Source organism: Capsicum annuum, chromosome 3 (genome assembly GCF_002878395.1).
Source record: "Capsicum annuum cultivar UCD-10X-F1 chromosome 3, UCD10Xv1.1, whole genome shotgun sequence".
In the NCBI taxonomy this organism is placed as follows: Eukaryota; Viridiplantae; Streptophyta; class Magnoliopsida; order Solanales; family Solanaceae; genus Capsicum; species Capsicum annuum.
The window spans coordinates 256,193,118-256,263,791 of NC_061113.1; the positions used below are offsets into that span (position 1 = coordinate 256,193,118).

Consider the following 70,674-nt stretch of genomic DNA (forward strand, 5'->3'; position numbering starts at 1 on the left):
TATATCTTGTGTAGTCAACTTAATTAATAATTCTTTTAGAAAAAACAAACAAATTAAGCTAATCTAACCTTTAAACTAATCCCCACCCGATCGAGCTAAATAAGATTTTATATTACGATTTAGAGCATATTTGAGGGGGGAAAGGACTTTTGTGCAGCCCATATTCTTTTATGCGCAACCCTTATATATAATTCTAATATAATTTTATTCAGATACATTTTTAAGATATATCAGAATTTATACATATTTTATTAGATTCTTATGCAGGTTAATTTACTTTATCATAATCACAATGCACATACATACACATTTTATATACAAAAATTGAATGCATTTTCTTTAGAAACGGAGCATATACAAAATTATTCATGTATATATACATTTCATACAAAACTTATATATACATGCAATCTTTATATGGTTTTATGTACGTTTTGAAAAACACAAAAAGAAAACTTGCTGTATTTGATAAACGAAAAATATATGCTATATTTGGTGCTTATGAATCTTATTTTATAAATATAAGATTGTTTTATGAAAAAACTTTTAAGACTGACCATTTGGTGTTCAGATGCGGAGCCAGCCTTCTTTAGGGGTTCGTTCAAATCTCTTCGACGGAAAAATATACTATACATAATTAAAATTATTTTTATGTGGTTATAATAGATGTTGATGAACCCCCTTCAACTTAATTTTCCTTGGCTCCGCCTATGTTGGTGTTGCGTCATTGAACCTGTGCTGAATATTTTTTACTAGCACGAAATAAAAGTTTGCACACATAAGTTTACGTGCGACAGTAGATAAGCACAAAAAAGATACTCTATAGTAGCACCGCTGCTACAATAGGAAGTGGAGGGAATGTCACTAAGGTGAAGCTACTTGTAACGTCTAATGGTCCTCCATCGGTTTGGATTTTGTTGGCTGCTCCCTCCTTCATTTTTATTTATCATATTATATTTTTTGTGCGTTAAATTTGACCATTATTTTAAAATATAGTTCATTTTTTTTGTTATAATTCAGAAAATTAATTTAATTAATTTTTAAAATTAAATTAAATTAATATTTTATATTTTAAATTTAAATATTTAAAATATTATATATATAAATTGCAATTTTTTTCTTATTAATTTGATGAAAAAATATGTCATAAAATAATAATTAAAGTTCATATAGTTTGACTTTAATTTCAGAAAGTAAAATAAGTAAAAATGAATCAACCATGTTTTTTTTAAGCATATTAATGTAAGAAGAATATAATTTTTAAATATTTAAATTTAAAATATTAATTAATCTACTCAAATTTTAAAATTTCGTGAAATTACTTTTCATCAGCCAAAACGAGAAAAGTATTCTCGATGAGTTTGTGATAGTTTTAGCTAAGCATTCGATCGCGGTAGGACAGCGTGTAAGCATAGTATCGCGGCTTGTAGACGCGTGTCATTCTTCTTACTGAATCACGGCTGAGTTGCCCCTCACCTCTTTTCTCTGAACCGCCGCGTCAACATGCACGCGTCATCTACCTAACCCTATTGGGTCCATATAAGTAGCAGGTGTTTCTTCAGGTTGTTAGAATGTAATAGACCGTGTCTGCTTTGTTTTGTTTCTGTTTACCACTACTACTACTACAACTTTGCATTTGCAAAAGCTAAGGAGAGATCGATACTAAATGGCGTCACAGCAGGAAAAAAGGTCTGAGCTCGATCGAAGGGCAAAGGAAGGAGAAACAGTAGTTCCTGGTGGCACTGGTGGCAAAAGTCTTGAAGCTCAGGAACACCTTGCTGAGGGTATTTCTACTGATTTACCACCAATATAATAATGAGCATCTTTCTTCTCCAAATGTATATTTACTTTTTAGGGTTTCATTATATTATATTATATTATATTATATTGTTGTATTATTACAGGGAGGAGCCGTGGAGGTCAGACGAGGAAGGACCAACTAGGAACTGAAGGCTACCAGGAAATGGGACGCAAGGGAGGTCTGAGCACGGGCGATGAGTCTGGTGGTGACCGTGCGCAGCGAGAAGGGGTTGAGATAGATGAGCAAGTATAAGACCAAAGGTTGATGGCTTTCAGTTAGTTTTTGCAGTCTGTCTATTGGTCCCCTTTTTAATAAAAGGGTCTTTGCTTGGGATAGTTTGAGTCTTTTATTTCAGTCGTCTTTAGTCTACGGTACTAACGTTATGGGGACCATGTAGTCTAGACAGGCACCTGCATGTGTTTTGTCTCTCTCTGTATTTCGTCTTTTAACTTGAATGGATTAGGAGTCCTTTCAGTTTTCTGTTCTTCATGCATGGTTGCTTTTACATATATTTATATGTGGATGTTTTTCATCAGTAGCATGTCTACGGTGCGTGCCTCCATCTCCCACGTGAGCGAAGCAATATAGGGTGCTCGGGCTCAATTAAATAGGGATAGTGCCTGGTCTATCCATTTATTCCAATAAATATTTTTACTCATGACGCACCTAAGTTATTTAATTTTAATAATCAAAAGTTACACATATGCAAGTTGCGTGCAGCTAAATTAGTTTTTTAATAAAAGGGTTGAGTAAAAATAAAACTGATACAGTTGTTAAAGTCTTAAAAAGGGCAAATTAGCAATTTGTCCGCTAGATTTAGTTGTCGTCACTTACTAATCACATTTACACAGCACCGATGACAGATTGTGGTGCCATTTTGAAGATTTGTTTGGCTCTTATTTGAAAGTTTTGGGTTGGGTTCGAATACGAAAATAAGACTTTAAATAAATCTTATAAAAGTACTAAGATTATGGTGGAACTTTTAAATAAATCTTATAAGTACTTATAAGATTGTGGTGAAATGGAGAGAATTTTGTTTGCTTTTATTGAAAGTTTCGGGTTCAAAATTTAAAAAATCTTGTTAAACAATTCTTTTCCTTTAAATAAATCTCATACAAATTATGTAAATTAAATTAAATCGAAATTTCAATACAAATACTTATGCGTTGACTTAGACATGAAACTTCTGTGCTCGGACTTAAACGAACAGAGTAGAAGTAAAGTGAAAAAAGGTTCCAAACTCAAGCGGTGTGCATTTAGCCATACATTTGTCAAATCTCAACATAGACAAATGTATTGTGTGCTTTAATTTGTCAAATAGTTGCTCATTCATACATCATAGCCTTCACCTTCACGATACTAGCTAATACTTTTATGATATTATTTTTGATGACCTTAGCTTGCTTTCTTGGCTTTATCCTTAACTACAAGTGTATGTAACTATAATCCAAATCACATTTTCCATCTACATACTGAAATTTTAATGCAGAGATAAAAGGGATTTAAAAGTTGCTTTTTCTATTTTTAATCCACTTTATATAATTTTTTGGCTAATTCATTTCCATGCATGTTGGTCATTGATCGATATAGAAGAGTTGATTAGGGTTAAAGAGAAGGAAAGAAAAGACATTGAAGTAAAATGACGATTTTAATTTAACATAAAGTGCCATCATTATGAAGTTAGTGCAAAGTCATATAAACTAAAACACTTAAAGGGTGGGTAATTATATTGATTGTAAGATTAATCATTAATTAGTTGAGTGTTCATATTCCATCCTTGTTGTTTAGGTTGCAAGGAATATATATATATATATAATCTATACAAGTTCCCATACTTGCATGTTGCATCTATATATTGGTATTCAGTGACTTTACTAATGATTTTTCTCCTAACTGAAAATAATAATTAGTCTCACTCGCTCCAGTATTAGTCCATAGTTTAAGGAATTTATGTTGCATGTTAACTAATCCTTATATGTAAAATAATGCTGCTAACTTATAACGTAAGTAGTTGATCTTATAATCTACTTAGCTTTGAGAGTTTAGATTTGGTAGCACCAGTATATATTGCACTCTTATTTTGTGTAGTCAACTTAATCAATAATTCTATTTAAAAATAAGCAAAATAAGCTAATTATATTTAACCTGTAAGCTAATCCATGATGAGAGATGATATATTTCACAGTTCTCACTGTAGATGGTCACTCAATTTATATCTCATAAAGCTATTTTTTTTTTAAGAAGTTTGAAATCAAGAATAAATGAAAGATGACTTCAATTTATGATATAATAACTATAAATGAAAGATGACTTCAATTTATGATATAATAACTATAAGTTGAGTGACAATTGAGAAATCTCGGGGTGAATACTTAGGACAACTTATTTATTTGATAATTAATCCTACTCACTTATCAGTCCATACTTTGATCGACTCATATTGCATGTTAACTAATACTTGATCTATAAAAATTTAAAAGTGATGCTGTTAGTGCTAATAACTAACACAATTAGTAGTTCTTAATCCGCTTATAAGCATTGGGAGGTTAAGATTTGGTAGCATGCACCAGTACATATTGTACTCTTATGGGTGTATAGTCAACTTAAATTAATAATTCTTTTAGAAAAATAAGCTAATTTAACCTTTAAACTATATCCTGGATGGTGATAGTCCAACTCACAGAACAACTTTGTTTATTTGATGCCCTGTGCATTACATTTTATACTATACACCAACATACAGTAACTGGGTTTTAAAGTATAGGATGACAGGTATGCAGATTTTATTTTAGTGCATTGCATAATTGGGTTTGGCATGGCAATCAGAATAAAATGTATGAAGATTTTTTCTTCTTTTGGATCGAAGAGAAAAAAATTTACGCAAATCTTATTTCTGGACATTGTATTTATGTTATTTTAATAAAGGAAAAATAGTCTCAAATATACCTAAACTTTGAGAAAATTTGTTGCAACACATCTGAATTTTGCTGGGGTCCTATGACGACCCTGAATTATTTATTAGTGTATTTTAGTAACATTTTTAAGTTAATAAAAAAAATAAAAACTGTTTTTTAAAAAAGAATTAGTACAAATGAATGTTAATAAAATATGCTAATAAATAGTCTAGGGGGTCATAGGACTCCCACAAAGTTCTAGGGGGTCATAGCCTCATAGGACCCAGTGGCGGAGCCAGAATTTTAATTGAGGGATTTCATAAGTAAATATACGAACCAGTCGAAGGGGGTTCAACCTCTATTATATATGAATAAATAATATATACAACCATGTAAAAATAGTATAATTTTCCGTCGAAGGGGGTTCGGATGAACCTCCTGAAACACATGACATGTAGCACCGCCCTTGATAGGACCCCTGCAAAGTTCAAGTGTGTTACAATAAATTTCATCAAAATTTAGGTATATTTGAGAGCATTTTCCCTTCAATAAAAGTAGAAACGGACTTCTAAATTTTTCTTTTTCTAAACTAGTACAAATTTTTGAGTTAAGTACCGGCCGATTAGACTAATTAATGGAGGTTAATTAGAATTGGTGGGTGCGACGTGGATATGATGCAATAATCAAATCTGTGTTTATCCAAAAAGGTTAGCAAGAAAGCACTTAACTATCAAACGTCGAAAAGAAGAAGGAAAAACTGAAAAACAAGGGGAGCTAAATTGAACTAAATCAATCCAATATATATTTTAGAATCTAATTTAAATATTTAAAAATTACACGATAAATAATAATTAGATTGTGATTTTTCTACCGTTTAAATGCTGGTCCAAGTACAAATAATTTAAATCTCAAATAGTGAAAAATATCACGTAAATGAAGCATTCGGTTTCGAAAAAAGGACCAACAATATACTTTCGAAGTATTTTTGATCTTTTCCTATTTGGAGTGAAGTTTACTCTACATTTTTGTTTATGATAAGAAGTACAGCAAAGTGTCAAAATATTCCTGGGATAGGATAGTACTACTCCATAATACTTTAATCTTTGCTTAAATGAGTTGGGTGGTTTGTCGGAGGTTATGCATTTAATGATTTCACAATTCAAAAGCATCTTATTAGTGTATAATTAATTAAGCTGACCTTTATCCTCAACCTAATCTTCTCGTTTATCTGATATATATATATATATATATATATATATTTTGGATTGCCTCAAATTTAATTAAGGCTTCCCTATTTTGAAATTTGAAACGTTCAAATTTGATAGGCCGACTTGAATAAAAATTATCATTCGTCAGGCTTGTTTCTATAGTGTGTGTAAAAAGGGGAAGAGAAAAAAGAACTTTGACAAATTAGTACTACTATTTGCAATTATTAAAATTAAAAGGAACTGGCGTCCAAGCAATCGAATAAATTTTTTATTAAAGTGTTAATTTTTTTATTTTATTTTTTTGTATAATTAATTGTTTGACCTGAGATTATTTTTAAGAATTGTTGTATGCACAAATACACCTCCGTGTTTTCTTTTATAGATCTAGTTTTATAGCTTGTGCAGAGTAATGTATTTCACTATATTATCCTTATCAATTGGTAATTTGATTTTTTCTTTTTTTTTACTTCTAATACTATAGTGGAGTTCGGAAAAAAATTATTTGATTATAGCAGTAAAATTGAAGGAAAACTTTTTGCTCTCAATCTTCTAAAAGGGTTTTTTTTATATATAAATATATTTAACATTTAAAAAAAAAAGAGGGAATGTAATATATTTCTATTTCCAAGGTCAGACTTTGTGTGTATGATTAAGTATTCCACCTATATAATTAAAAAAAAAAAAAAATGTAGGCCACCATATTATTTTGATTGATCAAATAGAAAATTATGGATTGGGATAATGAGCACATAAATTACTTTTTAAATGGACATTTATAGAAGCTGATACTGTCTGTACTTAAAGAATAAGACATACAGGTTAGCATCTTCCATTTTGTCTTTACATTATTTTTATGGCATATAAGTTTGGATTATGAAATGAGTGTGCATTTTAATATGAATGAACAAATCTTGGTTATGATATCAAAACAGCAACTTAAAAAAGGACGTCGCATCCTCTATGATTGCTTGAAAGGGGCACAGTTGTTACGGTTTACTTTTTAATATAGTAATTATTTAATCGACTGATCATCAAAGCAATCAATTTATATAATTTCTTTAAAGTAGTATATTTAATTTTGACCTTAAGAAAAGAAAATTTGTCGAGAAATAATATTCAGCTAGAATTTCTTTTCCTTCTTCTCCCTTCATCTCATCATTCCTCTTTCTCCATCTCTGTCTTCCTCTCTTTTAATGCCTTGTAAAATATTAAAATTTCGTTACTTATTTATGGTTGAAAATGAATAGGTAACCTTTCATTAATTTTATATTATCTTCTTAATGATTTGGATAGTTTGACCGGAGAAAATTGAAAAATATCATTGTAGAATTTTATTTGTTGAACTTGAAAAACTTGTTGAAAAATACAAGTGGAGTTGATATGCTAATTTTGAAATGTTTAGGTTGAATCTAACCATTAGAATCAATATTAAAATATTGTACATCAAATTTAAATTAATATTTAAAATCGATATTAAAGCGATATTAGCATGCGTGTGCGCCAAGCAAATTAAATCCCAATGACTCGTCAAGACTCCTCTAGTTATTATGGCTACAAATCTATTTTTTCAAAGCTTTTCTTAGAGAGATCAATAGTTAAACTGTGCCAATAGAAATGTCTATTTGTGTAAAGGAAAAATTTCTCAAATAGCAACTATAAAATCTTAATTGTAACTTTTATAGTAACAGTTTCATAATAATGAAAAATAACAAATTGTATTTTGTATTTAAATAAATTGTTGTTATATAAATATATATACAACAAGATTTACTATCCTTGTTTTACTCAAATTAGTTGAGTTAAATAAGAAATAATTATCCCATCTAATTCAATTTTCATAAATTACTCTTATTTAAATTAGTAGATTCCTTTTCCAAATCAAACTCAAATATGAAGATTAATATTTCTATGATCTTCAAAATTTCAAAATATCATTCTCTTATATCTCTAATTGTTTTTTCGTGTTAGTTTTTTCATTTTTTTAAACTTTTTTTTATAATTTAATTTCTTTTTTCTTTTCCATTTTTTTCTTTCCACTTTATTTTCTCTCTTCTACTTCTCTTCTTTTTTTTCTTTTTCGTTTTTTTTTCATTTTTTTTCCTTTTCTCATATTTCTTTTTCGTTTTCGTTTTCTTCTTCTTTTTAGTTTTTTTTTTCGCTTTTGTTTTTACATTTCTATTTCTAGTTTTTATTTCTCTTTCTTCTTCTTTTTTTTTTTTTTCTTTTTTTTTATTATTTTTTTTTTTAATTTTTTCTTCTTTTTTTTTTCTTTTTTTCTACTCTTCTATCTTTATCTTTATTTTAAAAAGACAAATATCTATATCATATATTCATACTTAAAAAATATACAAAATAAATAATCATACAAATCTGCATATGTATTTATGGTAAAAAACATGCATATATATCCGCATATGTATTTACAGAAATACATATCTGACTCATATTTATATATAAGCATATAAGACACAAAATTTCTATAACAAAAAATGACAATTTATACATATATATATAGGTAATAAAAAAAAATATGATACATATATTAAACAGCAAAAGAAAACAAATAAGTACACATGTTACCCTCTAAAATGATATATTAAGTACAGTTCAAAGACAAATCCAACATCGTATAAATATATATAGCTCTGCATATGTATTTACAAAATACATACCTGATTCATATGTATATTCTTATTTTATATGAGTCACCTTTGTATTTCGCAAATACATATAAAGATATATAGTATAGTTATGTTTGTTACTGTTTAATATGAATATGATATATATGTTTTGTACTGTAAATACATATCCAGATTTGTATGTCTATGTATTTTGTATGTTTTTTGAATATGTGTATGTGATATACATATTTGTTTTTTCAAAATAAAAGTTAGAGATAAAAAAGTAAAAAAATATAAAAATATAAAAAGAAAAAATGAAAAAAAGAAGAAGTGAAAAAGAATAAAAGAGGAAGAAAGAGAAATAGAAGTGTAAAAAAAAAAGAAAAAAAGAAACAAAGAAACAAAATAAAAAGAAGAAGAAAACGAAAATAGAAAAAGAAAAAAAAAGATATGAGAAAGGAAAAAAAACATTAAAGAAAAAAAAAAAAAAAAATAGAAGAGAGAAAATAAAGTGGAAAGAAAAAAATGAAAAAGAAATCAAAATAAAAAAAATAAAATGATAAAAAATAAGATGAAAAAAGACTAACTAGAAAAAAAAAAGGGTAGATATATAAGAGAGTGAAAGACAGTAATGATGTTTTATTTTGAAATCTTGAAGATCGCGAAGATAATTATCTTCAAATATTAAAAAGAAAAAAAAAGAAAACAAAAAAAAAAGAAAAATAAAAGAGAGAAAATAAGGTGAAAAATAAAAAAAAAATGATAAAAAAATAAGATGAAAAAAAAGAGGTAAAAGATATTGCTACATTTGGGGGAGGTGAAATAGTGGAGTGAAAATAGAAAATTGTAAAGTAGTGAGAGTAAAAATATACATTTGCCTAGTTAATGAGTAAAATAATACTACTATTTTTATAAATTGTAATTTTATAAAAGTGATACTATTTATTGTAATTATAGTTCTAATTATGTTATTTTATGTAATTTTTTCTTTGAGTAAACCTCCCCCTTGTTGAGAAGTGCTACGACAAAATACTAGGCCCGTCAAAAGAGTTGAATATGTATAAGAAATGGGCCGTGTGACAAAATAACAGGCCCGTAGCCATTAAAACTGTATATCTATTTTTATTGTCTAGAATAAATATTTGTATATGATATATATTAGTATTGTATAAAGCTGTCAACAAATGATTAGAAAATAAAATTAAAATTTAATGACAATTTTTGTGTCAATATTTTCATCCGAGGTGGTACTTATATCCTTTCCCCAATTACTTTTAACTATGATTGAACTTTTGTTTTGTCTGACGTAGGTTATATAATATCTTATTTATAAGACACAAGCTAGGGATTTTTTGCCTTATCGGGCAAAAGTTGGCATAACTTTTTGAGTTTTTAAACTGTACTTATGCCTATAAGACATAACTCATGCCTAGTGAATTTTCTTTACATATCTTATTAAGATATGTATTCTATACAAATAAAGATACAATTTCTATATGCACCTTACACACACATATAATACATATATATTCTATGCACGTCATATTAAAAAATGCATCTTTCATATAACAATGATACATTTTTCGTCCATAAATTCGTCGCTTTGTTTTCTTATGAACTATATCAAATACATGAATTGTATCAATATGACATATGGACTGTATCTGAACTATCTGAGCCAAAATGACCCAAATTATAAAATGACTATAATATGAAATTTGTATCAGTTGATTAGCCATGAAGTCCAGTGGCCCAAAACTAACCACTTGTTTTGAAAAGGGTCAATCCATGTCCTTTTTTCTTGGGAAAAGACATCGTTTTCACCTTAAACTATACCCGAAAAGTTTAAGTCACACCTAAACTATACTAGTGACCTATTACACACCTTAACTATAAAAAAGTGATATTAATACCTCCCTGCAACCCCCATTCTAAGGCGCGTGTGTTACACTTATTTTAGGCGCGTCCAGCCTATTAAATAACAAAAGTAAACGGCTAAAAATATTAAGAAAAAAGTCATCGTTTCCACCCCAAACTATAGTTGAAAAGTCGAATCCACACCTAAACTATATAAGTGACCTATTACACACCTTAACTATAAAAAAGTGATACTTTTTACCGACGTGGCAGCGCGTGTAAAACACCACAGCACATGCAAGTGGTGATAGCCTGACAGGGTGTAAATGGTTTCACTTTTTTATAGTTTAGGTGTGTAATAGGGCACTAGTATAGTTTAGGTGTGACTTCGACTTTTCGGGTATAGTTTAGGGTGAAAATGATGCCTTTTCCCTTTTTCCTTGGGCAAAAGGACATAAATGACCTATTCGCCCAAACATTTTCCATTCAAATAGCCTAAGAATTGAAATTCCATATTTTAGCTGATGCGTGCTGACACTTTTTTTTTTTTTGCTTTGTTACCTTTTAATTGGCCAATGTTTCTTTTTTCTTTTTGTCTTTTTTTAATTGGTCAGTGTTTTTTCTTCTTTTTTTCTTTTTTTTTGTCACTGATTTACCTTTTTTCTTCTCCTTTGGGAACAATTGATCTATTTTTTTTTAAATAATATCAAAATAAAAAACAATCAATAATTATAAAAATTGGATTATTATTGTATAAAAGACTCTCTTTTTTTCAAATGCATATTTGATATCAAATACATAAATATATAAATACATATTTATACAGATAATGGTACAACTTACATACATATTATAACAATAATTGTATAGTTTCTATATGCATCCTATATAATATTTAGCTATAATAATTATTTAGATACAAATTTTATACGATATTTATGTAGTTTATACACATCCTATACATATACATACTCTATACAATAATGATACAAATTCTATACAGATCATATATATAGGAAAATATATTATATACAATGCTTTTTTGATTTTATTACACATTATATACAATAATTATATAAATTTTATAGATTCTATACAATCTTTGGCTATAATTATTATTCAGAGACGTACTTTATACAAGAACTAAACTGTTTCTATACACATTCTATACATACATATTTTACACATTCTATACATACATATTTTATACACCAACTATATAGTTTCTATATATTTTTTATCTATGTTTTATACATATACCTATTTTATATAACTATACAATTTTTATACATATATCATATATAGGTACATTTTTATATTACAATTATACTATTTTTATATAATTATATTTAATTATTATTTTTAACACATTTTGTACAGTTTTCATACATATATCTTATATTAATACATATTATATTTAATAATTATATATTTTTTATATAATTATATTTAATTATTATTTTTTAAAATAAAAAAGCAGACTTTTTAGCAGTTAAAAATTTTATAGCAAAAAAAAAAAAAACTGTAATATTTTAAAAGAATGGTCGAATGGCCCAAAGTGCAAAAACAACTGAAAATGGCCTAAATGGTCCAACAGGAGCTGAAGCAGCCCATGGCCATTAAATGACAGTATAGCCGAGTGGCCATTTTTTGTCAAGTAGCCCATGCCTAAAATAGGAGCATTCATGCGAATTTAGTGGTTATCGAGATGAATTAGGCCCAGGCCCAAAATGCTATTATGGACCAGGACAACCTTGTAATAAAAATTGGGCCAACTTTTGTCGTTGTTTTTGGAAAGAAAGTGGAAGAGCTGTAACAAATTTTGTCCATATCATATCCTTTACGTATTGCTGAGTCAGATTGTAAAACCGAGAAGTACAAAGCTCCAATCGGCAATTACTTTCATTCACTCTTAAAATTCTTCGCCCTCTTTTCTCCCTCTCTTTCCCCACAAAGATTCGCACATGCATTCTCACAAATTCAATTCATACTTTTTCTAGGTAAATTTTCTATTTTTACTTCATTTGTGTGTATTAGTTGCAAAATTCTGTTTTTTTTTTTTTTTCGTTAATTATTGAGCAAAGTCGTGCTTCGAATTAGAAATCACAGTTTATGAGTTGAGCAAGTACAATTTTAATTCAATTCTTTTTCTAGGTAATTTTTTAAATCCTTTTTACTTCATTTGTGTATTAGTTGCAAAATTCTCTGTTTTTTGATTTCCTTGTTTTTTTGGTTGATTATTTAGCAAAATCGTGCTTCGAATTGAGCAATCAAAAATTCAATCCAATACTTTTTCTAGGTTTTTTTTGCTTCTTTTGTTGTGTATTAGTTACAAAACTTTTTGTTTTTGTGATTAATTTTTTTGTTAATAATTGAGCAAAATTGTGTTTTTAATTAGCAATTATAGTTTATGAGTTGAGCTTGATTTGTGAGTTAATCGTTTTGCTTGATCATTAATTTACGGATTTAATCGAGTTGATTCCATGTTTAGCGAGGCGGAAGTTTCGAAGCTTTTAGAATCTGGTTGTATTTTTGTTAAAATTCTGCTTCATTTGATGCTCAATTGACCTAATTTTCCTATGTGAAGATTAAAGTTTTTAACTTTAGCTAGTCATCTGGTAAAGTTGTTGGCGTAACGGATAAATTTGTTTCCATGTGACCGGGGCTCAAGCCATGGAAATAGCCTCTTGCAGAAATGTAGGGTAAGGCTACGTGTACAATAAATCGTTGTGATTCCGTCCTTTCCTGGACACCGCACGAAGTGGGAGCTTTTGTACACTGGGCTGCCCTTTAGCTAGGTATCTAACTGTTTTGGCTAAATCGCTAGAGGTGTTAATCAGGTGCTCTATAGGAAAATGAGTGGCAGAGGTGGTGGACTTGCAGATTCTCCTTTTCTAAGGAACTACAGGGTTGGAAAAACTCTTGGACATGGATCCTTTGGTAAAGTCAAAGTTGCTGAGCATTTGCTGACTGGGCACAAAGTGGCTATCAAAATCCTTAACCGTCGAAAAATGAGGACTCCAGACATGGAAGAAAAATGTATGAATCTCATTCCTTGGTATCATTAAGTTACCAACAAAATTCGGTTTCTCTTTCTTTTTACTGTGATGTACTTTTATGATGTTTCAAACAAGTTCATTTGAAGTACATCTTGATTAGTTCCTCAAGGATTTAGATGGTCATCCGTGGAACTTCTAATTTACTTTATCTTTGTGCAGTGAGAAGAGAAATAAAAATCTGTAGATTGTTTGTGCATCCACATGTCATACGACTCTATGAAGTGATAGAGACACCAACAGATATATTTGTTGTGATGGAGTATGTCAAGTCTGGGGAGCTCTTTGATTACATTGTAGAAAAAGGCAGGTTACATGAAGATGAAGCTCGGAAATTTTTTCAGCAGGTGGAGTTGATTTTGTTTCCTTGGTCTTTTGATAGTGCAAATGACAGTTCTGACTGTGGCTCTAGGTCTTAATAGATTAATGTAGTTATTTTTTGTGCTCAAATCGTTATTGCTTGGATGTTTCACTGAGACAGATTATTGCTGGTGTGGAGTACTGTCATAGGAATATGGTGGTTCATCGGGACCTTAAGCCTGAGAATCTGCTTTTGGATGCAAGACGTAATGTAAAGATAGCAGATTTTGGCTTGGGCAACATTATGCGAGATGGCCATTTTCTGAAGACAAGTTGTGGAAGTCCAAATTATGCAGCTCCTGAGGTGGAAATCCGTACAGTTTATAATATTTAAGATGACTATTTCTCGTTTGAGCTGGAAGGCTGAAGTTCAATAAACAACATTTATTTGCAGGTAGTCTCTGGGAAACTTTATGCTGGTCCAGAGGTAGATGTTTGGAGTTGTGGTGTTATCTTATATGCTCTTCTTTGTGGTACACTTCCTTTCGACGATGAGAATATTCCTAATCTTTTCAAGAAAATAAAGGTACAGCCATTGATCTATATTTCTGTCTGGTTTCCCTAGATTTTCCAAGTTTTTAGGGTTCGTTTGGTACACAAGGTAAGGTGGGATATCCCAAGATTAAGCTTGAGATAAAATTTATATCATGTTTGGTAGGCGAATATAGTTGTGCCGTCTACCAAATGCGGTATATATATATCTGTGAGGCTTAATCTTGGGATATCCCTTCTTATCCAATTCAGCTTGGGATTATTTTATCTAATCTCTCGGGTGGAATAAATTATTCCAACAATTATATTCTCAGAACTATAATTCTGAGATAATTTAGCCCGCGTACCCAACGACCCCTTATAAGTTTGAGGTAGTGGTTCTTTACATGGTTGACCATATGTCATTCAGAGTGGAGTCTATACCCTTCCAAGTCATCTGTCACCTTCAGCTAGGGATTTGATACCAAGGTTGCTAATTGTTGACCCCATGAAGCGCATAACTGTACCTGAAATTCGTCAGCACCAGTGGTTCAAAAGTCATCTTCCTCGGTATTTGGCGGTTCCTCCACCTGATGCTAGGCAACATCTTAAGAAGGTAACTATAACATTATTATGATAATATCGTAGGTATCTTGGATTCTTCTATGGTGATGAAAGGGTTCCTATTGGCTTTTTATCTCTCTTTTTCGACTGCTACTTTCAAATAGAAGATATGTTGCTACATATCTGGAACTCATACCGGATACTGGCTCTTGTTGTTTCTCCACTTGTTACTCCTGTAATAATTCGAGTGGCGACATATCAGAATCATCAAGTATGCTTCCAAGAACATCAAAATACTGTTATCAATGTTCATTTCCTCTTACAAGATCAGGGAAAATTTATGTTTCTTGTTGTTGTGGCAGAGGATCTCATTTGACAGGAGATGTCAAAAAGTTGTCACATCCATCCCATAAACTCGTTCCTCATGCATACTTATTGTCTGTTCATTTAATACTGTGGTATGCAATTCTTTTTATTTACTCATTCTTGCTGTAACTATAAGCTGTCTTGCTGCAGCTTGATGAGGACATTCTCCAGCAAGTTATTAGGATGGGGTTTGATAGAGCCCAGTTGCTTGAATCCTTGCAAAAGAGAATACAAGATGATGTATGTTGCTTCTTAATCACTACCTACAACTGTCTATTGGCATAGCTACATTTCTGTTATTGTGGGTTTTCTCTATTGCGTATGCCTAATAATATTGTACTGGAAAAGGAAAAAATCTAGCAATTGTGTATATATATATATTTTTTACATTTCTGCATTAAAAATTGAGGCTTTTCAGTGTATTGCTGATCTTGATCTTGCGGGGGGGGGGGGGGGGGGGATATAAATTGATTGCAGAGGCCTGTGATATGGTAAACCTTTTAGTTATTTCAGTTTGCTTTATACCTTTATGTGTCTGTCTCAGGCTACTGTTGCATACTATCTGCTGTACGACAACCGTTCCTTGGCTTCCTGTGGCTATCTAGGAGCTGAGTTTCAGGAATCTGTGGTAGGCCCTCTCTTACTTTTATTCCATTATTTCTCAAAGCATAAATTTTTTGGGCTTGCGTTTTTTACCCATTCTGTCAAAAAGAATATGTGAACTACACAACTCTCTCTCCCTACCCTCTCTCTCTCTCGCCTCGGTCCCCGGCCCCGTCGCCGGCGCCGACTCGATCTGACCTCCGGCCCCGAGCACCGGTCAACGGCGCCGACCCCCGTCGCCAACCGCCGGTTCCCCCCTCCCCCCCGCTGGTCACCCCCCCACCCTTCTCTGTCCATACCCCCCACCCCCACCCTCCCGCCTCCGGCGCCGGTACAACAGCTGAAGCTCGGTCTTCAGCCGCAACTCCGTCTGCACCCGCCGCTCGGTCACCAGCAGCCGCAGATCCATCTCAGCAGCGAAATCCCCCGGCAGCAGGTCGACGCGGGGCTTGGTTGCCGGCTCGGTCTACAAGCGAAACCCGGTGACTTCTAACCTTTGTTATTTCATTCTTCATTCTGCATTCTTTCATGCTTCGTATTATACTAGTAATTGAGTATAGTTTGGTTGCTGGAGTAGTTCTTTGAATTTGTGTGAGCCTTGTATTACTTGTTACTTGCTATTACTTATTACTTGCTGCTGCTTTGCTATTACCATCGTTTATGTCTTTATATCTTTATATTATCTTTATATTCTCGTATACTTTCGTGTAGCTGTGGCTGTGGGTGGTAATGGGTGGATAGGGTCATGTCCGAGGGGGTTGGGGCGTGGGGCCGTGGTGGGGGCGGGGGATGAGGAAAGGGCGGGAGTGGGAGGGAGGCCAAGGTTTGGCCGCGGGGGGGTAGTGGAGGGAGTGCGGGTAGTGACGGTAGGCTGAGGGTTGGGTCGTGGAATATAGGGACCCTTCAGGGTAAGTCCATAGAGCTTGTGAAGACCCTTAGGAAGAGGAGTATCAACATTGCGTGTGTTCAGGAGACCAAGTGGGTAGGGCCTAAGGCTAGGGATGTGGATGGTTACAAGCTGTGGTACTCTGAGAGCGAGAGGCGTAGGAATGGAGTTGGCATCTTAGTAGATGAAGAGCTTAGAGGTCAGGTAGTAGAGGTGAAGAGGATCAACGATAGGTTGATGACTATTAAGTTGGTCATTCGGGGGTTTACCCTGAACGTGTGTAGTGCCTATGCGCCGCAAGTGGGATCGGAGGAGGAGGAGAAGATGCGGTTTTGGGAGGCTTTGGAGGAGGTGGTGAGAGGCGTGCCTAGCTCGGAGAAGATTGTTGTAGCAGGAGATTTCAACGGGCACATCGGGGCGCTACCGGGAGGCTTTGGTGATGTGCATGGTGGTTTTGGTTTTGGGGAGAGAAATGAAGAGGGGGCTACCCTATTGGAGTTTGCAAGGTCCTTTGGGCTGGTGGTGGTGAACTCGGGCTTCCCGAAGAAGGACGAGCACCTGATCACCTTTCGAAGCGCGATAGCCAGGACCCAGATTGACTTTTTGTTGCTTAGGAAAGGGGATAGGGCGTGGTGTAAGGACTGTAAGGTCATCCCGAGTGAGAATCTTTCGACCCAGCATAGGCTCTTGGTTATGGATTTGGGTATAAAGAAGAATAGAAAGAGGAGGAGTAGGGAGTGTAGACCTAGAATTAAGTGGGGCGGCCTGATGCCAGTGAATGCGTGGGAGATAGGGGAGAAGTTGGCGGGAATGGGGGTGTGGGAGGGTAGGGGAGACGTGGATAGTATGTGGGATAGGGCGGCTAGGTGCATCAGGGAGAATGCAAGTGAGGTGTTGGGGGTTTCTAGGGGCCGGGCCGGGCACCATCAGGGGGATTAGTGGTGGAATGAAGAGGTGGAGAAGAAAGTGGGACCAAGAAAGGGGCGTATGCCAAGTTGGTGGAGAGTAAGGACGAAGAGGAGAAGCGGGTAAACAGGAAAGAGTACAAGCTAGCGAGGAAGGAGGCTAAGTCAGCAGTCACGGCAGCTAAGACGGCCGCCTTTGAGAGCTTGTATGCAGGGGTACAGGGGAAGGGAGGGGAGAAAAAGTTGTTTAGACTCGCTAAGGCTAGGGAGAGGAAGGGTCGTGATCTCGATCAGGTGAGGTGCATTAAGGGGGAGGACGGTAGAGTGTTGGTGGAGGACGGCCACATTAAGAATAGATGGCAGTCGTACTTTCATAGGCTCTTGAATGACGAAGGGGATAGAGCTATTGTGTTAGGGGAACTGGAGCACTCTGAGGAGTGTCGGGATTTTAGCTATTGTAGACGTTTTAAGGTAGAAGAGGTTAGACAGGCTGTTCGTAGAATGCGAGGGGGTAGGGCGACGGGGCCGGATGAGATATCGGTGGAGTTTTGGAAGTTTGTTGGAGAGGCTGGTGTTAGGTGGTTGACTGGATTGTTTAATGAAATCTTCAAGACGGCAAAGATGCCCGAGGCTTGGAGGTGGAACACCATGATACCTCTCTATAAGAATAAGGGGGACATCCAGAGTTGCAATAACTATAGGGGGATTAAGTTATTGAGCCACTCTATGAAGATCTGGGAGAGAGTGGTCGAGGTGAGGCTGAGACGGATAGTGTCTATTTCAGAAAATTAGTTTGGATTTATGCCTGGCCGCTCGACGACGGAGGCAATTCACCTGGTACGGAGGTTGGTGGAACAGTATAGGGAGAGGAAGAAGGACCTGCACATGGTGTTTATCGACCTGGAGAAGGCCTACGACAAAGTCCCCAGGGAGGTGCTTTGGAGATGCTTGGAGGTGAGTGGAGTACCGCTGGCATATATCAGAGCAATCAAGGATATGTATGATGGAGCGAAAACTAAGGTGAGGACGGCGGGAGAAGACTCAGAGCATTTCATTGTCCGGACAGGGTTGCATCAGGGATCTACTCTTAGTCCCTTTTTGTTTGCATTGGTGATGGATGTGTTGACGCGGCGTATTCAAGGGGAGGTGCCGTGGTGTATGCTTTTTGCAGATGATGTAGTTCTGATAGATGAGACTCAGACTCGACGGGGTGTGAGTGACAAATTAGAGGTGTGGAGGCAAACCCTTGAGTCTAAAGGGTTCAGGGTGAGCAGAAGCAAGACAGAGTATGCGGAATGCAAGTTTAATGACGTGAGGCGGGAGAATGAGGTAGTAGTAAAGCTGGAATCACAGGAGGTAGGTAAGAGGGAGAGTTTCAAGTATCTCGGGTCCGTGATTCAGAGTAACGGTGAGATTGACGAGGATGTCTCGCACCGTATTGGGGCGGGATGGATGAAGTGGAAGCTCGCGTCGGGGGTGCTGTGTGATAAGAAGGTGCCGCCCAAGCTTAAAGGCAAATTCTACAGGGCGGTAGTCCGTCCGGCCATGTTGTATGGAGCGGAGTGTTGGCCAGTTAAGAACTCGCACATCCAAAAGATGAGGGTGGCAGAAATGCGGATGTTGCGCTGGATGTGTGGGCTGACTAGAGGGGATAGAGTTCGGAATGAGACCATCCGGGAGAAGGTTGGTGTGACTCCCGTGGAGTGCAAGATGCGGGAAGCCGATTGAGGTGGTTCGGACACGTGAAGAGGAGGGGCATGGATGCCCCGGTCCGTAGGTGTGCGAGGCTAGCGTTGGATGGTTTTAGGCGGGGTAGGGGTAGGCCGAAGAAGTACTGGGGTGAGGTGATTAGGCGGGACATGGAGCAGTTACAGCTCACCGAGGACATGACCCTAGATAGGAAGGTCTGGAGGACGTGAATTAGGGCAGAGGACTAGGGCCAGTTTGAGTCGCTAGTATAGGGAATTACTTGGTGGGGTTTTTTTCTTGTTAGGAGTCCGTGTTCCATGTTTTATTATAAATCTGTGTGCTTTCCTCTGTTTTATATTACTTATGGGTGTCGTATTTATGTTATGTAATCTTGTGCTGTGCTTTACTATGTGTTGTGTGGTATCTTGTGTCTTGAGCCGGGGGTCTATCGGAAACAGCCTTTCTACTTCTTCAGAGGTAGAGGTATGGACTGCGTACATCTTACCCCCCAGACCCCACTAGGTGGGAATACACTGGGTTTGTTGTTATTGTTGTTGTTGATTGTCAAGAGTCGGATAGGAAATTATAATTTGTGAAATTCCATCACAATGAAGATACTCTGACTAAGACATGCTGCTCTTTTTTGCACAAATAAGGAAGAAGAGATGCTACCAACTATATTCTAATTGTAATTCACCTTGTAATTTCTGTATCACGTCTGAACTTCTTACTGATAGTGTTGGAGTCTATAAGTAATCTTATTAACTCAGAAGTGGGAATTCTACAACCTCTTTTGTGTTTGGGGTTTGGGAAGAGCTAGCAGTCCCCTGCTATTTGCTTGATTGAATCTGTTGGCTTTCTGTAATATGAAGGTGAAAAACTGTAAAGCATGTCAAGAGATCATAGTCTTCTGCATATGACTAATTTCAAGATACACTAACATTGTTCACATTGTCACTCTTTCTACAAGTTTCATAAAGCTGGTGGTTGGGCTCTGGCTTTAAACAGTATTACTTTTTGACTTTCTTACTCTTCCCTTCGTTTAGTGCTATGCTTCTTCAAATGTCAGACAACTATTTAGTGTAGTCTTAAGTATTCCACGCTCATCAGGTGGTCCTTATAATTTCCATTCGTGTTTCTGCAGGATTGTTATTCCCCAGGATTGTTTCCGAATCTTGATCTACAGCTGTCTACTGGGATCGGAATTTCTGAAGAAGCGAGTTTGATAGACCCATTTTCCAAAGAGAAAATGTGGCGAGTTGGACTTCAGGTTAGTTTTCTTGCGGTATATGTAATGGAAACATTTTGTGAATTTCCTCAATTCATGTTGATTACTTTTCCAGTCTCCAGCAAATCCAAGGGAGATCATGAATCAGGTTCTTGGGACTCTACAAGCACTAAATGTTCGATGGAAAAAAATTGGGCACTATAATATGAAGTGTTTATGGTGTCATGATCTTAATCTTCATAGCATGGCCAGCAATGACATGAATGAGGATCATTTTATTAGCAATGCAACTGCGTTAAGTACACAGTTACAGCCACAATCTGCTGTGAAGTTTGAAATGCAGGTATGATTTATCTTTTCTTTCATCATCTTTTGCAATAGTGGTTGTTTGATAACTATGGCATGATTTTGGACGACAATTTTTAGCTTCTGATATTCAATTTCAGAATGCCATTGATTCTACTAGAAGGAGCCCTTTTAGTTTTTATACCTTTTTTTTTTATTTAAGTCTCGCTAATTTGAATTTTTCTTAAATACTTTTACAGCTCTACAAAACTCAGGACGAAAAATACATTCTTGATCTCCAAAGAATTAGCGGTCCTCAGTTCCTCTTCCTGGATTTCTGTGCTGTTTTCATTATGCTGCTGGAGGGACCACAATGATTAGAAAGGAGGAGGAGGATGTCTAGAGTAATTGTGTATTTTGTTGACAATGAGAAACTGTTGTACATACATAGCAGTGTTAGTGGGTTTCTAATCCTGCCGTATACACACAGAAAAATGTTCCGTTCCTGTACTCACAATTGTGTTCATGTTTCTGTAGTTCAGTTTTTTGCCAAATGTGCACACATGGTATTCTCTCAGTAAAATTGTGAATCGCTCATTACAACTGATTTTAGGATTTTGAACATTTACTTCTTGTGGCGAGTCCTTTCAATTAGAATTCTTGTCCTACTTTTCTTTGTAGTCTGTTCCAAAAGTCTGTTTTTATTATTTGAACAGTATTTTAAATCCCCAGTAACAAAGGAACTATATGTACACATGACACCCAACAAGAATTAGATTAACTCGTTTTCCTGTCAAATGTGAACAACGAGCAACTTCAACACATATTTTGCCATTTTACACTTTTCTGGTTTTTGAAGTTCATCCGGAAGCAGCACTACTAATTGAGAATTAACATCTGAGTAAAGATATACATAGATAAAATACTACTTCAAGCACTAGAAGGGAAAGTCAATTAGATCCCTCCATACAGACAAACTTCTGGTATGCCTCCAGTCATCATGAACTAAACAGGAAATTAATCACAAATAACCAAGATTGCTAGAAAATTAAAGTACAAAACATGAAAGCAGAAAACTCAAAAAATTAAAAAGTTTGATCATCCTGGGTCTTAGATGTTTCAGTTATCTTCCTTGAAAAGCTTCTAAAAAAATAGGAGAACCAACCACCACTCCAGAATCATCATTGATGTCAATGAGCTGAGCTTCTTTATTGCCCTTCGAATTCATTCCAGGCTGTTCTGAGGAACTTGGCTTGGAATTTTCATCCTCATTCTTCACTGGAACGCTAATCTGTGAGGATGCACCTTCAAGCTGCAAGGCATATTCTAAGTTCCACAAAACATCTCCCATTGTAGGCCTATCGACCCCATATTCTGCCAAGCATTTCTCTGCAGCTTCTACGTACTTCCTTAATGCCTCAGGGCTTATGGTTCCTGCAAGATGAGGGTCTATGATCTTCTCCAGAGAGCCCTTCCTGTGTTGCTGCATTGCCCACTCTGCCAAATTTACTTGTTCTCTTGGCAATGCAGGATCAAGTGCAGGCCTTGCGCATAGTACCTCAAAAAGGACTACCCCGAATGAGTACACATCAGATTTTTCTGTTAGTTGTTGTCTTCTGAAGTACTCTGGATCCAGGTACCCAAAACTACCTTTTACTGCCGTGCTAACATGTGTTTGCTCCAGTGAAGGACCAGTTTTTGACAAGCCAAAATCAGCCATCTTTGCGACAAAGTCCTCATCAAGGAGGATGTTTGTAGTTTTTATGTCGCGGTGTATTATTCCCTGAGTTGAACCAGTATGAAGGTAGTGCAGTCCTCGAGCAGCTCCTATGCAGATTTCAAGCCTTTGTTTCCATGTCAGGGTTGGCAAAGTGGAACCATAAATGTGGTCACGTAAAGGACCATTAGACATGTACTCGTAGACTAGGATCATTTCTGATTGTTCATCACAATAACCGATGAGTGAAACCAGATGCCGATGCCTAAGCTTGGATAGCAACTCAATTTCTGTTTGGAATTCGTTGATGCCCTGTGAGGACGATGAATTTCCTCGTTTAATGGCTAGTTTTTTTCCATCTTCCAATTCACCAAGGTACACTTTTCCGAATCCTCCAACACCAATGACTGCTTTTTCATCAAAGTTTTTTGTTGCACTTTTGATTTCATTGAAAGTAAAGACGCGGCCAAAGTTAAGGCCAGAGGATATGATTGTTGAACAACTAGTCTTGCTCTTGCTTGTCATGAAGCTGCAGTAACTGGCATTGAGAGGAAGCCATGAAGAGAATGTCTTCTGCTTCTCCCAACCCTTTGCTGGCTTCCTTCGCCAACGAGCAATGCCCATCACAAGCAGTACTAATGCAGTAACCCCCATTGCCAATCCAAAAGCTGCAGCAATTCTCATTCCGCGTGATCTTGGCATTACACCTGCATGTCCACCAGATGAGAACAGCCCATCCAAGCTGCCAGCCAGGTTGCTCATCTTCATGACCTCCAAGCCATTAAGGATGGCATTAGGGAGGACAGATTGAACGTTTGACGCTGGTCCCACCTGAACGATGATTGAGCCATTGGTGATGGCTGTGGCATTGAGCACAAAGTCTTTGTAATAAGGGGTGGCCAACTCTGAAGTCAGTGTTGAAAGGTCAAGGCTAGAGACCCCCACCATCTCATTAACATAGACATTGAAGTACAACTCGTTTAGGCCATTGCTCACAATGTCACAGAAATGCATTCTGATCAAGTAGGAAAAGCTCGAATCAACATCCATCTCCCACGTTAGCTTGAAATTCGAGTTTGGCACCCCAGCATCTGCCATCATATCAGCCGTGGCATAAACTGAAACCGGGGCAATCAAAGGTGTCGCCCCTCCATCTGGATATACGATTGTAGTTGGAGGAACAGACACATTCTTAGCTCCTTCTGGAAACGCCATGTACTGAACATCAGGCAACCATGTCCTCCACAATGTGTCATTTCTGGGTGTGATAATTGGCCCTCCAACATTTAACCGATAACTTACTTCAAACGCAAATTGATACAGTCCACTGAAATCACCAACAGGGGAAACTGCAGCAGCTGAATCAGAAATGAGATCATCTGGTGCCGAGACAAACTCAATGGCATTGATAAAAGCAAAAGATTTCTTCAAAGGTGAAAACTTGAGGGTGAATTGAGACGAAGTAACATTGATAAGGTATTCTTTGAACACAACTTTACTTGTATCCTTCACCGAGAAATCATGAAGTAACACAACACTATCAGAAGTGACAGTGAACATAGCACTTGTTAGATTGTAATTTGGATGTGGAAGAGGATAAAAGTACAAGCGCACCCAATGCCTGCCTGCTTTAAAGACAAGGAACCTATACATAGATTCACTTTCAAAGATTCTTGCTGTGTGATACAACAAAGAGGCAGAGGAAAAAGAAGTGACCTTTTCTTGTAAAGAGTTAACAGAAGCTAAAATAGTCTGATCAGTAGACAAGTAAGAAGCAGATTGAGGGTCAGACTTAAAAGTCCTTCCATCATCAAGCAAAGTCCTATCAGGGGATCCACAATTGATCAGATAGTTATCGGACGGCGTAAATGTTCCTTTTGAAGCTGAAGTAGCTACATTTGCAAAAACAAGTACAAGAAACGCAAAAATGACAAGAGGGTGTTTTCTTCCTCTCATCATTTGTTGTATGAGAGAAAAATGTTGGATGTTACAATACTAAAATTGTTGAATAGACATAGGAATAGCAATTCTTGAAAGACAGTATAGCACGTTTATGTTTGTAAGTAGTAAAGAAGAATGTTGTGAACATTTGTTGTTAACATGTTAGGACACAACGTGCCTTCTTGTAGTTTTTTCAAAGAGTGGACTTCTTTTTTTTTCTTTTTTTCAGAATTAGTATTCTGTTAATTATCCATCAACTGTTTCTTCAAACTGTTTTTTTAATTTTAAAAACGATGTGATTAACTGCCAATAAACACCAAAGTCCAAAGCGCGTATCCAGCTGGGAATATAATGCTTAAAGGGAAAACTTTTTTTATTGATTGACCTTTGAAGGGAAATGGCTAATCATAACAGCAGAATCAGTTAATTATCCTTTGTTTATGCAAATTGTAGGACCAAATACCGAATTTTTAGGTATGTTAATTTCTCTCTATTAGTGCCAAGAGTTTTAAGTTTTGACTAACCGACTTATCATGCGTGATATTTTTACCCTATCAGGTTAAGTCAACAGCAATAAAAGTAACCGTTTATGACATATTGATTAAATAAACTTTTTTTTATTTAGTGTATATGACTTCAACTCGTATTGGATTGTAGTCTCTCTTATGACACACATAATCAATTGTTGTTCTTTCTCATTCACATGATTTTCTGGGACCTTTATGTTGTCAAACTAAGTGACGGTGAAAAAAGTAAGAGCCTTACCATGTAAATGCTTCCTTGCACGCTAAAATTTGCAGCTGTAATAACCATAAAAATAAGTCCACTAGCCAATATTCAATGAACTAAATCCAACAATTTCGAAGAACCAGACACTAGCAGCTTAACTGCACAGTCAATGAGGACAAACGAAAACGAACAGAACTCCAATGCATTAGCTATCATAGCGATTCTACGCGAATTGAAAGCAAATGAAACAAGCCGGGATGAGAGCTTTAACCAAGCGTAGTTGGCGGATTATGATGCAGTAAAGTTTGTGATACAGCAGTGAGGCGTCCAAGTTGATAATCGTCCCTTTTCAATAGGTATATAAGGGCTTCTTGATTGGCGAAAAGACACTGGCAGAAACCATTAAACCCCTACAAGGACAGTAGGACATAGACCAGTAACCGTTGCACTGGAGCAGGAAAACACTACATATGCTAAAGGGGCGTTGGCTCGTGGGTCAAGTGTTCCAGTTGGTGTGCTGAGCGAGCTGCTTCGTCCTACTAAAATGAGAATGAGGTGAAGGAAACATAATATGGATTGTATCACAACAGCAACAACAACCAAAAAGGAGGAAAGATTCATTCTTCTTGAGCTAATGAGGCTACAAAATTCGTAGTTTTGGTTTTTACTGTATGTATTGCGGGGTAGACCCACAGTTTTACAACAGATGTATGTATTGCGGGGTAGACCCACTGTTTTACAACAGATGAATAACCAAATTCAACAACACTGCAGGCCTTTACATCAGAGAAAAGTTGAAATCAACAACAAATCTATATGAAAGAGGAGAAATGGGTAGAGGATCCACAAGTACTGGAAATGTGGATCGAAAAAATATTGAAATCAAATGAGCTTTACAGAACAACCAATGATAAAACACACACAAAATGGAACTAATTACAGGTTGGCCAAAAATTATAGCAGCTGGTAGCCTTCTCCATTCATGTAAAAGGAAACTAATTACATGTTCCGCCAAATATTATTGTAGTCGGCAACCTTGTTCTTCTTGTTTCATGTATAGAAGTCCTCGCCTTATCCTCTGCAGAACAAATTAAGCAAATGCACAATCAACAGATAAACAACAAATCAAGAAAGAAACAGAGAAGGAGGAGAACTCCGATTGTAATAGTTCCTCGAGTTGCTTTAGGAATGTTGGTGCATAGGAAAATGATTCTTAAAACAGATGAGAATAATCCAGGATTACAATTTGATGGGTTCAACTTATAATGTTCTTAAGCATCAAACTCATTGTGCTTTTAATTTTCACATAAAGATCTGTACTCTGCTTCTAAAATACAGAGCTCGGACGAACTCAGTGCTGAAGCACTAGATCCGCCCCGTATTTTGACTATATCTACATGTATGTCTCTAATCCTTCTTGTCCTATGTAGAATAACGCAATTTGCTTGAGTGCCTCAACTGGCCTTTAGCTTAGTTCTCATGACATGCTACAACCAACATCCGTAGTGTAGCAATACCTTGTTCTCGAAGAAAGGAGCTGAAGAAAAAATAGTTTAATGAAGTGTTGAAGAACACGTACCTCATGTGTATCTATTATCTGAAGCAGGTCTAATTTCTCTGTTGGTCTACGATTGGTCAGAGTGCTGAGCTGCATTTATTGAGGCACCAAAATAAATAAAAACCTAATTCATGTCTACTACTTGTGTTTTTAACTAGAACATGGATTCAAGTGTGTACCCAAAAACTTAAGCGCTCAGGATCCTGTGGTGATGGCATCAATCCTTCAGCTCTAAAAAGTTCTGCACGTCTACGATCTGTAGGCAAATTCTAGGTTATGATGTTTGTACTGAAAGGATACTAAACAAAAAGAATGATTAGGATGTACTACAATACACAAAGCAGAAACATTAAGCTCAGCCCTCTGCCGCCACAAATATAGATTAATAGGGACGACATTTTTTCCGGGTCAATCACTGGTTGGAATATCAAAGCTATCTTTTGATTCAGAAGAACTCATAGACAAGACGCCAATAAGGTGCAGCTTTTATGGAAGTGTCGTGGAAAGTACGTCAAGCATGCCAACAGTTTAACACCTATATATGCAAGTGGTACATCTACTTTCAAAACCTGTCTATGGAAGTGTTGTATGTATTGAAGGAGGATCAAAAAGGCATCAAATCTTAATCCTACAAATGGACCTACTACAATCATTTGCCCAAAAAAATGAAAAGACAAGGAAAAACCTTAATAATGACTTTACCTGCTGCTACTTCTTGTGCGTTCCTTAACCATTGTTGAGCAAATGCTGCTGCCTTATTTGCCGTGTCCAGTAACTATCAGCAATTGAAAAATTACATTTCAACATATATAAAGCTAATTCTTGAGTGAACAAGATAGAGTTCGAAAGTACTAAGCGCTTGACAATGAATTAATTCCTAAAAAGCAAGGCACACAATTGTCCATAAAGTATACAAGTATGACATACATGCAAATGCGCACAGTATATATCAGTAAGAGAGGAAAACGAGTTATCTCTATCATAATTCAAATTTAGAAGGCATGAATTACATGGTCAGTAAGAGAAAATGGAAAAAGTGCTCATATGAAGTATAAGGCAGTCACAGTAATAGTTGGATTTCAGAGGAATCTCAGAAAAACAATTTGCCCGAAAAATCCTCAAACAAAGCCACAAGAATCTTTCTTTTAGCAGCTAAATAAGAAACGATTAATACAGCAAAAAAAATAAAGATCATACACAAAAAGGATCAACAATCTCTCTCAAGGGAATTGCAGTACAACTTACTTCATGCCTCTCTCTTGTTCCTTCGGCTGGGCATATATCATGTATCCATTCAACCTCAGCAACACGATATCTTCATAATAATGGCCAAGAGAAAAAAATTAGAAAGCAAGCTTAAGGAAGCATAAACTAGAAAAATACTAGAAGAATTATGTCATATGTACTGTTTAATATTTTAGGATAGCATACTGGATTCAACCTCCTGACTCAATGCAAAGCAACAAACAGATCAACCCAGAGATTTCTAACATCCCCTCACTTTGTGGAATTTCAAATCTTTGGTCTCTTCTATAAGAAAGTTAATTGAGAATTTACTTTTAAGAAATAATTTAAAAAGGATAATCATTTTCCTCAGTCTGTTTGTATGAAAGGAAAAGGAAAGTTCAGAACAAGAAGAAACCAAGTCCTTCAAGTTTCCTACACTTATGTGAGGACTTACATGGAGAAACTTTTTTCTTGTGAGCTTTTTGAATTGCTTTTCCGACAAATCTCTAGCTTACATAACAAACAGAAAGGGTTAAAAGTTACCTTTCTGCATTTCATTTTCCTTTGGCAACCATAAAGTACCTGAACCTACCTTTCTCTACCCTTCTTACTACTGAAAACTTTAATTACCTATTTCCATCTCTACCAATAAAGAGCAAGTAATTGAACTAGAACTAACCCGTCTTGATCCCAATGGCGTATGATACGGCATCTACGTCGACTTTCAATCTGCATAAATTTGGAACAAATCAGATACAAGCTCAAAAAACTTCAAAGATTTTTTATGAGGAAAGAAAGCTTTGGCAGAAGCTCGTCTTTCTTATGGTGGGACATCTACACATGACCTCTGGTGGAAAAAATAGCCTTTTGAATTCATCAATTAAAGAGAAACAACCAAAACGTAAGTTACTCGGACTCTCCAAAAATGTTGCCGCACCCATGTCGGATCCTTAAAAAGTACACTATTTTTGGAGGATCCTACGCGTACTTGTCGACATTTTTGAAGAGTCCAAGCAACATAGTCCAAAACCATGGTTCATCTGGAAAAGAAATTAAATTCTAAATTTCAGATGGGAGAAAAGGTCAAGTGTTCAAGAAGAACATTTTCACTAGCTTAGGGGCAAAAGTAGCTACCACGTTCATTTGAACAAACCGTCAGGTGCACCAAGGATATTTTACATGGATACAATATTATACAATAGTGAGTGGTGAATAATGATTTAAAACTTAAAAAGTCCTCCTATAGCAGTTTGCACCCTCGTGTTAATGAACTTGTTAGTAAATAAGTGTCATGCTAATGGAAAGGCCCATGATACAAAAAGAAACGTATCTAATGGGACAAAAAGCTGATACTCACCTCCAGAAAGAAACGCCCATCTGGAAGTGGCTCACACCTACACGAAGTGATGCAGGTTATCAATTACTACAAACAAGAATAAGACAATAGATTTTTTAGAAGAATTAAACATAAAAGATATCCCCAAAATCTGAACAGGTCGCAGATCACATACTCTACAATCTCCACTTCACAAGCATAATCTGCTACTGAACCCGTAGTAGGATCATGAACAGCCTGCTTGATTAATTGTGAAGCCTCAGTCAAAAGTGAAAACAGAAAAACCAATTACAACAGCTGATGGAAAATTAAGGAAAACTACCATTCCCATTCGACGATTTCCTTCCATTATCCTCCTAACCTGTTTTAACAACAAAATTTTGTAAACTTTTGCAATACAGTATGCATGTGAGATCTATTAATTTCCATCTCAACTACTCATGATTGAAAGGCTTGTTTGCTTTTTAGGGAAAGCAAAAGAAAATAAAACTAAAAGAACGAGAGAGAAAAAAAAGTGATAGTATTATTAGTGCTTTTCATTTATTTTGTTCGAGTGGACAGTCTGAAAGAAAAATATACTCCCACGCTCCTATTCTATGCCCAGGGGAAAGAACTGCAAAAAGATCTCTATCTTATGTTGTTCCCTTATCTTCATACAATCAAATAAGAAGATTCTCAAAACTTTATTCCCTCTCTTTTGCTCCTAAATAGTAGAGGCCTGCTCACAAGTTACTCTGATGGACTTCTTGTTTTAACAAGATAGTACATTGACACGGGCATGTATAACTTCATAATACACTTAGATTACTTGCAGGAACCATATCCTAAAGATGCTCTAGATGTCTTTTCAGAACTGCACAAATTTGCAAAAGAGAATCCCAATTGCCAGATCTGCTCCTCCTTAATCAGGTAGACATTATTATATCATATATTTGAAAAGTTTAGACAAAAAAATAAACAATACCTAAAAAGAATAATCATTCAAAGTTCAAAAGACAATCCCCGTTGTAAAGTGTGACATTTAGAGAATCCCAAGTTTTAGAAGATGTCTAACAAATTAATTGAGTAGAGAAATGATACAGGTCCAAATGTGCGCAGGCTGGACATATAAGAATAATAAAGTAGATTCCAGTTTTACTTTGGCCCCGAAGCACAGTTGTTGTCACTGTTTTTTTCCTTGAGAATTAACTAAAATAGGATAATCATACCTCTTCTTTTTAATAATCGTGCTTCTTTAATAATACAACAATACTTCTAGTATTGGTGATAAGCTTCAATCATCCAAACATTTTTACCTCATCTTTTTGGCAAGTCAAAATAGCACTAAAGTTGTATTCATACCTTTCTTCTTAATCTATATATCTGGTCAACTAAAACATAATGATTGGGGCCATAGGCAATAAAATACTAAATAAATCATTATCCTCAAGATATAGAAAGTAAACAATGATGATTCATCTAGGTCTCACATGAAAAAGAAAAAAATGCACTCTACACTAATAGTCAGGAAAATAATAGTCAAGTAGCACTCACCATTAGTCTGTAACGAGGTTCAAAAATGTTAAGTGCAAGCTTCTCGCATGGTAGAATAACTTCCATGACAAAAAGAGGCAGCAAATCAACACCAAGGTTTATCAAACTGTCATTCTCAGCCTTTCTTTCAGCATATTCCTCAGGAAAAGTTTTTTGTATAATGTTATTCAATGTTACACTGAAAAAGTGGATATAAGAATGAGGATTATTAGCCAGATAAGATGAAATATAGATGAAGAAATCGCAGCCACATGAGACAAATGAGTTCAGTTAACTCAGTAATATTAGTGAAGAGTCATCAAGCAACGTAAAGGTACAGACACAATTTATTTTATTTTTTATGATAACCGTGGTGTCCGGGCAAATATTCTTTTTATTCTTTTTGCAGGAAGACTTTATTCTTTCAAATCAGTAACTTTCCTTTTGCAGGAAGACTTGTGGTCCAGAAAATCAATCTCTCTTTACAGCATTACTACTTTATCTTCCTATGAAGCAATAAAGGATGTGACTCAATCTCAGGAGGGGTCATTAACTATCCTAAAAATGAAAAAAGAAAAATAGAGAAGCTGCAGTCTCAGCAGTAAAGTGCAAAACAACTATAATGGGAGGATGTACCATAAGCAACTAACCTGATTGCACATGTTCTGGGACTAATGAAAAGAACTGTTCGGCACAAGGGACATCTGTTATCTACAAAATTTTAGTCCAAAGGGTGAGGAACAAGAGTAAGAAGAAGAGAAGATGATGATTGTAATTCAACATGTAAAAGAAGTCGGGTTTAGATTGGGCATAAAAAATCTAAAACTTACATCGGTCCATTGACTGGAAGAGGCATGCACGGCAATAAGAATGTCCACAGGGAGTTGTTATGGGTTCATACAATAGCTTTAAGCACAGAGTGCAGTCAAAATCATCACTACGCTGTGGTCTCCCATGGCTTCTCCTTCCAAGTGTAGCTGTGATTGATTTCTCCAAATTTAGAAGGGGATTGCTACATTGCATAAGAAAGGATTAACAACTCGCCACATAATCAAAGTTTACCATAATGCTTCTGGAAAAATACACATAATGCTTCTTTTGAACAGATACTGACATGAGAAAGCATACTATAGTTATGTTTATCATCATAATTTTCTTTACCTTACAGGATTCATTTGAAGTCCTGAACGAATTACCTCTTGGGCAAGCTCATATTTTTCCAACTGCCAATTCAAGAAATATGAGATGAGTGTCCAAAAAGATTATCAGCCAACCAAATATTTAACAAGAGATGAAAGTATTGCAATCTCCTTCACTACATTCGTAAAATTTAAAAACTAACAACAAGCAGAATAAATAAAGAAACGAACATTTGAAGAGATAACATAAGACCGTTGAGAGAATTAGACAGTTGAAGTATCTGCTACTCTCATTACAGAACAACGAATAGTAGGTGGTCCCAACACACTAGAACAAATCCAATTGAGTTATTTCCCCCCACCTTAAAGTTTAAAGAGTTTAGGAAACAATAAAAAAGGAGTTATAAAACAAGGCTTATGTTCCAAAGTCCACATATGTCAAAACCATGTGCTTTTAAGTTAATGATGCACAACATAAATGTCCTTACCAAAATGAGTGAGTTTGCCTTCAGGATGTATGAGGTAACTGAATTATTCTGCAGATGCATCACCTTCTCAGCATCCTTTAATGCAAGCTGATAATGATGTAAAACAATTAAAATTTGCTACAAAACCCTCTAATGAGAAGGTTGAATCATTGAATGATAGTAAAAAGTAGACAAACCCCAGCGTATGTTGTTGGATCCAACCCACTCAAAGGCCTGTATTCCGAATCTAATGCAGATCTACTTTTCAGAAATTGGCTGTACCTGGAAGTTCAGTCATCAAAAACTAAGTTAAGCAATTTGTGAAATGATTAGCAGTGAAATCAAAAACTCAAAGTAAAGATGGCAAGGTTGACAGAGATGAATCAAAATGGCAGTAAAACATTCAATTATGCATCAGAAATACAAGGCAGACAATAAAATTTACCTGAGGTATGAAGCACATCTGTTGCTAAGAATAATAAGATCATTCGGCTTAATACTGCTAGCCCTTGTGTAACTATTGATAGCCTGACCATGGAAACAGACATAGAGAAAACAATAAGATAAATGCAAGCATATAAGATCCTTTATGATGATGACATAATACAGTAGAAGTTATAATTATCCTTGCAGAAAGAGCACGTTTTCGAGTTAACTACACACTAAAGCTCCCGGTATGGGTGGGATTTTGGAAGGGCCGAACCTCAAAGGGTTTATTGTACTCAAACTCACCTTCCATTTCTGTAAGAGGCTGCTTCCACGGCTTGAACCCGTGACAAGAATTGATCACTAGCCTAGGCAAGGGCAGCCTGGTGTACTAAAGCTACCGCTATGTGCGGTGTCCGAGGAAGGGCCCCACCACAAGGGTGTATTGTATGGCTTACTTTGCATTTCTGCCAGAGGCTGTTTCCAAGGCTTGAACCCGTGACCTCCTGGTCACATGACAGCAACTTTATCAGTTACTCCAAGGCTTCCCTTGTGCCTAGGCACTCTTATGCTGTCCAAAAAACCTCAAGAACATCACCCAAATCAGAGCACCCAACCACCTTCAATTACTATGTCATGTAACTATAGCACATGCTCCTTAGATTCCTAAGTATTGTGGGTTTCAGATATATGTGATCAATTTACCAATTGCAGCGTTTGACACAGGATCAAATTAATAGATCCCTCCACTCCAGAATAACTGGGGAAACGCAGACCCAATATAAACCACTCTCTGTTATTTTTCCATTATACAGAAACGGAAATCTTTCTCAAAACCGATTAAATCAAACAACAGTTAAATTGCAAGACGCTTCCTTTTTATCTTCAGTTCTCAATTCTAGTATAATCACTAATCACCAGTAGCCAAAGAACAGTATTAATTAAAGGCAAGTATTGATTAATTTATGGAAAAAAAAATAAAAAATTGGGTTTACCTCATCCCATCTATTCTCACGATAAGCTTTGTTACCCATCTGGACAATCTGATAGAGATGATTGTATCTGTCCCGGGATATAGATGGCTCCTCCTCTCCTGGATTCGCCTGCATTTCGTCACAAAACAACTATCATCAAACTCCACTAAAGAAGAAGAACCAAAAAAAAAAAAAAATCACCAATAATTTAAATTCAGTTAGAGAGACATAGAAAGAAAAACAAACCCATGGATAATCTTGAACATCATCAATGCCTTCCAAATTAAACCCAGATGATGAAGAAGAAGAAACAGCAGCCTCGCCAGACATTGAATAGTAGTAGTAATCAAGAAGCGAAGAGAGGTTTATTAAAAGCAAAGAAGAAGAAGAGTAGTAGTAGATAGTAGTATCGTGTTCTGACAAGAATCCTTCATTACATACATGGACTCTATTTGTTTACGTGGTCCTTCTCTCTCTCTACAAATACACAGAGAGTTGAAAATTTTCCCAGTCCTACTTTGGAGTTATTACTAGACCTTTCGTTCTCAGGAATAAAAGGCAAATGTATTTTCACTTGGGGAAATAAAAGGACCAACTCATTAAAAGTCTTCCTACATATTTATACCCCACAGACAATAAAATTACATTAGTTGGAACTTCTCGCTACCTCTATTTACATTAAAGCATCCAAAAAGGTGAAAGGTGGTTATTGCTACCTCACGCCAGTTTTTACATGTCTTATTTTATTCGGGCAGACGCTAAGTTAGTAATACTTTCGATTACTACACTTTTGCTATCTACTTCCTCAGTCTCATTTTATCCGCTATTAAAAAATAATTATTAGTAATATAATTTTATTATTTTATTTCTCTTAATGATAATTCTTTTAAATAATATTTTTCAAGAATGGACTAATCAATTATACTAAGGGTATAATGAGGAAATTTTTTTTATCTTGTCTTGATATGTAAAAAAAAACAAGTAAAATAAAATATCAAATTAGAAAATTTGAGACGGATAAAATAAGACGGAAGGAGTACTGTATTCAGACTGTTTCGCTTTGTTGTACAACGCTCGTATTGCTTTTTCAAAATCTCGTTTTACAGTTTAGACAACTTCCATTTCCCACTATGAGAATCACCCTCTTCGCTTAATTAGTCCCAAAAAACAAAAAGGAACTTCCTTTTACGTTATAATTTTATATTTTGTTAACTTTTTATATTTTATAAATATAGATAATAATAATAATAATAATAATGGGATTTGGTTTATTAAATTTCTCACGTAGTATGCAGGTAGTGACAAAATAATTATGTGGCAATGACATGTTATTTTAGCCGCTGAAAATTAGACTTTTCGATGATTTTATTTGCTGCGCAAGCAATATATAGTTTTACATTTTATTATTACATATAGTTTGTTTAGTAGCTTTAGTGTACAAAAATAATTTTGTAATTTTAGTGTTACACAAGGTAAAAGTTTGCTTCCGGCGTTTTATTTGTGTGTTATACTTGATTATACTAATTCTTTTATTTTTAATATTTTTCTTTGATATACTAAAAAAAGTTTAAAAAGAAAAAATTAGAGTATTTCAAAAGTCACGTCGCTTAAGTTAGTTAGGAGAAGAGACTCCACACCCCTGAGCGCACTTTTATAGATTATTAAATCTTCATCGTGTTTATGTCCTTCGTCTAAGCAATCAACACATTGATTCACCTCTCTCCAAATAGGTGTCTTGCTGGCATTCATAAAAAATCTCCAACCTTCAATAATAGCTTGAAAAAGGATGACGGTGTATGTCCATATCCTTAATGAGCTTGATAGCGGTTTCACTTCAACTTTTCTCATATCTCATTAGTTTAGCTACGATGATCTTACTAAGTTTTATCGTAAATTTTATTTTGGATGAATATCCCAACGATATGATCATTTCTAAAAATTATTTCAAGAGAGCCATTTCAAAATTGTGTATTGACACTACCATCAGTATTCAACATTTTTTTTTTTGACCTATAACGACACTATCTAGTATCTCCACAAGATTTGAAATTGAAAGTATAATTTTTACATTAAAATTATAAGCACATGATGAAATTAAAGGAGAATTAATTAATTTATTCAGTGTTGTTTGGTTTCTAGTTTTTCTCTGGGAAGCCACCAAAATTGACAACTGAAACACCCTCGAAGTTACAACTCTTTTGAAAGCGGACAAGTGGAATTTGCCAACTCTTTTACTACTACAAGTGTTTGCCAAGTAAAACTCAAAAGGATGAGTTGGATCTTCAAGGAAAAAGCAAATGTCTTTTCTACCCCCACAGACATAAGATTTATCAAAAAAAAAAAAACAAATTATCTTTTTCTTATCAATTCATCTGGATCAAGATAATGATCAGAATCAGAGTAATCTAGGATAAGTTGTCCATACAAATTTAGCGAAGTCAAGTAGACGAATTAAATAAAGCAAACTTAACTAGATTAAAAATGAATCGAATTAATAAAAGGGTCATAACTTAATTTATTTAATTTTACTGAATGATGATGATTGTGTCACGTTAAACATAAAAAAATAATTCCAAACTTTGCTTAAACTCGAATTTGTTCTTTCTTTTACATTTTTCGTTGTTAGTAGTATCTAACTAGTATTAATCATCAACCAAACCCAAAAAGTTTGTTATTTTCCTTGTGGAGAGAAAGAGCATGTGTGTCGTTCTGCAAAAATTTAGAAAAGAAACCAAAGAAAAAAAAACACTCCCCAATCTAAGTTGTAGTATGGATCAATAACCGAAATCGTAATTCAATTAATTGGATAATTTTCGAGTTGATTCATCAATAAATTTATTTCAGTATATGATCGAGGATTGTGGTGGAATGAATAAGATCCATTTGCTTGTAACTAGAGATTTTATTGGAATGAAAGAAATTCTAACACAGGTAGATAAACGAATCCAAATCAAAGTATCAAGCAACAAGTATCTTTAGTCTAACGACCCGATTAAATAGGCTAAATTGGACAACTTTGTGCAGATTGAATTGTGACACCTAATAGGGAGGACAGCCACAAATTACGAATTTAAGTGAGGGTACTGAAGCATTTTAGGAATTGGTTAAAGAGTTGTCTGTGAGGACTTGTTTTATTACTATCAAAGAAAAGCCAAGCATTATCTACAAATCTGTCTTGTTTTCAACTACTTCTTTGTGATGTTCAATCAATTCTTGATTGTTTTCTGACCAAGGATCTCACCAAATTAAGAATCTTCTTTTAATGACATCCTCTTCTTCTCTTATATATGAGGTTGGTGTTCGCTGGTTCGATATTTTTAAAATTCAAATTTTATTAACTGATAATCCAAAGTAGGTATTACAATCCTATTTTCAAAGTTCGATCCAATGACATGTTATTTTATTAAATTACATATAGTAGTTAGATCCTTATGAATTTGACAGAAATAGGTCAATCAGATTATCCAAAATAACTTCTTTATGTTATCCATATAATATAATGGTAAAAGATTTCATGCCGACAAGCTTTATAGCAAATAAACAGCCAAAGTTCTCTAATTTGTATGTTAAATTAAAATATGTGTGATCAAAATGCTCATAAATCTGGTAGTATGTGTGGAAAGATACAATAAAAGAGTTGTAAAAAAGGGAAAGAAACGTGCTTTTATAAATGAATTAAAATGAAAATAAGACAAATAAATTAAAACGAAGAATGTGCTTGGTATGATGGAAAATGTTTTTTTATTTTTCCTTGTTTGGTTGTATTAAAATGTTAGGAAAATGTTTTTCAAAATGACTCATTTTCCTTTAGTTGAGGGGAAATGACTTCCTTATGGGCCGAGAGAAGTCATTTTCCAGAAAATGATAGATGGGACTTTTATGCCCCCACCCATCCCTCTTCCCCCACCCCCACAACACTCAAATTCACATTACTCAAAAATATTTTTTACTGTACTTCGCTCCAATTTTTCACTGCTTGAAATAAAAAATATTGAAGCCCGAATTTTCACTGTTTTCAATGTTCGTTGAATGTATTGTTATTTTCATGTGCATAGAGGAAGACTTACCTATATTACTTTTGCTAATTGCATATTCCATTTTGTCGGCGTTGTAGCTTGTTTCACAAGGTTGAATAAGTTTGTCGTTCAATTGTATTTCTATTGATTGTAGTATCTTGAGATTGTCCTGACAAAATGTTGAAAAGTGCCTCATATGCTTGCTAATTAGTAGTTGCTTAAACTTTAGTGACTTGTAATATCTTAATACTTGATATTGATATTATTTGTCATGCTTAAATTAGTTCAGGCAGCCACATACTAGTTAACCATTAATAGTATTTTCTAAAAAATATTTTTTCACTCACTAACCAAACACTAGAAAATATATTTCTGAAAAATATTTTCTACTTACCAATCAAACTCCATAAAATATTTTTCGAAAAATATTTTCCACTCACCAACCAAACATGAAAAAATAAGTAGAAAACCAACTTATTTTCTAGGAAAACTTTTTCCAGGAAAATATTTTCCATCATACCAAATACGCCCAACGGGGCTAATATTTTTTTATTCTAAAAAGTGGGTCCGAGCATAATATTTGATGGGAAAAGGACACTGTGTAGAACTTTTTAAAATAAATAGTCAAGTTTGTGATTTTGCCAAAAAGTGGTCAGTCGGATAAAGTATTTTCACTTTATAGCCATTTCCTTATTTGGGTCACTTTGACCCATGTAGTTCAAATACAATCCATATATAATACCGATACAATCCATATATAATACTGATACAGATTTCAACTTGGGTCATTTGACTTTTTTAAAAATATTTTAGTTTTTCTTTTTGCTATAAATTTTTTAACTGAATTTTTTTTTTTATTGCTTGAAAATAATAATTAAATATTATTATATAAAAACGATATAATTGTTATAGAGGAAGAAAAAAAAGGACAGACTATACAGGCTAACGTCTTTCTCTCTCCCCTAATGTCTTTCTCTCTATCTCCGACTAACATTTTTCTCTCTCTCCGGCGAAGCAGACGCCAGCGTAGTAACAACGCCGGCGACAGGTAAGTACGATTCCCTTTCTCTCTCTTCGTCTCTCCCTCTCTCCCTCTCCCTCATTCCCTAAAGCTGGTTCACTCTCTCGCCGGCGTGTGGGTTACCATTTCCACTCCGGCGACAGGATAGAATCAGAGAGAATTAAAAAAAAAAGATCAAATCTGACACTCAACCCAGATCTGACCCGGCGACATTCCGGCGGCGTTATTCCGGCAACCAATTTCTACCCTAATTTTTCGGATTTCAGCGCAGCAAGCAGTAGCTGAATACTTGATCTACGTACCCCGGTGACTTCTAACCTCAAAACTTTATTTTAATGCACTTTCTTGTATTGCGCCTTTTTCTGTTATCTTTACTGTTTATATTTTATGTGGGTTATTTTGTTACGAGCTGCCTGGTTATTTATGAGTTGTCTGATTATCTTCACTAGTTATTTCTAGCATCTGTTCTTGAAATTGTGTTGCATTGTGTGCTTTGTGTTTGCCTTTTATAGTTATTGCTATTTTTAGCCTTCTCTGTGTTTTTCGTGAGTGGTAGCTTGGGTGGCTAATGGAGGAGTAGGGTCATGTCCTGGGGGGCTGGAGGTGGGGTCGGGGTCCGAGGTTGGGTTAGGTTGGAGATGCAGAGTGCGAGGTATTAAATTAAGGGAGGGGATAAGAGAGATGATAGGTTGAGGGTGGGGTCGTGGAACATAGAGACTCTTCAGGGTAAGTCGATGGAACTGGTAAAGATTCTTAGGAAGAGAAGGATCAATATTGCATATGTCGAGGAGATCAAGTGGGTAGGTTCTAAGGCTAGGGATGTAGATGGGTACAAGTTGTGATACTCTGGTAGTGAGAGGCGTAGGAATGGAGTAGGTATCTTAGTGGACGAGGAGCTTAAGAGGCAGGTAGTGAAGGTTAAAAGGGTTATTGATAGGGTGATGACTATCAAATTAATCATTTGGGGGTCTTCTGTAAACATCTGTAGTGCGTATGCGCCACAGACGGGCCTGAACGAGGAGGAGAAGAAGAGATTTTGGGAGGTTTTGGATGAGGTGGTAAGAGGCGTGCCTATTTCAGAGATGATTTTCACATGAGGGGATTTTAATAGGCACATTGGGTCTCTGCCTATGGGTTATGATGATGTGAATGGAGGTTTTGGGTTTGGAGATAGGAATGTTGAGGGAGTGGGCCTTTTAGAGTTTGTGAGGGCCTTTGGGTTAGTGGTAGTGAATTCTAGCTTTCCGAAGAAGGAGGAGCATCTGGTTACTTTCCATTGTAGACTAGCCAAGACTCAGATTGACTTTTTGCTGCTTAGGAAAGGGGATAGAGCAATGTGTAAGTATTGTAAGGTAATTCCGAGTGAGAATCTTGCGACCCAACATAGACTTCTAGTGATGGACTTGGTTATCAAGAAGGGCAAGAAGAGACAGGGTGGGGTGGGTCATCCTAGAGTTAGGTGGGGTGGCCTAACTCCAGCTAGTGCCTTGGAGATAGGGGCAAAGTTGGAGGGGATGGGGGTTTGGGAGGATAGGGGGGACGTGGATAGTATGTGGGATAGGGCAGCGGGATGCATCCAAGAGTCGGTTAGAGAGGTGTTGGGTGTCTCGAGGGGCTGGTCTGGCCGGTATCCGGGGGATTGATGGTGGAATGAAGATGTTAAGAAGAAGGTGGAGATGAAGAATATGGCTTATGTTAAGTTGGTGGAGAGTAAGGATGAAGAGGAGAAGCGGGTAAGCAGGGAGAAGTATAAGTTAGCTAAAAATGAGGCTAAGTTAGCAGTTACAGCTGCTAAGACAGTAGGTTTTGAGAGTTTGTATAAGGGGTTAGAGGAGAAAGGTGGAGAAAAGAGGTTATTTAGGCTTGCCAAGGCTAGGGAGCGGAAGGGTTGGGATCTGGATCAAGTGAAGTGCATTAAGGGAGAAGATGACAGAGTATTGGTGGAGGACGCTCTCATTAAGAAAAGATGGCTGTCGTATTTTTATAAGCTTTTGAATGACGAGGGGGACGAGGTGTTGTGTTAGGGGAGTTGGAGCACACATGGGAGTGTCGCTATTTCGGCTATTGTAGGGGTTTTAAAGTAGAGGTGGTCAGTGAGGCTGTTCGCAAGATGTGAAGGGGCAGGGCGATGGGCCCGACGAGATTCCGGTGGATTTTTGGAAGTTTTCTAGCGGGACTGGGTTGAGGTGGTTGACCAACCTGTTTAACAACATTTTCAAGTTCGCAAAGATGTCTGAGGCCTGGAGATGGAGCACGATGATTCCATTATATAAGAACAATGGTGACATTCAGAGTTGCAACAACTACCGGGGTATTAAGTTGTTGAGTCACACGATGAAGATTTGGGAGAGGGTGGTAGAGCGGAGGTTGAGAAATATTATTTCTATTTCAGAGAATCAATTTGGATTTATGTCTGGTCTTTTGATGACTGAGCCAATTCACCTAGTGCGGAGACTGGTAGATCAGTATAGAGAAAGAAAGGGGGATCTGCACATGGTATTTATTGACTTGAAAAAGACATATGACAAGGTCCCTAGAGATGTTCTTTCGAGATGCTTGGAGGTGAAGGGGGTTCCAGTGGCGTACATCAGAGCGATTAAGGATATGTATGAGGGGGCGAAGACTCGAGTAAGGACGGTGGGAGGAGATTTTTAGCATTTTTTGGTCTTGACAGGGTTGCATCAGGGATCAACTCTTAGTTCATTTTTATTTACCGTGGTGATGGATGTATTGACACGGAGTATACAAGGCGAGGTGCCTTGGTGTATGCTTTTTGCGGATGGTGTAGTGTTGATTGATGAGTCGTGGCAAGGTGTTAATGATAAGCTGGAGGTTTGGAGACAAACCCTGGAGTCTAAAGGTTTCAGATTGAGTAGGATCAAGACAAAGTATTTGGAGTGCAAGTTTAGTGACTCGAGGCAAGATGAGGAGGTGATGGTGAAGTTGGATTCTCAGGCAGCTTGCTGGAGGGATAGTTTTAAGTATTTTAGGTCTATGATTCAAAGGAATGGAGAGATAGATGAGGATATATTGCACCGTATTGGGGCAGGTTGGATGAAATGGAGGCTCGCTTCGGGGATTTTATGCGATAAGAAGGTGCTTCCCAAGCTTAAAGGCAAATTCTATAGAGTTGCAGTGCGGCCAGCTATGTTGTATGAAGCAGAGTGTTGGCTAGTTAAGTATTCCCATATTCAAAAGTTGAAGGTGGCAGAAATGAGGATGTTTCGTTGGATGTGTCGTCTTACAAGGGCTGACAGGATTAGGAATGAGATTATTCGGGAGAAAGTAGCCGTGGTATCGGTGGAGGAAAAAATGCGGAAATTTAGGTTGAGATGGTTTGGTCATGTGATGAGGAGGGGCACGGACGCCTCAGTTCGTAGGTGTGAGAGACTAGTGTTAGATGCTTTCAAGCGGGGTAGGGGTAGACTGAAGAAATACTGGAGAGAAGTGATTAGACGTGACATGGAGCAGTTACAGCTCACTAAAGACATGACCCTGGATAGGAAGGTCCGGAGGAAAAACACTAGGTTAGAGGGATAAGGTGGGTGGATGAATCATAATCCGTAGTTAGGAGGGTTTTGGTGTCTTTTGTTTGGTAATGTACATTATTTTGTGGATGTTGTATCTATGTTAGTTTTATCATGTCTCATGCTTTGGATGTTTTTGTATATTGTCCTGTGTCTTGAGCCGGGGGTCTATCGGAAACAGCCTCTCTACTTCTTTAGAGGTAGTGGTATGGACTGCGTACATTCTACCCTCCCCAGACCCCTTCTAGGTGGGAATATACTGGGTTTGTTGTTGTTGGTATAATTGTTATATAGAATATGTATCTATATAAGATATACGTATAAAAATTATATAGTTTTATCAAATATGTATATGTATAAAATATATATAAAAATATATATAGAAAGTGTATAAAAAATATATAATTATTGTATAGAATGTGTAAAAAAAATTATAATTATTGTATAAATTGTGTATCATTTCGTATAGAATATTTATATGTATAATATATGTATAGATACTGTATAGAGGGTGTGTAAAAATGGTATAGAACAAGTCAACAAATTGAAATGGCTAGAAAGTGGAATTTAAATTCCATAGCCATTTTCGTGGAAATAGTTTAATTTGAAGTGTCGTTTCTATCTTTCTCCCTAGTTTGATTAATTAAGGAGTGTTTAATTGTTTTTCTCCCTAGTTTGATTAATTAAGGAGTGTTTAATTGTTTTTCAATTGAGGGGGTTAACAGCCTTCTTTGGATTTGAAGCTCTAAACTGAGAAATTAAAAAAAAAAAAAAAAGAAACGCCAAATGTTGAACTCTTCATACTGCACTAAACACAATATCCAGCACTTCTAATTTCCAATTCTGGCCACCCTAAATATGAAAAGCAAATGTACCAGCTTGGATTCTAATTGACTAATCTCTTAATTGTGATTTATTAATAATAATAATTATTAATATGGAAAAGGATCAAAAATATTTCTATAGTATGAAAAATGACTAGAAGGGGGTATTTATGAGCCATTAGTTTTTTTTATACTTGGTGGAAGGTGAGTATTGTTGAGTTATTTTTCACACGGGTTATTTTAACTTTTTCCCAATAAAAAATAACCAACTCGTGTTTTATTCAGAATGTCAAATCAAGCATTTAGCAAGAGCACAAGTTTGAGATAGGGCCAATTTCAATTTAATCCACACTATCATGTATGAATGGATATGCCTATGCCTTTCTAACTGTCAAATCGAGGAATTTACTAAGAAACCCAAGGTTGTGTTGAAGTAGTAGCTATTTAAGCAGTACTAGTAGTTCCATGACTAACAATTGTATCAACTAGATCAGTACAAAAGTGAAGTTTTAACTTCTACTCCTTCATACTAGTATAAGAATCCCCAAACGAAGAAGAAAAAACTGCTTAAAGCTTTTCATATCAGTTACTTTTAGTTCGGGCCAGAAGAAAATAGGAACTTAACAACCACAACAACATATCCAATAAAGAAAATCAACGTGTAAAATTGATAGGAATTAGTTGACCGTGTATCAAAATATACAAAATTTCAGGCAATTTTTCGCACATTTTTATAGAGTAATTTTGATTATGTAATTCTAAAATGCCTCAACTTAGGTCCCGTTTGGCCGTTCGAAACGTTCATTTTTTTTTCCCACTTTATTCAAAGAATGACGTTTGACCATAAAAATAAGTCTCAATCTGTTTTTACTTTTTTTTCAGCTCCAACTTCATCTTTATTATATTTTAAAAAGTCTCTCAAGAAGTATAACCAAACACAACTTCAATTTTGTATTTTTGCTAAAGCTTTAATGGGTTACCAAAATCAGCTCTCTTTGCAATTGCCCCGAATTCAAAGGCAAGCATATATAATTGGGCCATAGAAAGGCCTGGTTGGTCACGGGCCTCAATATGTGCGGGTCAATTTGGAAGTAGTGCGCTCTATTCGGCTCATTTCCATTTGGGAAAATGGAAAGTGGCCGTCACAAATTAGTTCAGCTTCTAATAGTGATGGCGGATCCCGATGTTGTAGAAGATCAGGAAGAAGAAGAAGATGAAGGTGCAATAACACAAGCCCAGCTAGAAAAGCGTAAGAAATGGGAATGTACCAGAGATTTCCGATCTCTTTCTGATCCACCACCAGTTTGCTCTTTCATCCCCATTCGAGATTATTCATTTCACAAATCTTCCGGTAACTTCGCCGTTTTTCCTCCGGCAAACCACGAGAACCTCTATCCCGTTCATCAAAATCACAGTCAGTCATCGTCGCCGCCCTCTCCGTCATCGCCGTCGCTGTTGTCGTCGTCGTCGTCATTTTCACCTTCTCATCGAGAGAACGGTGAATCTTCCTACTCATTTGCCGCCTCAGATTCCAATGTAGTGGATCCACCAAGATCCGTGACAGATTGTCCTCGTATACCAGCCAGAGGAGCTGGTTATCGAGGAAAATGGCTGAATTTGGGACTGCAGGTGTTGGTTTCTAGAGTCTGCGGTACTGGTATGTTAAGCAAGGGTCTTAGTTCAGCTCGAAGGGCTGTAATGATTATTCTCTCGCCGTTTGGAATGGCGGCAATGCTTGTGATGTTTGTGTATTTTCGTCGGCGACGGAGATTGATTAGAGGACAGAGAGGGGAAGAAGAGCTGAGACGCACCATTAGAGCGAAGGATGAGGTCTGTTAATTTTTTGCTTTCAAGTGTTTGCAAAAATTCCTATCTAATCAGTTCTAACTACATTTTTAGAGTTATACTAATACCAGTTTGTTCGTTTTTGCAGAGAATAAATCAACTTCTAAGTCAAATAGCAGAGATGAATCAGGTATTTGTGGCTATGCACAAACGTAATCTGTCCAAGAATTAGCTGAAAATTAGTATGTAATAGTACTGTGCTGTGGAGGGATAATGGTCAATAGCTGCTTCTCTAGTGACACACACCAATGTGGATGGCCAAGGTCCATTAATAGTGTGTATTCTGTAAGTTTGGAACTCAATTCTTGCAAATATACTATAAAATGGTAGAACAGCAGCTTCATTGTTTGTCTAGATACTCAGGCCGAAGATGTGAGTTGTGACTGCTAACTAAGCATCATATATCCTGTTATTCTAGAGATACAACACCGTGGACCCAAGAAGGTCGTTGATCTAATATCTATAAGCGGGGGTCTGTGTTCACTATCGAGTCTCAGCTTAATCCTTTCCATGTTGCTTCTAAGCTTGATCCTTCCCTTAGAATCATTATCTTATGCAATTGAACACATTGGTTCCATGTCCTGTTAGTTTGCTAGGTCACTCACTCTACGGAGAGGCAACAGAAGGCTGGTTGGCTAAAACCTATTATTCTTCTGTTTAGTGTAGACACTGGATACAGCTCTGTATCTGAAGGTATACTCCCATATATTGGAAAGCCTGTAATCTAAAATTGTGACGCAGAACAGCTTTAAGAACAAAATAGGAGAGTCGTGACAACGAGGATGAACAAAATTTGCAGTGAATTATGTAGATCGTTAAAAAGATACCTACACCTCCGCCAGGTAAGAAAAGTATTTGCTAGCCCTTGGCTTCCTGCCAGTACTCCATCCATACCAAAGTGAATGGCTTCAATCTGGTTCTTTGGCATTACTTCAGTAGCTTTCAAATGCGAGGGCTCGGTTGTATTTTACGTTCTTTCCTCTCTTCTAAATTCTATTTCCCATTCTCCCCCCAGGCACAACTCAGATTGATAAATAATTCTGTACGTAAAGTGTCTCATTTCTAACTATTTTAACAGATCATACAACATATCCAGTGTATTCCCTTCCCACCTAGTGGGGTCTGGGGAGGGTAAAATGTACACAATCCATACCACCACCTCCGAAGAAGTAGAGAGGCTATTTCCGATAGACCCCGACTCTAGACATTTTAATAGATCATCCTGTCAGTAATTAAACATTCTAAACTCTGGAGGAAATTTGAAAGAGATTAGCTGATAGTTGACTTCAATATAAAACTACGTTGACAGGAATACAGGATGATGCCTATGTGAATGCTTGCTTCAACAATTTATGTAATGGCATTGTAATTGATAATTTTGTGCAGAGGTTGGGGATAAACTGCAGAATTTTCGTAACCATCAAAAAGAAAAAACAGTTGCCCTCAAACCACCATCTGCTGGACAAATTATCAATTTTAATGGAACTAGTCAAACTTTGGCAGAAAAGCTAAAGAATGAAAGATGATGTATTAATACTGGTACATTTCCAAGTTCATATAACAGCATAATGGTCCACTATCATATACCAAAAATTCATTTAACCAAAGAAAGAACGACCAAGAATTGCAATTTTACAAGTGTGATCACATCTTATACCTCCCAAAGCTGGAGGTTGAGAGTAACTTATGTTGAAGCTATCTAGACAAATTCTGTTCATCCTATTTGAATCCAGCTGTTCTTTTCCAAGCACATCATTCATACAGTTCAAAAGTCATCTTGCCGAGAAACTAAAATGTTGCTAGAATTAAGTAAATCTAACACAAACTTCAACCGTGGGAGGAAAGAAAAGGCAAAATCCAATCCCCATGATGCAAGGCTTGACTGACCACCAAAGTATAGAACAAGAAGCACACCACTTCATTCCGAAAGTGCCATTCTCATCCAAGACAGGTCAAAACCTTAGTCGCACCCTGCAGAAAATCCAGAAATACTGGTAGAAGGTCAAGCAAACTGGGAAAATGTCTAGACCGCAAATAACAAATATTGTATAAGTAAAAAGTTCCGTCCGTTAGATCTGACACAATGCTTTATTAAAAGGCGCAGTAGAGAGGAGCAGCACTTCAGAAATAGGAAGTCTAGACAAGCAGTATTTTCAAAATCAACATCATCCGGCCCAAATCCATAGTTTCGCATCCACTAGTCATAACCCCAACTTGTATGAGACTAAGTGTAGTAGTTGTTATTGTTGTATGTTACTTTATCATACAGTTCAGACATAAAACGGAGGAACTCAACAAAGTTCAAGACATAGCATATGAAACATTATCATTTAATTGGTGACTGATATAATCATTGAATAGATTTCCCATGCTTGACTAGACCAATCTGCGAGACGAACCACATGATCTCGATTCATCACACATTAATCAGTTTTACGCTGGTTGTCAATATGCCACAACCCTCCTCCTTGTGATAATAAAAGATAATCAAAATAAGCCATAAGCGTTATAGAACATTTTAATTTGAAGGAGACATGCTCATCCAAGTTCTCAACTAAAAACAATACAGCAGTCCTCTAAACAAGTTGCCCTCACACACACCCGGACTCCAGCCTAAGGTAAAGCATGCTTCTCATTATTGTTAGAAAGATAAGGGCAAATCTTCAATACTACCAATCAGAAGATGTCCCACACCTCAGAGTAAAGAGGAGAAGGAAGAACTGTCAAGATTCTTAATCTCCCAACTCACAAACATGCAGAGTTTACAGATAAGAGGAAAACTCAAGCCTGATACGTTGACATCAATCGGGCAATTAAACAAGCATTTTCTGCAAGAAATTCCATTTTTACACTTTCCCTCCCTTTTTTTGGGTAGCGAGGGGGGCAAAAATGGAGATTGCAGTGAAGCTAAAAGGTCCTTTCGCAAAAGGGGAATGCTAGAATGTAGAGCTAGAGTTATGGCAATTAACACACTTATAACTACTTGGAAAAATCCAACAGCAAAACAGTAAACACAACACCAAATCTAATGTCAGACATTCAACTAACAAGCCAATTATGAGTTTTCATGTATTAAGCTTGACAACATAAAAGAAGATAGGGGGATGTCAGTTACACAACAGGGTCTGACCAAAAAAATGCTGATAATTCAGTTGGGAGGAGAAAAGAAATGAATATTGATTGTGCATCAACAATTCAACTGTTATGATAAACAAAAAAACTAATGATAAAATAAAATCTCATCAACACATTCGGGAGTACAAGTTATTCAAGAATGACCGTGTAACATTATGCGGAAGGGAACTATGGCATGTTCATATTACAGTGTTTACAGATCTAACCAACAAGTTCAACAAACCAAAATGACGTCTCATATACCTGCAGATTCCTCTGTGCATAAGCTGGTGTTGCCACTAGCCCTGAGTTTCTGTAGTCTGATGCTTTGCATGTCGAACATCTAACTGGTCTACATACTGCAGTGGATTATGTGTTTCATTCCTAATCCTTTTGATGTTAGGGCTCAACAATCCCTTATGTCTAAATCCATACAAGTTAAGCACTTGATTATCTGCAAAATTGAAAGCCCTCTCCATATTTTTCAAGCAACTCTCAACAGGGTAATCTCCATAGCTCCCACATGGCTTGCATCCCACAAAATGTGTCACAAATGGCCATCTCTCATCCCCAAAACCTGGATGGTACTTCTCAATCATCTCCTCGTACCAATCAACTAACCCCGCCCAATATCCATGTAGATAGTAGGAATTCTCAACGAACACCTTGTTCATCCACCGTCCCTTCTGTGACATCAGCAAGTATATTAGTGCAGACTGATCATCTGCTTCAAATGCTGGTCTACCCTTTAAGTTAGCAGTCAAAACCTTCCCAGCTTCTTCACGAACAGGACCTTTCGGCCCCATTGGGGCCCATGCATCCAACAAATCAAGTGACCACTGGCAATTCCTAATCAGAAAACTACCCGTGTTTAAAGCAATCCACGATTTCTGATCAAACAATAGATCTGGATAACCATGAATTACAAGATTATGATCTTTGTACTTGGAAAAAGGGATCTCAAATGCCATATCAGTGAATAGCGCATCGCTATCCATCCACCATATCCACTCCATTTCAGGGTGTGACAACATTAGCTTACGAATCAACGGCAATTTAGCCCAATACCCAGCCATTTCCCTTTCCAATTGAGCTAAATTATAAACAATTTCAATCCCATGGATCCTACAATAATCAATCTTGTTCTTTATAACTTTCAACAGGTAATGATCCCCAATTGCATTATCACAAGGGTTTGGTGGAGAACCAGTTACTAGCATAACACGAGGCTTACCTCGAACAAAATTAGGAAATTCCGGGTTCTTCTGAAGCCATAGCTTCCGTTCTTTATCCCAGGCATTAATCTTCGGGCCTAAACTGTACTTCGAATTACGGCCGACGAAATTATCATCCGGGTCCTTATCGGATCGGATCTCGTCAAGGATCCGATTAGTCTCTTCAATAAGATGCGCGTTTTCGGCGTCGGGTCCGGAGGACACGAGGTTTCCGAAACCAATAGTGCCACGTAGGACGAGGATAGTAACGAAGCCACATAGAATAGTAATCTTAATGTTGTTGAAAGTACGCTGGATCTGTCGGCCGCGAGGTAAAACGGAGCTCCCCCTGCCACCGACGCCGCCGTTGGGTGTGGCGGTGGTGGGTAGTGCTCTTTTTTGAGCAGTGAAGCTGCCGTCTGGACCCATTAATTTAATCTCAGCCCGTAAAGAGAACAAATTGGGGGTTTCAAAGGAGAGGAAAATAGAGTGACATGGGAGAAAAAGGAAAGATGACAGATAGGAACAAGGAAGAAGAAAGCACCGACGATGGACTGTAGTTTTTCTGGGGAACTACAGTTAATTCTACTACTAATACTATTTGAGGTTGTGCTGTGGAGTATTATTTAGTGCTGTAATGATTTGTTTCCTTAATTTTTAGCTTTATGTCTGTCGTTTGAGTTAAGTTTGTTACTCTCTCCTGTCTCAAAATTGAGTTTAGTTTATTAGGAGTAGTTTAAGGGGAGGTGAAGGTGAATATTGAAAAATCCCGCTGTTTGCGGGCTGGATTTAACGCGTTATTATGAAGCCCCACGTTCTTCGTCCTCCGTTTGTTCAACAAACAAACATTTAAATGACGAAATATTAGCAACTTTGACCTATTTATTTATTTATTTATTATGTCTGCTGATTCATACAAGAGATCAAGGTTTAAAATAGGATTCCCAACTGGAACAGTATAGGTGAAAACTTATTCTTTTGAGTTAAAATATGAGTACAAGTTTGACACTGGTAGAATTTATTTTACTGTTGATCCAACAATTTAGGTGTAGAGTGGATAAACATTAAAGAAGGTAGTCTAATTATCGTAGGAGAAAAGACTTATCGCTTATTTCAGTAATAAAAATGTAATGGGATTAGAAATGTGAAAACTAAAAAGCTTTCGATCTGGACTCAGTTTAAGCATCCAAATACTTGATAACTATGCTACTTATCTTTGTCTTTGCTATGTTAATGCTTCTGATTGTTACTACATAGTAACTAGTAATAATGCAAGACCTCAGTTTTCGACAATTAAAATATCAGTAAAGAATCATTATTTAAGGACGTTAATTCATTTTAAATGATCAATTAGTTTGCAGTGCTTACCTCTCTTACAGGTAGAGTTGGGATCCGTAATCTGATTTAATTGAACCCATATTTTATATATGTTTCATGTACCGCTGCTTAATCACAAAGAGTCTCAAATGTTAAGGTACATTAATAAGGTATGAGTACAGTGTAGTGTGTATTTGAATTTCATTTTCATCCATCTTATTGTCTTTGCAAAATGTGAAATATAATGTCTTGGGTCAGTATCAATCGTTTTAGTTCTAACTAAACTCGTCAATTTATGACTGTTAAAAGTCTTTGTGCACCTAGACACACTAATACATACATATAACACCAAATCCAAAAGTGGTTGAATAGGCTAGCCATGAATCATTTATATTTGGATTTTGGATATAACTCATCTTAATTTGACTAATTTTAGGCCAACCTTTAATTTTCTTTTACTTTCATTTTTCGTATAAGAATCTTAGGTACTATGTTTTCACCATATTTTTTGGGTATTGCATTGATGGGGAGTTTCAGCAACTCTGAAGAAGTTGATGGAGGGTCATATTATTTATTTAGATCTTGCCTTCCTGTCTCACTTTACCATGTGCAATGTGCCCGAACTACCGCTTAGATCCCATCCAAGTAGACAAATAGAGTATTATTTTTAGGGAAAATTATGCAAAATATTAATTGAGTTAAATGTCTTACACAAAAAATAACCCATTTTTAACCTCTTCAGACTCCACTATATGAAAATACACTGGGTATTATTATGTTGTTGTCATTGCTCTTTTTTAAAAACATTTTTATTTTCTAATTATTTCACTTCTTTTGTGGAAAACATGAATATTTATGTTGTTTTATTATTTTTGTTTATACGTTTATTTATTTAGGTGGGAATACATGATAGTCAAATAAATATCAATATCGATATATTACATAATTATTTATATAATATTGATATATGATTATACACTATTTATACAATATTGATACACGCTTGTACGACATTTATACAATGTCGATAGAGCACTTAACTATTTATACAACATCCATACATGTTTATACACATTTATACAATAACAATATATTACATATACACTACATAATTATTTGTGCATCATATATACATGTTTATAGATCATTCATGTAATATCGATACACGTTTATATATTATTCATACAATATCGATACATTACATATACACTACATAACTATTTATGTAAATTCGATATATTACAAATACACTACATAACTATTTGTATATCAATATACATAATTATACATCATTTATACAATATTGATACATGAAAAAAAAAAATTAAAAAAAGATTTTTTTTTTTAATAAATAAAAACGCAACAAAGGAAACAACAAAAAAGTTTTTCTTTTCTTTTTTCTTTTTTTTTTTTAAATAACTGTTGTAAAAAGAAAAAAAAGGAAAAAAATTGCCTAATCCATTATAAAATAAGAAAGAATAAAGAAGAAAAGTAGAGAGAATAGAGAGAGTAATTGTTATTTCTCTTGACGTATGATTTACAATGAAGAAAGCTCTTATACTGATAGACATTCACTACAATTGATATACATTAATGTCATAACACTCCCCCTTGAATGTCTAGAAATACGCATATATATATATAGGTTGTCTCATTAAAAACCTTACAAGGAAAATTTAGTGGGACAAAACCTCGTAAGAAAAAAAGAGTACAACGTATATTAACTCCCCCTAATAAGAACATCCTTGAACCTTTGCATCTCAATCTTGTGTAGCATCTTCTTCAAAGTTGCAATTGGAGAAGATTTGGTGAATAAATCAGCCACATTGTCACTTGAACGAATATGTTGCACGTTAATACCACCATTCTTTTGTAGCTCATTCGTTCTATCTCCTTTTATGAATCCTCCAATAAGATGTGCTATGTATGCTACATTATCTCTGTATAAAATTATGGGTACATTGTCATATTTCAAACCACATTTTTCTCAAATGAGATGTATCATGGACCTCGATCGTACATGATACACGAAAGACAAGAGAAACACGAAACAAACACCAAAATCAGTCCACTAGCCAAGAAATCGAGGACCCCTTTTGGTGACCCCTCTCGGATTCGCTACCAAAAAGAAGAAAACAAGGCACAACGGCGTAATAACACTAAAACAGTAGCAACACAACAAGAACAAGATGAACAATAGACTAATTTTGGATTCCACATTAACAATACAAACACACGGTTACAACATCAACCCTACTACACGATTACAAAGAAACAAAATGATAGATAGTTAGACAAATTGAAGATATAATATTAACAACCCAAAAGCCTATTCCACTCGTGGACCTTTAACATCACACACATCAAATACCTAACTCTTACGTTGGCACAAGAGTGACCCCGATCTCCCAAGCATCCAACATTTCCAACCTTGAATCCAACACGAGCGATTCCACACTTAAGTTGATTTCCCTAGTTACAGTTTTGGGTTGGTGGTGTTGAAACCTAATTTTTGCCCTCCATAACTAAGTTTAATTCGGAGTTTCTTCGATTTTCAAATAAAACTACAACATTTATTTTATCCAAATAAATGATTTTCAAAGTATTTATTTGGATAAATTGGTCAGTTTAAGTAGCAATTATATATTATCATGTTCAATTATACGAGACTATATAATGTTGTTACTTAAGTATTTATTTTACGAAATATCGGGATTTAATCAAGGTTCGTCTTGAAATAAATGGTCAAAGTCTTGATTTAATCTCAAAAATAATTTATTTGGATAAATATATGTTTGATTTTATTAAATCAAGAAGCTCAACATTAAACAAGGTGTTAAGCCGTATCAAATTTTGATTTGATTTAGCCAATTTATCAAATTCGACTCTAATTGAAATCAAATTGGCCCCAATTGTAAATGCAATTGACCAATTGATATTCAATTTGGCTAGAATTTAAATTTGATTGCCTAAATTGTAGTCCAAAATCAGAATCCTAATTCTCGAAACCCTCTACTTATTTGACCCAAATTGAAACCCAATACCCAGGCCCAAAAGCAAACCATTCACCAGTAACCCTTTTCTATTTTTGGGCCGATCACCAGCATCTTTAACAATAATTAATACACGGCCCAACAACATTTAGTAACCCCAAGCCCACTTCAACCAAAGCCAACCCGGCCCATCTCTTGCTCTTTCTTCAACATAACAGCAAACAACAACAGCGTACAAAATACGCGTACAACCAGCCTTCAACATGCCTCAACAATATCGATCGATAACAGCAACAAGGATTCGTCAATCCGAACCATACCCGCGAACCCAGTGATCGAAATCAACCCATTTTTTTTTGCCTCTGTTACGCGTCATATGCGCCTCCCAGCTAATTTGTACGAAGAGGATGCTCGAATCTTCTAGAACAGGGCAAAGGTGGCCTCTCAACACTTCAATTCCACGAATCTCGGGTATCATGGTACGAATTCGTACGTTGGTGGAGATTTCTCATTGGTTCTTGGGGAGAAGTGTTTTCTATTGGCTACTCCATTTTTGGATTTCATGAGAAACAACAAAAAAGGGTACAATCGAAGGGGGGGGGGGGATTTTGGAATTAGAATTTAAAATTCCTTCTTCCGAATTTCAAAAATGCCCCAACCCTTTCTTCTATATAAAGGATCTTGGGGCCACTGTTTTAGTGGTCTTCTTTCTCTTCTGGAAAGAGATTTTCTCTTTTGAGGCTCTTAGAAAAATAAAAAAATTAATTAGTCAAAAATGGGGGGATTCTTCTTTTGGGGATACTATTTCCAAAGCTAGGTTTGAATTTTGGAAAATTCTGAAAGTAAAAGTTTATTTCGCGAAAATTCTCTTGTTCATTCTTTTCTGGGAAGCTAGTCAATTGATTGGGAATTCCCGAATCGACAACATTAACCCCCAATGGTGACAGTTTTGCTGATAGCTCGTCGTCCAGTTTGCTACCCTTAAGAGGTTCTCAAAGTTTTTTTACGCCAGGAGTCGTCCAAATTGCTGCGAAGTTTCCATTTTCGGTGGTGGTGAAATCTTGACAAGAGCTCGGGTCCCGTTTGCTGCATCGAGACAGGTAACAATTCATCCCAATTAATTTTTTGACTATGTTCACTTCATCACAACCTTCTGTTAGTTGCAAATATTAATGATCTGGTATGCTGGGTGTTTGCTGATAGATGATTTTGATAGTTTGGTAGATTTTCGTTTTAATACTCTCACTTTCATGAACTGCGTAAGGTCTCTATAGCTATTCTCGTGTTGAAGTTCTATTTTTTTTTAGCCTTTTGGATTGATGATTTTTTATAGTGAATTTCACAATCGAAAGATCCATTTTTTATCATTTTCGGGCAAATGAGGTCCTGTTTAGTTAACCTCAGGTTAAAATTGCATGGTCTTCGATTCTGTTTTGAGTTGCTAGTACCTTGTTAAGTTTTGGTTTCATCGTTTAAAGTTTCATGTTTTCAATTTTGTTTTGAACTACGGGTATCATATTAAGGCTAGTTTTCGTGGCTAAGTGTGATTTTGTTTGGCTATTTTGGGATGCTTGTTTGTCATGGTTGACTTCATAGCTTAAAGTTGCGAGCGCTGATCATCATGGGTCGATGGCACCCTGTTCTAGCTGGTCTTGTCATCAAGTTCCATGTTTTTATTGTTGTTTCATAGTTTTTGGGCTGATGACATTGTATTTGTTGTTAATAGTCGATGTCATTTGGTTTGAACCAAAATGACGCTCGTTTGTCGATTAAACATGTGTTGGATTCGGATATATTGATAGTCCGCTAAAGCTTTTAGACTTACATCCCATTCAGAAGTAGATGTCTGTTTCTTCTCCATTTTGACCAGCCTTTCCATGGGTGGTGCGTCCGTCGATTCTCTTCGATTCCCAATATCGGTAGAGTGTTAATGGCTCGAAAAGGGAAAATAATTCTTTTATGAAAATCAAACTGATGTGTTCAAAGGTTCTTGTTTGTCTGCCCCCGTTAATTCAAGTCACAAATTCTCCTTACATGGATAACTAATTAGTCTTTGCCAAGGAGACTCTGATATGGTCTTGAGATCATCCTCGCAAAGTATCAGTTCGTATTCCTTTTCTTTTGTTTATATTGTTGAAGTTATGGTCACATCACTGAAATTTGTGCTAAAAAATTCAATTTGTTTCTCTTTGAGATGGACATCTAGTGGAAGCTTTTCTTTCCTTTCCCATTCAGAAGGAGTTTGGGTAAATGAACGATTTTTTTGGTGTCCAGTTGTTTACGTCTGTATCTACTTTGAAGGTTCTCAGCTTTAAACACCTCGGCGTAAGGGATAGTTTAAGTATAAACATGACATCATTTCACTTCTGAGTTCGATTGAAAGTATAAATGAATAGGACTCTTCTTTAACACTTATCCTTAGTTCAATCGGTGATCTGACTTTGGCCAAATTTTTCGTCTTAAAGGTGATTGAACTTGTTTGGGCTAAAAGTGATTGATAATAAGTTTTTATTTTATTTTATTTTATTCAATTTCTATTTTTTTCCTTTAATTTACAAAACCAATGATTAATCCTTATTATTTCTTTTGATACATATGACGTGGATGCGGGACAATTATGACTGCAAGGCACAATTATGCAGGAGTCACCTTATCATCAATAGGTATCAAATAGCACATGAGGTAAACAAGGCAAACAAGGCGAAAACAGACGAAGAAGCCTCCAGTAGCTAGCTTTTCTATTCTTCCCTGCACGGGAACTTATCTTCTTTCATGTCATTTTCCCTTTTCCCAAAAAATCGTATCCTTGTTTCGTTTTCTTTTGTAGGCATTTATGACCTTTTTGTGTCTATATGAGTTGGGGGTTAATGGATTGACTTTGAGGAAGCATGTATTTTCTTCAAAAATCGTTAGGCCTGAACCCTTGGCTAAAAAAGGGTCACCCCAATTAGGATACGCGTTATTTTAATGTCTTGTGTGATATAACTATTTTATGTGCTTATATGCGTTGGTTGAGATCAAAGGCAAGTTTATCTACTATGACCTACGGATGAATTTGGCTATGACTCGAACAACTCTGTGTGATTATTTCCTGTCAAATATTTTGCATTACTTATCACATACGGAAACTAACACATTTGCCTTTGAGTTGTTTTGCTTTGCTGATAACAGAAATTACTCCGTGTTGATAAACTGCCAGAACATCCCTACTTCACCCGATCGAAAGCACAGAAAATCCTATCCTCGGACCAACATTCAAAAATGACAGGAAATGATGAAGAAAGCGCACTGGCTATCCGGGATAATGTGATAGCGGAACAGAATGAGATGATTGCAGAACTTGTAAGAAAGTTTGAATTGCTTCAGGAGGAAATAAATCGCACTCGAGAATTGGCTAACTTGGCCATCACCGTCAATGCCCCTTCTCCGGGGGGACACGGGACTCCACTCCAAATACCTCCCCTCAGTACCCCTATTCTCGGGGACCAACCAACTAACGTATCATCCGATTCTGCTCCTCCATTTGTCCAAAACACTAATCGTGAAAATAATCCAAACGCCTACCATCCACAAAATCCATCCGCAACCCCACAGAACCCGTCTTCGAATCCATTCCCAAATCCTCAAAACACATTCTCAAATCAACAAAACGCATTCCCAAATCCACAAGATTTACTCCCAAATCCACAAAATACGGCAAACCTACCTTCGAATCCACCAAATTCATTACCAAATCCGCAAAATCCCTCTTATAATCCGCCAAACTACTTAAAAGGCCCACATAACCTTCCCAGTTTCTAAAACGTTCTCCCCACTTACCAACCAAATTCTCTCCATCTGTAAAATTAACCTTCCTTCCAAATCCCCCTCAATCCATCTTATCCCCTGATATTTATGAACCCCTTCCTAACCCCGAGATGGACCATTACGAGGAGAATGAGAAGGAATGGAGGGCTCAGCATGAAAGGAATTTACTAGCCATTCAAGAAGAGATCATGAGAATCAAAGAGTCTCACGGGGCCAAGGACCACGACGGTTTGGGGCATGACGATTTGTGTGTTCACCCAGGAGTAAACCTACCAGAAAGATACAAGGTCCCTAAGTTTGAGATATTTAACGGTACCGAAAATCCAATGGCTCATCTAAGAAGGTACTGCGAGCAACTAGTAGGGATAGGGAAAAATGAGGCGTTATTAATGCGCCTATTCAGTTGAAGTTTGAATGGTGAAGCCTTGGAGTGGTTCATGTCTCCGGAGCCGAAAAGGTGGACTGGTTGGAAGACATTGGCCAAGAGTTTCCTTGACCGGTTCGCATTCAACATTGAAATAGTCCCTGATCGGTATTCACTAGATCGGATTAAACAAAAGAGCGTTGAGAGTTTTCGAGATTATGCTTTTTATTGGAGGAAAGAAGATGCCAAAGTGCAGCCCCCCATGTCCAAGGAGGAAATGGTATCCGTGTTCTCTCGCGCTCAAGAAGGAGAATATTATACCAGGATGGTGTCCGCTGTCAAAGCGACCTTTGCAGATTTGGTAAAAATAGGAGAATCATTAGAGGAAGGTATTCGGGCAGGAAAAATTGCCAAAACCTCGACATCATCTGGAACTACCATATTTTCTAAGAAGAAGAAGAAAGAGGTAGGTGGGGTTTCTGCCAATTCTGTTATAAAATTAAAACAGCGGTTCAACTCTAGAAATGTTTTATCTTCCCCTCCATCACCTAACCTTCTGCACGTATTCTACGACCACCCCCAATACCAAACTCCACTCCCAAATATCCCACCATCATAACAAGCTCCACAGCCAAATATCTTTCCCCAATACCCAGTTCCACCTCCAAATTATCAGTCTCATTTTTAAATTACTCCCCCAAATAGCCGAACAAATTTCCAAACACCTCTAAATTACCAACAAATACCCCCTCCTACAAACCTAAGCCCATATAACCCTCAGCGTCCAAACCATGAAAAGAAACCTCTCCAAAACTTCACCCCACTAGCTTAAAGTCGCACCCAGTTGTTTGAAAGATTAAAGAATACTGGTCATTTACAACCAGTACAGCCAAAGCCTGTCAATCCTAGCTCCCGGTTTTATCACCCTGATCAAAATTGTGCCTATCATTCAGGGGCAGCAGGGCATAGTACCGAGGACTGTCTTATCTTGAAACACAGAATCCAAGATCTGATTGATCAAAAGGTCATCACGCTCCAGGCACCTACTCCAAATATTAGCAGTAATCCACTACCCAACCATGGGGGATCTACAGTTAACATGATTGAAATAGAAGGCGAATGGGCATCTGGCAAGACCATTACCCAGGTGAACTCCGAAAAGCGCAAAAGGGCGGAAGAGGTAGGAAAGATAGAGAAAGTTATAGTTGCCTTAAGTATCAGCGAGAAAGCCCCATTTATAGTGATGACTGTACCAACTCAACTGTGCACTCCCGCTCCAAAGAAGAAATTTATTGTGCAAACCACTGCTGCCCAGGGGATGACGCAATCAGGACGATGTTACATCCCTGAGGAATTGACCAATAAGAAATATTCACAGAAAAGGCCAATCACTAAAGAAAAGGCTGAGGAATTTTGAAGGCGTATGCAACCAAATAATTACTCAATTGTTAAACACTTGGAGAAAACGCCAGCCTAAATCTCTGTCTTGGCACTATTATTGAACTCACAACACCACCGACAGGCTCTGTTGAAGGTCTTGGAGGAAGCGTATATTCCCGTAGGAACGAGCGTTGAGAATTTCGCTGCGATGATAGGGAACATTGTGGGGAACCATCGCATATCATTCAGTGACGAAGAGTTGTCGTTTGAAGGAGCAATGCACAACAAAGCCATGCATATCACCGTCACTTGTCGAGATTATGCAATTAATCAGGTATTAATAGACGACAGATCTGGTGTGAATATTTTTTCCCTCTCCACGTTGGTCCAAATGGGCTATGATCTGGGAAAAATTCATCAAAGCTACGTAAATATGAGAGCATTCGATGGAGGGCAGAGAGATACCATAGGAGAGATTGATTTGCACGTCCAAATATGGCCTGCTGAGTTTAAGACTAAGTTTTATGTTATGGATATCCATCCTAGCTACAACCTGCTTTTGGAAAGACCATGGATACACGGGGCAAAGGCAATTTCATCACCCCTTCATCAATTATTAAAGTTCATTTGGAAAGATCATGAAGTAGTCATCCAAGGAGAAGGAAGTCGAGCGGACCGTCCCAATGGTTATATGCCGATGATTGAAGATGTTCCAAATGGTAGCAGTTTCTATACAGTGAAAATTGTAAACACTGCGGAGAGAGATTCGACACCCAAAATATCAATGCCTCCTGTCTACAAAATAATTGCAACTGTGATGTTAAGCAATGAGTTCGAACCTGGTCGAGGCTTGGGCAAGAATTTACAGGGAATTATTGAGCCTATTGTGATCCCAGAGAGAAGCTCTAAGCACAGGTTAGAGTATCAGCCTACCAGAAAAGATAGGGTTGTGGATGAGCCAGAAAAGAGTTTGTTTAGGCTCTTGCCACTCCCGTTCCAGTCATTTTCCGTACGAGAGATTTCAGATGATGATGGTCTTAGGGATGGGATAGGAGATTTGTTTGAAGGATGCAATGCTGTACCAGAAGATCTCCCAGAGTCCAGCGGGGTAAAACAGATTGTGCCAGGGGAGGCTTTGCAAAATTGGACCTCCATTGCACTCATAACTCGTCGCCCGTCGTGGTAGATGAAAGGGCAATTACTAATAGTTTTGAAATCGGTGATGATCCGAAGGAGGCCCCGCGATCCACCTTTTGTATCTCAAAACTTTATTTTCGTATCTTACTGCTTTCAAAAAAGGCGGGGGCTTGTATTTGTGCAAGTCACAAGCCATGTTTTTGTAATTATTTCTCAAATTTCAATGAAAAGTCCTTCATTTATTTGGAAAACTATATTAGTTCTAAAACGCTCCTAGTCATATGTTTTGTTATTTTCTTATCATCTAACTTAGTTTGTTTGTCCATACAGTAACAGTAGCTTAAAACCTGCCAATGTTGTGTCATGTCAAAGCCTGAACGAACAAAATGAAGGGGACGATGATGGTTGGAAGGACGATGAGAAGGAACGGTTAGTTTAAGATATGGAGGAATTTGAGAATCACAAAAAACCTAATCTGGAAGAAACTGAAATAGTCAACTTGGGAGATCACGATGAAATCAAAGAGACCAGTATCAGTGTCCACCTCGTGGCGCCACAAAGAGAAGAGCTCATCCACCTGTTGCGAGGGTATATTGACGTGTTTGCTTGGTCCTATGATGATATGCCAGGGTTGAGCACCAGCATTGTGTCACATAAATTATCGATAAATTCTGAGTTTGATCCAGTCAAGCAAAAAATGAGAAAATTCAAGCCAGATTTAAGTCTAAAGATCAAGGAAGAAGTGACAAAACAAATCCATTCTAAGGTTGTTGAGGTCACAAAATATACGACATGGTTGGCCAACATCATACCTGTGCCAAAGAAGGAGGGTAGATTCGAATTTGTGTTGACTATAGAGACTTGAACAGAGCCAGTCCTAAAGATAATTTTCCGTTGCCCAACATCCACATTCTTATTGATAACTGTGTGAAACATAAAATGCAGTCATTCGTTAATTATTTCGCCGGTTATCTTCAGATACTGATGGATGAGGAAGATGCAGAAAAATAGCTTTTATTATGTCCTAGGGTGTTTATCATTATAGGGTAATGCCGTTTGGTCTCAACAACGCAGGTACGACATATATGAGGGCCATGATGATGATTTTCCATGATACGATCCATAAGGAGATTGAGGTGTACGTGGATGATGTAATTATCAAATCCCGCGAGAATTCAGATCATCTAACTCATCTGGATAAATTCTTCAATAGATTAAGAAGGTACAGTTTGAAGTTAAATCCTGCTAAGTGTGCTTTTGGTGTGCCATCAGGAAAGTTGTTGGGGTTCATAGTCAGCAAAAAGGGGATCGAGCTAGACCCATCCAAAATCAAGACAATTCAAGACTTGCCACTGCCGAGGACCCAGAAAGAAGTTATAAGTTTCCTGGATCATATGAATTAGATTAGCAGATTCTCGCTCAATCAACAGTCAGATGCGAGCCAATTCTCAAGATATTGAAGAAAAATTCATTGAATGAGTGGACAGAAGAATGTCAGAGAGCTTTTGATCGCATCAAGGAATACTTGTTTGCACCACCATTTTTGGTCCTACCGAGAGAATGAATTCCATTATTGCTTTACCTGTCAGTCTCAGAAAATGCTTTCGGATGAGTCCTCGGGCAACATAATGAGACCGACAGGAAAGAGAAAGCCAATTACTACTTGAGTAAAAAGTTCACACCTTATGAAGCCCGTTACACTCTTATACAAAGGACATGTTGTGCTTTGACTTGGACGACACAAAAGTTGAGGCATTATCTATCATCCAACACAACTTACCTCATCTTGAGAATGGATCCATTGAAGTATATATTCCAGAAGGCCATGCCTACAGGAAAGCTAGCCAAGTGGAAAATATTGCTGAGTGAGTTTGACATTTTGTATGTAACCCAAAAAACAATTAAGGGGCAAGCCTTAGCAGATCATTTGACTGAAAAAACAGTTGATGAGGAATACGAGCCACTTCGAACATACTTTCCAGACGAGGAAGTTTTGTTCGTAGGAGAAGATATCACGGAAATCTACCCCGGATGGAGGCTATTTTTTATGGGGCGGTCAACTTCAAAGGTTCAGGAATTGGAGCAGTTTTGGTGTCAGAAATGGGCCAACATTATTCGGTAACTGCTAAGTTACATTTTTCATGCACCAACAATATGGCTGAATATGAAGCTTGCATCCTGGGGCTCAAATTGGCACTTGATATGGGTGTTCATGAATTGCTAGCCATCGGAGATTCAGATTTGCTGCTTCACCAAGTACGGGGAGAATTGGCGGTAAAAAACTCCAAGATTACTCCTTATGTGGAGCTGGTGCAAGAATTATGCGGAAGATTCAAGGATGTTGATTTCAAACATATCCCACGGACACAAAACGAGTTTGCTGATGCTTTGGCCACGATATTTTCCATGATTCAGCACTCGGATCAGAGTTACTTCGATCCTTTGGAAATAAACCTGAAGGAGTAACCCGCACATTGCATACACGTGGAAGAGGTGCCTGATGGAAGGCCTTGGTACTATGACATTAAGAGGTATTTGGAATCTGAAATATATCCTGAAGAGGCTAGTAACAACCAAAAGAAGACAATCCGGCGTTTGACAAAGAATTACTTTCCAAGTGGAGAAATTCTTTTTAGGAGGACTCCTGATTTGGGATTCCTAAGATGCGTCGATGCGGCGGAAGCCAATAAGTTGATAAACGAGCTACATGCTGGAGTTTGTGGGCCCCGCATGAATGGGTTTGTCCTTGCCAGAAAGATCTTGAGAACCGGTTACTTCTGGATGACTATGGAAAATGATTGTAGTAAAGTTGTGCAGAGATGTCCAAAATGTCAAATACACAGAGATCTGATTCGAATGCCTCCACACGAGCTTCACGGAATGAATTCTCCTTGGCCTTTCGTAGCTTGGGGCATGGATATCATCGGACCAATAGAGCCACTAGCATCAAATGGGCATAGATTTATTTTGGTTGCCATTGATTATTTCACTAAGTGGATTGAAGCTGCTTTGTACAGAGCCGTCACTAAGAAAGTGGTTGTAGATTTCGTTAGGAATAACTTTATTTGCTGATTCGGAGTGCCGAAATCGATTATTACTAATAATGGGGTAAACCTGAACAGTCACTTGATGAAAGAAATTTGTGATCGGCTCAAGATTGTGCATCGTAACTCGATAGCGTACCGTGCCCAAATGAATGGAGCCGTAGAAGCTGCTAACAAGAATATCAAGAAGATCTTGAGAAAGATGGTCAAAAATGATAAATCATGGCACGAACGCCTTGCTAGGGTATCAAACAACAGTTCGAACCTCCACAGGAGCAACTCCCTATTTACTAGTTTACGGGAATGAAGCTGCGATACCCGCTGAGGTCGAAATACCTTCCCTAAGCATTATTCAGGAAGTTGGACTGAGTAACGAAGAATGGGTTCGTGCTCGCTATGAATAATTCATGTTAATTGATGAAAAGAGAATGGCATGGTCAGCTGTATCAACACAGGATGGTTCGTGCCTTTAACAAGAAGGTAAGAACTCGAGCATTTAAAGTGGGGCAACTGGTTCTCAAACGAATATTCCCTCACCAAGAGGAGTACAAGGGAAAGTTCGCTCCAAACTGGCAAGGGCCATACATAGTTCACAAGGTGCTATCTGGAGGAGCTCTGATTTTGTCTGAAATGGATGGCACAGAGTGGACCAAACTAATCAATTCTGATGCGGTAAAGAAATATTATGTTTGAATGACGTTCGAGTTTTTTTGTTAGTTTGTTTGTAATCACCTTTGTAATAATGTTGTTTGCTAGTGTGTAACTGCCTAGAATCCTTTCCCTTTATGTACAAACTACGTTTGACCTGAATTCCCAAGAAAGAGATACGTAGGCAGCCTATGTCGGCTTCGGTCAACCCCTTAGGATAATTTATCATTTCTCTTTATGTACGAACTACGTTTGACCTCAATTCCCAAGAAAGGAATACGTAGGCGGCCTATGTCGGCTTCGGTCAACCCCTTAGGATAATTTATCGTTTCTCTTTATGTATGAACTATGTGATGACCTGAATTCCCAATAAAAAAGATACATAGGCGGCCTATGTCGGCTTTGGTCAACCCATTAGATTTTTCTATATATATCCCTAGCGTAGGCCTGAACTACGTTTGACCTAATTTCTGCTTCAACGGGATACGTAGGCGCCCCAACGGCTCAGTCATATAACCCTAGGAAATGGAAACTGTGGCATAATTTTGAAGAAGGAATCTCGAAAATTCACAAGAGAAGATCGACATCCAATAAAGAGAATGACGATTAGCAAACACTTCAGATCCACTCAGATTGGTATTATCTCAAACAAGTTTAAATTAGGTCAGAAATTTTGAGAAAGACCTTAAAATTTCCACCAAATGCCAGAACATATTCCAAATTCCTCAGCGCCAGAGGTTAAATCTTTGGAAACCACCAACTGTAACAAAGTCTGGGTAGACTCAATTTTTTGCTATGATAGAACTACTTGAAGAAACCCTCCAACAATAATCATGAGTTTTGAAAACCATCCATCGGATATAGTCAGAACCGCGAGGAAGACGTTCATTGAGCTAGTACATGACATGATTGGTAGAAATTTTCTAAAATTTTACAGAAGTTTTCAAAATTAGTTTCAAAATTTAAGACTATTTTCAAAAATCTTACGACTCACTTAGTACTTGCCTAGACATCATTTGGGATGGAGTGTCAGGGTGGAAGTCTCAATATGGTGGAATGCCCAAGATATGGCTCCAAAAAGGATGCAGTACAACGTGGAATTCTTTCTCCGCAACAAAACGGGACATAGTCTGGAGGGGGATGTCAAACTCTCTAGACGCGAGCTAAATGATGATCACCACCACCATTTAACCACGCATCTATTAGAAGGCATGTGGGTATTTTTCGGATATTCTGGTCTCACATTTACCTCTGGGATGTTTGTTAACTCATACTGAGGGGAGCTTTCTTTTTCTTTCAAATTCGGGTGGCAACACACTTAGAGTTTTGGAAATTATGCTTACGTAAGTTCTTACCTATGGATGTGAAGAGCTCCACATTCATGGTTAAGAGGTTACAAGCCTCTTTTCCACAACTCGATTAACTCGTCACTCATCCAATCTAAAGATAGTCTAAAATAAAAGACTATCTTTTCTATCGATTGAGTCGAACTACAAGCAGTCTTATTCCCTGAGTCTCGGGGATATGTGGGCTGGGCTCTATGTAGAAAACTCAATTGAATTCCAATCTCCCCCCAAATCCTTTTATTCCCCAGCTTCCCGGTTTAACCAAAGCACTCTAAAACCACGATAGTTGGTGTATTTTCTTGAAAGTCGTGCTTAAAATCAAGCTTTATGAACTACAAGTGGCCTGAATTCTCATGAAATCTGAGATATGTAGGAAACCTGATACTGAGGTTTGGCCATAACTCCATAAAACTCGTGCGAAGATTAACCCCTTTAGGATTCGAATTTGTGGTCAGACAAAAATTAGGAACATCAACTTCCCTTTGCCCAAGGTTGCTTGTATCTACCCTACCAAAAGGGAGGGGGCAGTTGTTGACACCTAATTTTTGCCCTCCATAACTAAGTTTAATTTGGAGTTTCTTCGATTTTCAAATAAAACTACAACATTTATTTTATCCAAATAAAGGATTTTCAAAGTATTTATTTGGGTAAATTGGTCAGTTTAAGTAGCAATTATCTATTATCACGTTCAATTATACGAGACTATATAATGTTGTTACTTAAGTATTTATTTTATGAAATATCGGGATTTAATCAAGGTTCGTCTTGAAATAAATGGTTGAAGTCTTGATTTAATCTCAAAAATAATTTATTTGGATAAATATATGTTTGATTTTATTAAATCAAGAAGCTCAGCATTAAACAAGGTGTTAATTCGTATCAAATTTTGATTTGATTTAGTCAATTTATCAAATTCGACTCTAATTGAAATCAAATTGGCCCCAATTGTAAATGCAATTGACCAATTGGTATTCAATTTGGCTAGAATTTAAATTTGATTGCCTAAATTGTAGTCCAAAATCAAAATCCTAATTCTCAAACCCTCTACTCATTTAACCCAAATTAAAACCCAATACCCAGGCCCAAAAGCAAACCACTCACCAGTAACCCTTTTTCATTTTTGGGTCGATCACCAGCCAACTTTAACAATAATTAATACACAGCCCAACAACATTCAGTAACCCCAAGCCCACTTTAACCAAAACCAACCCGGCCTATCTCTTGCTCTTTCTTCAACATAACAACAAATAACAACATCGTACAAAATACGAGTACAACCAGCCTTCAACATGCCTCAACAATATTGATCGACAACAGTAACAAGGACCCGTCAATCCGAACCATACCCGCGAACCCAGTCACCGAAATCAACCCATTTTTTTTGCCTCTGTTATGCATCATATGCGCCTCCCAGCTGATTTGTACGAAGAGGATGCTCGAATCTTCTAGAACAGGGCAAAAGTGGCCTCTCAACATTTCAATTCCACGAATCTCGGGTACCATGGTATGAATTCGTACATTGGTGGAGATTTCTCATTGGTTCTTGGGGAGAAGTGCTTTCTATTGGCTACTCCATTTTTGGATTTCATGAGAAACAACAAAAAAGAGTACAATCGATGGATGAAAACAGGCCGGGGGGGGGGGGCGGAATTTTGAAATTAGAATTCAAAATTCCTTCTTTCGAATTTCGAAAATGCCCCAACCCTTTCTTCTATATAAAGGATCTTGGGGCCACTGTTTTAGTGGTCTTCTTTCTCTTTTGAAAAGGGATTTTCTCTTTTGAGGCTCTTAGAAAAATAAAAAAATTAATTAGTCGAAAAAGGGGGGATTCTTCTTTTGGGGATACTATTTCCAAATCTAGGTTTGAATTTTGGGAAATTCTGAAAGTAAAAGTTTATTTTGCGAAAATTCTCTCGTTCATTCTTTTCTGTGAAGCTAGTCGATTGATTAGGAATTCCCGAATCTACAACATTAACCCGCAATGGTGACAGTTTTGCTGATAACTTGTCATCCCGTTTGCTACCCTTAAAGAGGTTCTCAAAGGTTTTTTACGCCAGGAATCGTCCAAACTGCTGCGAAGTTTCCATTTTCGGTGGTGGTGAAATCTTGACAAGAGCTTGGGTCCCGTTTGCTGCATCAAGACAGGTAACAATTTATCCCGGTTAATTTTTTGACTATGTTCACTTCATCTCAACCTTCTGTTATTTGCAAATATTAATGATCTGGTATGCTGGGTGTTTGCTGATAGATGATTTTGATAGTCGTAGGTTTGTTTTGGTAGATTTCCATTTTAATACTCTCACTTTCATGAACTGCGTTAGGTCTCTATAGCTTTTCTTGTGTTGAAGTTCTATTTTTTTAGCCTTTTGGATTGATGGTTTTTAATGGTGAATTTCACAATCGAAAGATCCATTTTTTATCGTTTTCGGGCAAATGAGGTCCTGTTTAGCTAACCTCAGGTTAAAATTGCATGGTCTTCGATTCTGTTTTGAGTTGCTAGTACCTTGTTAAGTTTTGGTTTCACCGTTTAAAGTTTCATGTTTTTAATTTTGTTTTGAACTACGGGTATCATGTTAAGGCTAGTTTTTGTGGTTAAGTGTGATTTTGTTTGGTTATTTTGGGATGCTTGTTTGTCATGGTTGACTTCATAGCTTAAAGTTGCGAACGCTAATCGTCATGGGTCGATGGCACCCTATTCTAGCTAGTCTTGTCATCAAGTTCCATGTTTTTATTATTGTTTGATAGTTTTTGGGCTAATGACATTGTATTTGTTGTTAATAGTCGGTGTCCTTTGGTTTGAACCAAAATGACGCTTGTTTGTTGATTAAACATGTGTTAGATTTGGATATATTGATAGTCCGCTAAAGCTTTTAGACTTACATCCCGTTCAGAAGTAGATGTCTGTTTCTTTTCTATTTTGACCAGCCTTTACATGGGTGGTGCGTCCATCGATTCTCTTCGATTCCCAATATCGGTAGAGTGTTAATGGCTCAAAAAGGGAAAATAATTCTTTTATGAAAATCAAACTGATGTGTTCAAAGGTTCTTGTTTGTCTGCCCCCGTTAATTCAAGTCACAAATTCTCCTTACACGGATAACTAATTAGTCTTTGCCAAGGAGACTCTGATATGGTCTTGAGATCATCCTCGCAAAGTATCAGTTCGTAATTCCTTTTCTTTTGTTTATATTGTTGAAGTTATGGTCACATCTCTGAAATTTGTGCTGAAAAAATCAATTTGTTTCTCTTTGAGATGGACATCTAGTGGAAGATTTTCTTTCCTTTCCCATTCAGAAGGAGTTTGGGTAAATGAACGATTTTTTTGGTGTCCAGTTGTTTACGTATGTATCTACTTTGAAGGTTCTCAGCTTTAAACACCTCGGCGTAAGGGATAGTTTAAGTATAAACATGACATCATTTCACTTCTGAGTTCGATTGAAAGTATAAATGAATAGGACTCTTCTTTAACACTTATCCTTAGTTCAATCAGTGATCCGACTTTGGCCAAATTTTTCATCTTGAAGGTGATTGAACTTGTTTGGGATAAAAGTGATTGCGAATAAGTTTTTATTTTATTTTATTTTATTCTATTTCTATTTTTTTCCTTTAATTTACAAAACCGATGATTAATCCTTATTATTTCTTTTGATACATATGACGTGGATGCGGGACAGCGTGTTCGAACCTCAAATGGGTTCCCTCCCTGTTGTATTTCATAACGGGCCAGTGAGGCCTACTTCTTCTAGTTGATATTTTCGAAAAAAGGAGTCAAAAAGGAGAAAAGAAGGGATTAAAGTCCCACATTTGAAGCGGCTACGAGACCCCAAAAATCTCATCTGTTATTTTGTTTACTTATTTCTTGTCATCTTTATTTAGCTATTTATTTTCTTACTTATTCATTCGGGCCTCGAAGCCAAAGTTGTATTTAATACAGGTGAAGTGAAAACTCAAGCCAAAAAGGGCTCGAAAACTAGATTAGGACAGGTGCAAATGGGTCAAAGGCCCAATTAGACTAGGACAAGTCTCATCGATTTGGGCCCAAGGGCCTAAATCCCTTACTTTCTCCCCCTTTCCCCGTTTATGTGTCTATTTTCTTATTTCATTTGTGTACACCTAGTTAAAACCCCTAGTAAGTCGTCTAAAAATTGTTTTACACAAATCCCTTCTAAAATCAATCATTTTTTGGCAAATTCATCTTTTAGAAATTAATCAAAGACTTTTTCAAACAGATCGGATAACCGCAAGTTAGCGGACGTTTTAGGTGCCTAACACCTTCCTAAAATGTTAATAGGAACCACTTATCTAGAATCTCTAACTTAAAATGATTTTCCTGTTTTGAATCGTTTGAAGTAAAATAAAAAGGTTTCTTAATTCCTTTTCAAAATTAAGTGGCGACTCTCTTTCAAAAGTCAAAATTTCTCCGCAAAATAGGTGGTCTTCTCTCCTTATAGAGGAAATGTTCCAAGTGTTATAAACTCATAATATTCAACAAAATCTCCCTAATGAAACCCTACATTATTCTATTTATAGTGTATTGCAAATAATAGGTAAAATGACCAAAAGGCCCCTTAGTGAAGGGGCAGCTCTCTAGTATATGTAGTGGGTTGATTTGGCCCATTTAGTGTATGTAGTGGACTGTTTTGGTGTCCATTTAGGTGCTCCTTTGCACTTCATTGCACACACCAAGCCTCGGGTCTAACATACGCCCTCATAAGTCCATCTATGTGATTGTACTCGTATCATCCCCCTTCTTGAAAAGGATTCAACCTCGAATTCATACCTTGCATAATGTGCATGAGGGTTAGGGTTAGCAAAATAAACAATTAGCACTATCATGCCACGGTGGTACACACTTGAAGTACAACCAAGGATCCTTTGTGTTAACTATGAAAAACTTTTGTACAACATCACAAACAAAAGGGCTCAGATGAACATCAAGAATTAAAGGACAAAAATCGAGACTATGCCTCTCATACGATGTTTATCTAACAACATCATGAATATCATTATATGCATATAGGTAGTGAAGAAAGGCACTAAAGACACAATTCTCATCTAAGATGTATTCACAAGTAGGAACACACAACGAGAGAAAGGGACATTGCAAGCACGTAGGACCTCTCTCCCTTCAACTACTTACCGAGGGAAGGCATTCCATCAAGGGAGTCATACCAATAGGCAGAATAGAGAAACTACCATGCAACAATCCAATCCAAGACAAGTAGTTTGCCCAAGAACTCGGCTTCTCTCTACAAATAAT

General features: G+C 36.7%; 7 protein-coding genes across 10 annotated transcripts; 4 read left to right on the plus strand and 3 right to left on the minus strand.

Annotated features, from left to right (window-relative positions):
* Positions 1–1,558: 1,558 nt before the first annotated feature.
* Positions 1,559–2,275, plus strand: LOC107862273 (em protein H5). Its single transcript, XM_016707789.2, has 2 exons — positions 1,559–1,784; positions 1,905–2,275. The coding sequence occupies exons 1-2, from the start codon at positions 1,667–1,669 to the stop codon at positions 2,051–2,053; spliced, it is 267 nt and encodes an 88-aa protein (XP_016563275.2). The 5' UTR covers positions 1,559–1,666; the 3' UTR covers positions 2,054–2,275.
* A 9,950-nt stretch (positions 2,276–12,225) lies between these two features.
* On the plus strand, positions 12,226–21,418 carry LOC107862272 (SNF1-related protein kinase catalytic subunit alpha KIN10). 2 transcript variants are annotated; one of them, XM_047409859.1, is made up of 11 exons: positions 12,226–12,381; positions 13,222–13,420; positions 13,600–13,784; positions 13,919–14,101; positions 14,192–14,323; positions 14,699–14,884; positions 15,349–15,438; positions 15,743–15,826; positions 20,426–20,551; positions 20,625–20,852; positions 21,055–21,418. In XM_047409859.1, exons 2-11 carry the CDS (start codon positions 13,237–13,239, stop codon positions 21,169–21,171), a joined length of 1,515 nt encoding a protein of 504 aa, XP_047265815.1. In that variant the 5' UTR covers positions 12,226–12,381; positions 13,222–13,236; the 3' UTR covers positions 21,172–21,418. The 2 variants fall into 2 exon arrangements, with proteins under 2 accessions (XP_047265815.1, XP_047265816.1); XM_047409860.1 differs by having other exon boundaries at positions 12,252–12,381; positions 13,233–13,420.
* Positions 21,419–21,423: 5 nt separating this feature from the next.
* On the minus strand, positions 21,424–25,645 carry LOC107862271 (probable receptor-like protein kinase At5g61350). The gene has a single exon (XM_016707787.2). The coding sequence runs from the start codon at positions 24,468–24,470 to the stop codon at positions 21,918–21,920; it is 2,553 nt and encodes an 850-aa protein (XP_016563273.1). The 5' UTR covers positions 24,471–25,645; the 3' UTR covers positions 21,424–21,917.
* Positions 25,646–25,787: 142 nt separating this feature from the next.
* LOC107862270 (LON peptidase N-terminal domain and RING finger protein 1) lies at positions 25,788–34,408 on the minus strand. 2 transcript variants are annotated; one of them, XM_016707786.2, is made up of 18 exons: positions 34,067–34,408; positions 33,842–33,949; positions 32,866–32,948; positions 32,618–32,702; positions 32,442–32,528; positions 31,976–32,037; positions 31,645–31,826; positions 31,465–31,525; positions 30,836–31,013; positions 29,625–29,663; positions 29,478–29,539; positions 29,324–29,360; positions 28,646–28,695; positions 27,985–28,054; positions 27,442–27,514; positions 26,919–26,995; positions 26,761–26,829; positions 25,788–26,259 (listed from the first exon to the last, which is right to left on the minus strand). In XM_016707786.2, exons 1-18 carry the CDS (start codon positions 34,148–34,150, stop codon positions 26,200–26,202), a joined length of 1,467 nt encoding a protein of 488 aa, XP_016563272.1. In that variant the 5' UTR covers positions 34,151–34,408; the 3' UTR covers positions 25,788–26,199. The 2 variants fall into 2 exon arrangements, with proteins under 2 accessions (XP_016563272.1, XP_047265817.1); XM_047409861.1 differs by having other exon boundaries at positions 29,478–29,542; positions 34,067–34,397.
* Positions 34,409–40,542: 6,134 nt separating this feature from the next.
* LOC124896893 lies at positions 40,543–41,028 on the plus strand. Its single transcript, XM_047408770.1, has 2 exons — positions 40,543–40,869; positions 40,942–41,028. The coding sequence occupies exons 1-2, from the start codon at positions 40,543–40,545 to the stop codon at positions 41,026–41,028; spliced, it is 414 nt and encodes a 137-aa protein (XP_047264726.1).
* A 3,193-nt stretch (positions 41,029–44,221) lies between these two features.
* On the plus strand, positions 44,222–45,407 carry LOC107862269. The gene is made up of 2 exons (XM_016707785.2): positions 44,222–45,038; positions 45,142–45,407. Exons 1-2 carry the CDS (start codon positions 44,337–44,339, stop codon positions 45,223–45,225), a joined length of 786 nt encoding a protein of 261 aa, XP_016563271.1. The 5' UTR covers positions 44,222–44,336; the 3' UTR covers positions 45,226–45,407.
* A 1,155-nt stretch (positions 45,408–46,562) lies between these two features.
* LOC107862268 (probable xyloglucan 6-xylosyltransferase 5) lies at positions 46,563–50,249 on the minus strand. 2 transcript variants are annotated; one of them, XM_016707783.2, is made up of 2 exons: positions 48,432–50,249; positions 46,563–47,024 (listed from the first exon to the last, which is right to left on the minus strand). In XM_016707783.2, exon 1 carries the CDS (start codon positions 49,808–49,810, stop codon positions 48,467–48,469), a length of 1,344 nt encoding a protein of 447 aa, XP_016563269.2. In that variant the 5' UTR covers positions 49,811–50,249; the 3' UTR covers positions 46,563–47,024; positions 48,432–48,466. The 2 variants fall into 2 exon arrangements, with proteins under 2 accessions (XP_016563269.2, XP_016563270.2); XM_016707784.2 differs by having other exon boundaries at positions 46,563–47,044.
* Between the last annotated feature and the right edge of the window lie 20,425 nt (positions 50,250–70,674).

What these genes read in the sequence shown, in the direction of transcription:
- LOC107862270 (XM_047409861.1), bottom strand. Translation starts at nt 34,150, where the DNA reads ATGTCTGGCGAGGCTGCTGTTTCTTCTTCTTCATCATCTGGGTTTAAT. An exon ending in ATGTTCAAGATTATCCATGG is followed by an intron (nt 33,950 to 34,066) that starts GTTTGTTTTTCT and finishes GACGAAATGCAG; the next exon opens with GCGAATCCAGGAGAGGAGGA. An exon ending in AGATAATAGATACACATGAG is followed by an intron (nt 26,260 to 26,760) that starts GTACGTGTTCTT and finishes TTTGTTCTGCAG; the next exon opens with AGGATAAGGCGAGGACTTCT.
- LOC124896893 (XM_047408770.1), top strand. Translation starts at nt 40,543, where the DNA reads ATGGCTTATGTTAAGTTGGTGGAGAGTAAGGATGAAGAGGAGAAGCGG. An exon ending in TGAATGACGAGGGGGACGAG is followed by an intron (nt 40,870 to 40,941) that starts GTGTTGTGTTAG and finishes GTTTTAAAGTAG; the next exon opens with AGGTGGTCAGTGAGGCTGTT.
- LOC107862271 (XM_016707787.2), bottom strand. Translation starts at nt 24,470, where the DNA reads ATGATGAGAGGAAGAAAACACCCTCTTGTCATTTTTGCGTTTCTTGTA.
- LOC107862272 (XM_047409859.1), top strand. Translation starts at nt 13,237, where the DNA reads ATGAGTGGCAGAGGTGGTGGACTTGCAGATTCTCCTTTTCTAAGGAAC. An exon ending in TCCAGACATGGAAGAAAAAT is followed by an intron (nt 13,421 to 13,599) that starts GTATGAATCTCA and finishes ATCTTTGTGCAG; the next exon opens with TGAGAAGAGAAATAAAAATC. An exon ending in CAAATTATGCAGCTCCTGAG is followed by an intron (nt 14,102 to 14,191) that starts GTGGAAATCCGT and finishes ATTTATTTGCAG; the next exon opens with GTAGTCTCTGGGAAACTTTA.
- LOC107862269 (XM_016707785.2), top strand. Translation starts at nt 44,337, where the DNA reads ATGGAAAGTGGCCGTCACAAATTAGTTCAGCTTCTAATAGTGATGGCG. An exon ending in CCATTAGAGCGAAGGATGAG is followed by an intron (nt 45,039 to 45,141) that starts GTCTGTTAATTT and finishes TCGTTTTTGCAG; the next exon opens with AGAATAAATCAACTTCTAAG.
- LOC107862268 (XM_016707783.2), bottom strand. Translation starts at nt 49,810, where the DNA reads ATGGGTCCAGACGGCAGCTTCACTGCTCAAAAAAGAGCACTACCCACC.
- LOC107862273 (XM_016707789.2), top strand. Translation starts at nt 1,667, where the DNA reads ATGGCGTCACAGCAGGAAAAAAGGTCTGAGCTCGATCGAAGGGCAAAG. An exon ending in TCAGGAACACCTTGCTGAGG is followed by an intron (nt 1,785 to 1,904) that starts GTATTTCTACTG and finishes GTATTATTACAG; the next exon opens with GGAGGAGCCGTGGAGGTCAG.